This window comes from Cricetulus griseus (genome assembly GCF_003668045.3).
Source record: "Cricetulus griseus strain 17A/GY chromosome 1 unlocalized genomic scaffold, alternate assembly CriGri-PICRH-1.0 chr1_1, whole genome shotgun sequence".
NCBI lineage: Eukaryota > Metazoa > Chordata > Mammalia > Rodentia > Cricetidae > Cricetulus > Cricetulus griseus.
Window position 1 is genome coordinate 142,394,818 of NW_023276807.1, and position 72,089 is coordinate 142,466,906.

General features: G+C 43.0%; 1 protein-coding gene across 1 annotated transcript; it reads right to left on the minus strand.

Moving 5' to 3' along the window:
- Positions 1-14,822: 14,822 nt before the first annotated feature.
- On the minus strand, positions 14,823-57,941 carry Kdr (kinase insert domain receptor). The gene is made up of 30 exons (XM_027390913.2): positions 57,875-57,941; positions 54,103-54,196; positions 52,015-52,211; positions 48,686-48,816; positions 48,296-48,464; positions 47,587-47,726; positions 46,480-46,657; positions 45,024-45,138; positions 44,779-44,942; positions 42,477-42,633; positions 41,456-41,567; positions 40,435-40,543; positions 39,287-39,628; positions 36,812-36,958; positions 36,001-36,132; positions 33,399-33,505; positions 32,835-32,970; positions 32,377-32,481; positions 30,570-30,683; positions 29,981-30,069; positions 29,283-29,436; positions 27,370-27,467; positions 24,863-24,985; positions 24,606-24,717; positions 24,255-24,354; positions 23,747-23,852; positions 22,210-22,361; positions 17,423-17,522; positions 16,864-16,949; positions 14,823-15,018 (listed from the first exon to the last, which is right to left on the minus strand). Exons 1-30 carry the CDS (start codon positions 57,939-57,941, stop codon positions 14,823-14,825), a joined length of 4,032 nt encoding a protein of 1,343 aa, XP_027246714.1.
- Positions 57,942-72,089: the final 14,148 nt, after the last annotated feature.

Here is a 72,089-nt window from a genome sequence, read left to right on the forward strand (position 1 = left end):
TCAGTGGGCTCTCCAGACTGTTCCTCTTCCCAAGGAAGTTGTTTTTAAACATTGGACATTGGTGTCCCTGCCCCGATCATGACCATCCCTAAACAACAGCCCAAGAATAACACCCATGTGAGGATGTAGGGACCATAGTCCTGGGAGGAGGTTTTTTCTAAAGATCAGGGGTGACCTAAAATCTGTCTGCAGTACAGCCCACCATTCTCTCATTGGTGTCCCTCCTCATCATCATATCAAAAAATTCCCTCAAAGTGGATGCACGGGCCTGATTAAGAGAAACTGTTACAGGTAGATCGTGTGACGAGGGTTCTAACCCAGCTATCACAGGTTGCATCAGTGCAAAAACAATTGACAAAAGATTTCTTTTGTGTATGATCTTTTAAAACACGAGATCTCTCTTGACTTGAATAGCACAAAGATCTATATGTACAGCCAAAATAACAAATGCAAAGTTAATTCCCATCGTAATGCCCCAACCTCAAAAGACATTGCTGGGCACTTGCTCTAATGTTTGGCCTTGGGTTTCCTTAGGAGAATGTATGGACAAGGGCTCCTCCCTCCCCACTGCCTCACTAGTGTTAGTTGTGGTTTGTCATCTTGAGACTGCTATTCCCACTGGGATGAGATAGAACAGAGTCTCCAAGTGGTTTTAATTTACACTTCCCCGATGGCTGACGATGTGGAACATAAAAAAGAAAAAGAAAAAGAAAACCTGTTGGCTGGCATTGGCATCTCTTCTGAGACCTGTCTATTCGTTTCATTAGCTATTCATTGATCAGCAATTTTATGATCTTGGTGTCTAATTTTGCAGTTTTTAATTTATTTTAGCTATCACACCCCCTGTCTGGCGGACAGCTGGTAAAGATGGTCTCCCCTTTTGTAGGCCATTTGCTCACTGTACTGGTAGTTTCCCCTATTTCACAGGAACTTTTTTTTCTATTTTTTTTTCCAAGAAAGGGTTTCTCTGTGTAGTCCTAGCTGTCCTGGAGCTAACTCTGTAGGTCGGCCTTGAATTCACAGAGCTGCCTCTGCCTCTGCCTCTGCCTCTGCCTCTGCCTCTGCCTCTGCCTCTGCCTCTGCCTCTGCCTCTGCCTCTGCCTCTGCCTCTGCCTCTGCTCTGCTCTGCCTCTGCCTCTCTGCCTGCTCTGCCTCTGCCTGCCCTCTGCCTCTGCCTCTGCCTGCCTGTCCCTGTCCCTGCCCCTGCCCCTGCCTCTGCCCCTGCCCCTGCCGCTGTCCCTGTCCCTGGCCCTGGCCCTGGCCCTGCCCCTACCCCTACCCCTGCCTCTGCCTCTGCCTCTGGAGTGTGGGATTAAAGGCTTGGTCCACTTTGAATTGATTTGTATGCAATGACAGACTTGGTCTAAGTTTTCTCTTCTGCAGCTGGGTACATAGTTTTGCCAGCACCATTTGTTGAATAGGTTGTCTGAACAGTTGGAGAACACCCCCTCTTTGGATGGAAAAAGTGAATAAAATCCAAGAGCCCCAAATATGAATGATGAGTTTCACACTGACCTACCACTGTTTCTAACCAGCTCTGAGGAGCACAGCGGGCTGGGAAGATGACTGTGTGTGCGCTCTCCACACACAAACCCTTCCTAGCCACAGCTGTGGACAAATGACACTTGGCTGTGGGCTGCCAATAAAACACAACACACTGTACCTGAAAAATGCAGGATCACTGTGGGAATGTGGTCAGGCCAGCCACACTCCTGACACTTTTCCTGCCATTAAAGTTAATAACTGCATGGTTTATCTCAGCGTCCCCAGCTGCCATGGGTGCTTAACTCCACTGTAATGTTCATCTGCTTCTGCCAGTAGGCAAGTGGGAGCCTTTATCAGAAAATGTAATGATCACTTCAGGACTTTATTATACTGAGTGGCAAGCTACCCTTAAGGGCCCCACAGTTTCTACAGGGACATTGTCACTTGAGGGCTCTGAAAATGAGTGCCATGACATTTAGACTTCTGTCCATGCCTGTCTCATTCCCAGACATGTTTTTAAAATGTTAATGCTGGGCTGTCTTAAATCACACAAAATGACAATTGATAAGATATGGAGCTAGCTGCCTTCCTCCAACATAGCCCGGCTGAGTTGGGCGCCTCGGGCCTCACTCCTGCCTGGTCTCTGCTGGCCTCTTGTTTTCTTACCGTCCTCCATCGACTGTATCAATTTCATTGTCCTATGTGTTAGATCAAGATGAGCATGCTATACCTTTGTGCAGGCCCAAAGCCATATGGTTTAGAGCTTAATTCTCATGGGTTGACAACCTCACCAGGTTTCAGAGGCCAGCAGGAGCCTGGGAGGAATTTTTATTATCCAGTGGGAGAATCTCTCATCATTTGAGAGAAATCATTAAAGCTGCTCCTTAGAACGGCTCAAGTTCTCCGAGTTATCTGTCACATGCCAATGACTATACGTTCCAGCTGGCCTCTGTGAGTGGGCTATGCTGTCCCAGTTTTCATCTGCAGTACATGCGAGCTGGATGTGAAGAGTGGTCATTTTTAGGGTTCATATGTCTGATTAGAGGATGCCAGAAGGGGCCCAGAAGAGAAGGGAAATGTCAGCTGGAACAAAGCTAGTTTGCCGGCCGTCCACCTGGAAGCATGCTGTGCTGTGCAATTTTGAATTCTCAGCCTTTCACGCACTGGCTCACACCAAAGCAAGAGCTGTCAAAAGATGGGACTCAAACACCCCCAGGTTCCACTTGTAACCATTTCTCTATCATCCCATTATAACTGTTGGTAAGGGGTCAGAGGGAGGTTGGGAGTGAGAGGGGAATTCGAATATCAGTAGACTTGGTTATATACATGTATGAAAATGTCACAGCAATGCCATCAGTTTATTAATAAATACATGGATACATACTATCCTGACCTGATCAGAGAAAGGTGGGGGCGTACTTTATAAAATAAATCCAAAGATAGGATTATAAGCACTTCCCACCACCAGTTCTGTTCTGCTGCCATCTCAAAGAGTTCCCAAGCAGGGTTGGAGAGATGGCTCGGCAATGAAGGACACTTGTTGCTCCAGGTTTGATTCACAGTAGCCTCGTGGTGGCAAGCAAACATTACTGCAGTTCCATAGGATCAGACATCCTCTCTGGCCTCCTTGAGCACTGTCTGCACACATGCAGGCCAAGCACTAATACACATAAATACAATAAAAATAAATGAGTTTTCTTTTTGGTTTTTCAAGACAGGGTTTCTCTGTGTAGCTTTGGAGCCTATCCTGGCACTCGATCTGTAGACCAGGCTGGCCTTGAACTCATAGAGATCCGTTTGCCTCTGCCTCCAAAGTGCTGGGATTAAAGGCATGCGCCACCAACACCTGGCAAAAATAAGTCATTTTTTAAGGTTCCCAAGCTACTTACCATTGATATATATACAAAAAACAAAATAGGCCCCATTAGTTTCAAAAGGTCAAGCTAGAGAAAGTCAATACATAATTTTTTGAAATCTCTGCCTAATTGTCTTCCCAGTTGATTCTTGTTGATCTTGATACCAGTGTGAGCCCAAAGAATGGGAGATGTGACCAATAAGAGTTCAATTAGTTTTATGAGAATTAATTCTAGAATGGGCATCTGGAGTCTAAATCTGGATCCAACACCTAGAAACTCTAAATTGGATGGATAATTAACCTGTCTAAACCTGTTTCCCTATCTGTACATTCAAAATAACCAAGCTTATAGAGTTATTATGTCAAAGGTCAGATGTATGACCTTTTAGCACTCATTACTTACTGAGCCCTCCCTGGTCACTTACTTCTATTCCTAGAACAGAGTGAGCTCCTAATAATACTGATTGTTTTTGTAGTTGTTGTTGATATAAAAGTAATGGAAGTCATTTCAAAGCATCATTAGCATGTGAGATGAGGGAGGGCCATCGAGTATCCTCCCTTCTGGCAGATTGGCTTGGGAAACCACACCTTTACCTGGATTGCTTATCACCCACTTGGCAGTCTAGAGGGGAAGCACCCTTTACCAGGCTCACCTGGCCCTCCCAGGAAACCCACATCATAATAGCAAACCCCAAAGTCCACAAAAAAGACACTGAGCCCCTCGCCATATTTAGGCATGGTACAACCTGCCAAAGCCTCTCTCACTATGGAAACAAAAGGCCCAAACACACTGGGTTCTCCACAGCTGTGGCTCCCCCAGTCCCTGCTTCCTTGAGAGCTTGGTGTTTTCTGGAACACTGCAAGATCAGCTGCCTAATTCATCATCAGGTGCCATTCTAACAATCAAGCAGGAAAAGATACCTGCCCTGCACTCAGTGCCCCTGGGCAGACTCACGGTAATTTATGAGGCAGCAGAACACCCCTTCCTCACGACTTAATATGCTTAACAGCTAATTACATCTGTGTAGGGATTACACTTTACATTGTCCAGCTTTATAGAAACAAACCCCGGCTTCCTCAGAGTCCCTGAAATGGCTCCTTATCTTGAGGAGTGAGATTGTTATCGGCGCCATATGTTTCAAGGCCTGGCCAGGTTCCCAATGACCCCAGGAAAGCCTCCTGGGGCCTAATCAGTCTCCAGACAGAGGGCCTAAACAGGGTCCCAACCTGAAATGAGGGAAAGAGGTCACAGCCAAGAGGGGGAGATACTTTCCTGCCTTCTATCCTCCATAAACCTGTCAGAGGTAGAGGGCCTGGACCAAGGGGACCACACATCAGCTCTACCCCAAGTGGTCAGCTCTTCCTAAGCCACCTTCACATAACATGGAGCTTCCATACGAAACTCCAAGGGGTTGTATGGGGCACCTTTAGCCAAATTCAAGCGAAGTCTTTGCCTTTCTAGGGGCTCTGTGGAAGGACTCTGGTAGCCCTTGTGTTGGAAGAAGGTAACTTTGGCTTTTCTGCCCAGGAGGAAATGAGTCGATGTTGCCAGCCTCTTTTTGTCATGCTGGCTGGTGAACCAGCTCACCTCACACATATTTTCTCAAGGTTTGGGAGTTCCTCAGCCTTGGCAGTCACTGAACACACTCCTTCCCTTGGATTATAGCAATTCAGCCAAAAAGCTTGCTTTAAGAAACTCTAGGGATGGAAGCAGTGCATAAAGAGCAGGAAATGTACCCCTCTGTGAGGAGTCTGAATCTGAGGGACATCGCCACTGGGGCCTTCCAGGCTGTGACTCACAGGCCCATTTCCCTGCTCTCCCCAGCCTGGATTCCAGCTCTTGGCCAGGGTGTCTCAGCTGCTCTTCCTGTCTCCATTCTACCCTGACCCCTAAACAAAGCCAAAGTCTGGAGTCCACTGTGAGGACTTAAGGGTTGTGTACATACTTGGGCGTCATGCAGGGAAGTAGCTATTTTGAAAACAAACCCCGACTTCCCTGCCCTCAGAAGCACTCCGGGCACTCCTATGGCATGCACTTTGACCGCTCGAGATGGAAATCTTGGTTATTGGGCATTGGGAAATGACAGGTAGACTTGGCACATTCCTTTTCATTGATGTGTTCAATGAGTGCTTATTATGCATAAAGCCTGTAGTAAACAATTTAAATGTATCTGTTCCTCCTTTGATCCTCACAACAGCCTTAGGAGGTGTGTACTACTATCACCTCCACTTTATGAATGGGGAAACTGAAGCTAAGAGAATTTGCACGTGATTACACAGCTAATAAAGCACGGAGCCAGGATGCAAACACAGGTCTGTCTCCCTCAGGGTGGATTCTTGGTCTCCGAGATTCTGTGCTAAAAGGCAGCTGGGGGGGGGAGGGGCTCCTAATCCAATTCTAACTCTTAACTCCTTACCAACAGCTTTCCTGAACAGTCACCTTTTACTCCAAAAGGCACAAAGGAAAACGCATGTGATGACTAGTCAGATGGCCCAGGCTCTGCCTCTGTCATGGTTTCTGTTATCTGACTTTGCTGTTTGAGAAAACAAAAGAAAGCTAGAAGAGTTCCATAGAACCTCTTTAGATATTAAAAGAGGACCCCTCCCTTGCAGGGCCCTCCGATCTTCTCTGGTCATTTTCTAGTTTCTCAGTCATTATTTCTCAGTTATTATATTCCAAGACCCCTCTGACTTTGGGCCTACAGCAGCTCTAATTCTTCAGTGTGGTTACAGTTATTGAGTGTCCCAGTCGAAGTGGGTCTAATCAGCTTGGAGACAGTAGGGCAACTCCTGCCTTGCTCCACATGCCCATCTGATGACACAGTGTTGTGGTTTGAAGGTGACTCCCCAGGCCCTTGTGTTGAAACATGTGGTCCCAGTGGGAGGCTCTGTTTTGGAAGGTTGTAGATCCTTTAGAAGGTGGAGCTTAGCTGGAGAAAATGGGGATCTGCCTACTGACTTACAGCCTGGTTTTGCTTCTGTCCTTCTCTCTCCCACCTGGTCTGCCAAGATGGAAACAAACAATTCCATGCTCTTCTGCAATAGCCATGGATTGTTCCCACCGCCATGCCTTCCCTGCCATGACCGACCCTCCATCCATGAACAAAGTTAAATCATTCCTCCCTTAAGTTGTCAAATATTTTGTCACCAAAATGGGCAAACTAATACACGTAGCATAAAAGTTCACTCACTCCCTTGGAAAAGCTATAATAACAGCCATACCCTAAGCACAATGAACAAAAGCCTCTCTAAAGATTTCTTGTCCTTGGTAGTGTCAAGGAGAGCATATTAAAATGACAAAAATCAACATGATGAGGGCTAATTGGCTCCATTTCTATTCACCGAAGGACTGATTCTATCACCAATTGCTGTAGATACTTGTTGAGTGCCTATTATTGTCATACTGTGCTAGGTGGCAGGGAGAAAACCGAAATCAAAATAAGCAGAAGCTTTCTACCATGGTGGACACCCTGCAGCCACTTCTGAATATCTTGCAGTCCTTCTGGCTGCTGGTTTAAATGTGTCAATATTTGGACATTCTTGCAAGAAATTTCAGGTATATAAGCCTGAATTTGGCACTTCTAGTAAACAGTAAAGAAAAACAAATCAACCTTTAACATTGATGTGATTAGTTTGGGTTTTTCATAGAATTTTTAAATTAATGAAAAATATCTATAATAATAATAATAGGCTAAAATTATGTTTCAGTGATGCACTAAAATGGTTAAATCTATTTATAGGAGATTTAAGCCCCTTCCTTGATCTTTTGAGAAACTGCTTCTGTCATAAAATTGTGCTACGAAAAAGAAACAAAATTCGGTCTTCCAATAATACTTCACAAAACCTCCCCGAGGACTAGCTTTCATCACTGCAGAAGGTGCCATGCATGCTTCCCAGGGAGGGAACCAGCCAGAAGTCATAGCTAACTATGATGCCTGTAACAACCAGCATGCATAATGCCAGTAAGGGTGTGGCTGTGGCATGTATGTCTTGGCGGAAACCAACAACTCTCCAATTGAACTGAAGGCCCACAGAACAAGAGAGAAATTATGCCTGGTACTGGAAACTTAGCCAACTACTCAGGTCTATAGAAGTCATGGGACCTTGGAAAAGAATCTACAACTACTACTTTACTAAACCATTATGATTCCTAACTACTTCCCAAATATGTATTCTTATAACCACAGATAAGCATACATTGCATACCTTATGAAAAAACAAAACAAAACAAAACAAAACAAAAAAACCTTCTTATAATGGATAGGGACCATTACGGAAAACCCACAATTGATCAAAATGCAGAAAACAAGTGAGTGTGTGGTGCTTAGCCCCAACTGATATATTTACAACAAAACCCCTGCACCTAAGGCTTGGGGATCACATCAGAAGAGGGAGCAGAAAGACTGAAAGAGCCTGAAGTTTTCTGTGAGATTGCATCTCCAAGAAATGTCAAGGCAAGTCCACGCATGAATTTTTACCGACATATTGTCTGAACAAGGATGACACCAATAGACATGCTGATGTGGTACATAGACATGCATGCAGGCCAAAACACCCATACACATAAAATTAAAACATAGAATAAAGTATAGAAAAGGGAATATAAGAATATCTACCCTTTCCTAATTGGCATAAAAACAATGAATTTGTTATCAATGTTCATGTGTCTATGTTGTGTTCTTTGCTCGTGTTCCATGCCTTATTCCACTCTCATGTTCACTCCCCTTCCTCCAGAATATCTTTCCTCCACTCAGTGTCCCTTCCATGCTCATGTCTTAGGTTGTATTTTTTTATTATAATTTTTTCTTTTTTTCAGATTTTTTATTTGAATTAGAAACAAGATTGTTTTACATGACAATCCCAGTTCCCTTCTCCCTCCTGTCCTCCTCTATCACCCCCCCTCCAACTAAAAGCCTACCTATCACATATCCTTTCTGCTCCCCCTGGATGGTGAGGCCTTCCATAGGGTGTCATCAGAGTCTATTGTATCCTTTGGGATAGGGCCTAGGCCCATCCCCGTGTGTCTTGGCTCAGGGAGTATTCCTCTATGTGGAATGGGCTCCCAAAGTCCACACCTATGCTAGGGATAAGTACTGAACTACTACAGGAGGTCCCATAGATTTCTGAGGTTTCCTCACTGAAACCCATGTTTCTGGGGTCTGGATCAGTCCCATGCTGGTATCCCAGCTATCAGTCTGGGGAGCAAGAGCTCTCCAATGTTCAGGTCATCTGTTTCTGTGGGTTTCACCAGCCTGGTCTGGGCCCCTTTGCTCTTCATTTGTCCTTCTCTGCATCTGGATTCCAATTCAGTTCACTGGTTAGTTGTGGGTGTCTGCTTCTACTTCCACCAGCTGCTGGATGAGGGCTATCAGGTGGCATATAAGTCAGTCATCAATCTCATTATCAGGGGAGGGCATTTAAGGTAGCCTCTCCTCTGTTGCTTAGATTGTTAGCTGGTGTCATCTTTGTAGCTCTCCAGACATTTCCCTAGTGCCTGATTTCTCTGTGAACCTAAAATGTCTCCCTCTATTATGGTATTTCCATTCTTGTTTTCTTCTATTCTTCCCCTGACTCAACCTTTCTGCTTCCTCATGTCCTCCTCACGACTCCTCTTCTCCCCTCTTAGGTTGTATTTTTAAATCTAGATCTTGCTTATGAGAGTAAACCATGCTATTTATCTCTGAGTCTAGATTATGTTTCTTAACATGATGGTCTCCAGTTCCATCCATGTTCCTGAAAATAACAATGTCATTCTTAGCAGATAACTTTCACCCAGTAGTGGTGCACTGCAGGCTTCATGGGAATCCCATCTAACCTCACCCAGAAATTTAGGCTCAAAGAGGTGAAGTAGCTTATTCAAGACCACACATCTGGTGAGCAGCACGCAGTCTTCCTGGGACATTAAATGTTTGTTACAGTGCTGAGCTGAGCATCCATGTTTAGTCACACATGGTGGATTTATCTTATAGATGAGGCTAACTCAAAGATAGTGATGTTGAATCCAACACAAACTGTCAAGATTCTTCACGGTACCAGTAACACATGCCCTTCAGTAGTTATTTGAGTCATCATTTTAGAGTAAGTCAGCTCACCATTTTCCATCAAAAGCAAAGATCTCATCCTGTTTCTTCACTCGGTCCCTGAGTTCTTCAATAGACTAGATTCCTAACATGGCTTTGCCTACTGAGGTTTAAATCTTAACTGCCAATCTTCACTTGTAACTTGATGATACACATACCTAATGCAAGGGCTCATTGCCAGGATTTAATGAGCTCATACATGAGGCTCAATACCTGGCATATGGTCAGTGATCAACATTAATTCTCTGCCTTTAGAACTGCTCAAGTCTGAGTGACTATGGAACTGCCTACAAGCCTATGAAATAAAGATAATAGAAGTTAAATCCATAATCTACACTTATCCAAAAATTCTGTTACACAATGATTAAATTTTCTCTGACATATATGCCCACTCAAAGTTAATACTAATTAGTTAGTACATTTCTATTTATTTATTTTCTGTGGGCATGTATGTGGGCATGTGTGTGGAGGTCAGTTTGTGAGAGTCAGTTCTCTCCTTCCAACATGTGGCCCCAGGGATGCCATCCAAGGTTATCAGCTTCACCTGCTGGCCAGTGTTGGCTCCTTTGCTCTCACTTTTCATGTGAGTATTATTTAAAAATTCTGTAAGATCTTATTTAGGAATGGATTCTGGTACAACGTCTTTATCTTGCTCCTCTCAGCTCTTTGTTGGTACAAAAGGCACAGATGCTGGGCAGAGAGCTAACTTTTGCTAAAAAATTGGATGATAAGGAAAAAAAATTTGTTTTTCTCTCTCTTCATAACAGATCCCCAAGGCAATTTTCCCAACCACATCAGACAGAACAGATGTAGTATGATCTATAACATTTAGACTGAAGAAAAACTCAAGTCCACTTGGACTCCATGTGCCTACTGCCTAAAGGACTTCCAAAGTGATGTACATAAAAGTGTACACCATTTGAGGAAATAAATGTATGCAGAGGGCCACACTTTGTTATTAGACTTCCCAGCTCCCACACCATGAACAAAGTAAACGCCTCTTGTAAACCATGTCTGTGGTATTTAGTGCTAGCAACAGATGGGAGGTCCTCTAACATGTCATCTACTATAAAAAGGGAAAAGACAATAAAATTGGAGCAAAACTAGAGAAGAGGTCAGTTTTCTTCTTCTCTACCCATTTTCCTTGGTGAGGACTCTAGAATTTGAGAAATCACAGAAATGATGTGTGGACATTGCATCACCCAGTTCACCCACCCGATGTTATAAAGTACTTTTATAAAAAGGAAGTTGGAAGAAAACATTAAGATACATATTATCTTAATACATAATAATCTTAATAATAAAACATATTATTTAAACTTTAAAAAGCCAGTGAAACTGCTAAGGTTGATGCTTTTGACAGTTCCAACCAAGAAGTTGACAGTTCCATGCTATGGAAAAGAATCTCAGGTATAACTCCTTGTCCTCTAAGGACATTTACTTGATGTTGCTGATAGTTTACTGCAACCTTTGTGTTATCAGTAGTTCTGGCTCAAACACTTTCTCCTAACTCCATGCCCTTATCTCGGAGTCAGGCTTCTCCTGGGTTGGTAATTGTGTGTCTACCACATCAGCTCAGAATGTCAGGTCAACCTGAATGGTAAAGAGCTCTCACTGCTCCTCCCAGATTCACCACTTTCAAAAATAAACAATTTTATTTCACCTTGTTAATTTCTTTATCATGTAGGAAGATTCTCCAACTTTTCCCAGAAAAGGGCTTCAAGTTGCTCACAAAAAATCATACAAAAGTTTGCTTATGCCTACCTCCTTTATGGAAGAAATTCATTTAAAAGTGCAATTTTAGTGGTGTGTGTGTGTGTGTGTGTGTGTGTGTGTGTGTGTGTGTGTGTGTGTATCATGTGTGTTCAGGTGTCTTCAGGGGCTGGAAGCCATCATGTCTCTGTCTAGGATCTGAAGTTCCCAGCCATGGGTGGGTGCTGAGCTATCAGACATTGAGTCCTTTGAAGGATCAGCAAGCATTCTTAGCCATTCTCAAATCATGGTTTTATAAAGGTGGAATCTAAGCCCTCTTGAGCTGTGCTCACTGCCTATCCAAGAATGTGGACATGCCCATTACTCCTACACGCAGAGTAATGTGGAGGAAAAATGTCTTTTTTTCCCAAAGGTTTTCTAGGTTTGCAAACAATTTTGCCACCAGAAGATACATGTCCAACTCAGAGGTAGAGAGGGAGATGCTAAGAAAGATGGGAAAGTTGGGTTAAGTTAGCTACTTAGAGGTAGTAAGCTGTGGCTTTTCCTTTTCTCCTCTCTTTTCATTGCAAAGGACAAAAGAGTGTGCATTGATGGGAAGCCTGGCCAGGGATTAGAAACTTGAACCTCCCCCAGCTCTCTCTCCTGTGATGCTGTGGAGTAAAAATGTAGTACAGGTGGAAGATGGGCAAGAAGGGGGCTGGCGGGCAGAGGAATGGAAGGTGAGCACACAGGAGACATTGGGAGGACATGAAGGAAAGAGGGCAGAAGCCCCTGGAGGTAAAGCTTGGAACCTAAGACCAAGCAAGAAGCACTAAAATGCTACTGCTATTTCTTTAATGCAGGGGCAGGAGAGGAGAGAGAGAGCAGCTAAGCAACAACATATGGAAGACAGACAGACAGCAAGGAGGCAGAGGCCACACCTTGCCTCTACTCATCCTTCACAGGGCTAGAAAAGCAGAGTACAGAGTTTCCTTGAATCCAGACTCCTGACATCAGAAACATTCCAGGAGCCACCTGTGAGAAGGGACACCTTTTTACCCCCTAAAGTGAAGAAGGCTCTGTTTTTCCCTATGGTCTTTCTGTCCTGACTAACTGAGGCTCTCTTTCCAGATTAAGGGAAGGGAGAGGAATTCCCAGCAGGGTCCAAGTTCACCAACCCCAGCCCATGTCCCTGGCTGTTAGGAACACACACATGTACAGCTACTTTCTTCATCATAAAGTTGGGTAGAAGATCTTAGTAAGATGGTAGGGGCTGAAAAGTAATGCAATCAAGATAGCTCTCCAGCGTCAGGAAGGCAGAGTTATAGTTCACAAATGGAATTGCCGTGTCTGACCTTCTGTTTGCAAAACATCACCAAAACTTAGACCTTGTATGAACTTCGTTCATGTATGAAAAGAAAGTAAATGAAAATGTAATCAAACAGGGGGAAAAACATGAATTTTGGTGTTACTTTAGATTTGAGGAAGAGTGGTTAAGATAAACCAAACAGAAAACCCTAAAAGTCATTTAAAAAGATGGCCATATTTGATTAGATAAATATTTAAAAATCTTACATTTACAAAAACACATCAATTAAATCCAGGTATAGTGGTGCATGCCTGGAATCCCAGCACTGTGGAGGTAAAGGGAGTAGAAACATAAGTTCTAAACCATCCTTGGTTGCATAAGTTGGGTGCTAGCTTGGGCTAAAGACCCTGTCTTCTCAAAACACAAGCAAAGAATGGCATTCAACATTTCTGAAGATGGAGATATGTACTGTTGCCGGGGGTGTGTTTGTTCTCTGAATTCGGGTAAAAGCAGTCATTCAAAAATGTTAATAATGGATGTTACCTTCCATCCTTACGTTAGCTAGACAGTGGAGTACAGTGGAGCATCTGCTCCCTGCCTCCAGTTCTGCCTCACCATGTCCCACCCCTGAGTTCTGAGGTTCAAGGGGAGGCCATGGAACTTCTTGTCTCAGTCCATGTGTTACCACTGTCACCAGTGCTCAGGCTGTGACAAGGCTGTGTTTTTGTATGAATTGTGATTGTAATGAAGACAAAGTGGGAAGAGGCCATGGAATAGTTGTGATAACATGATACCACTGTATCTTTTTACTCGGAATACATTTATTGGTTTATAAAGCATTATAGACATTTGATGAAAATACTCTTTATAAGAATAGAGACCAAGGAAAAGTCGACCACACTCACATTATATCTGATTCCTCCTCCTCTGTTTGAGATGAGAAAATGATAGGTATAGCTGCGCATCTCCTGTGAAAGGATTCCTTCGAGTTCTTCAGTGTTTTTAACAAAACAACATTAGCTGCTGAGAGCATTATAACCTTTGTCATGCTACATAATACTGATACAAAATGTGAATAGTACAAAGTTCATTATATATAATATACAGTTTTAATATATTACATTTGTTCTACATAACAGACTATAAATATATGTGCCATAGCATGTTTTACAGTCATTGTTCCCAGCTTTTCACACTATGGTACCAAATGAAAAGTACAGTTTCTTGTTTGAAAACATAAGCAAAAGGGCAAAAACCAGTAGACATAGCTTTATATGTTAAGATTCTAAGTGATACAGTAGATGTTATTATAACCTTGGCTATAAGGCAATTTTGAAATCTGGCTAATGATTATTTATCTGGAGAGTGAACAAACCAATTCAGAGTTTCCACCATAAACAGGCCACAAAGCTAAAGTACTGAGGACTAGGGGTGAGAGGGAGCAGGGCTGCAGGGAGAACAAATGGATTCATCCTGTCTGAGCCTTTGCCACCACAACTTGACACAGAACCCACTGTGCTTGGCCTCAGACACTGCCACCAGGGCAGAAATGTGGGTATCCATCCAGCAGAAATCCTGAGCTGCACTATGCACTAACATGAAAAGAAGCCTTTACTGAATGTCCTCTCTTTTGGTGTTCCGAATTAAGGCACAGCCTGGGAGCTGAGGAGCAAGCTGCATCATTTCCTTCCTGGGGCTAGGCCAGGAGACACGTAAGAGTCCGGAAGGAACTCTCATTAGGAGTAGGAAACAGCACAGGGAACTTGCCTATAGCCCAACTGCAAAGAGCACGCAACCTTCTAAAACCAGAAACCTTGTCGGCCGCCTTTGCATTTCCTGACAGGCCACATGCCCACCTCCACCAGAGCCAGCACAGTGCATCTGCAGGCTCCAGCCGCTCTCCAAGAGAGCTTGCACCTTCCTTCCTATCTGTCCACATCCCACACTTAACACTTGGCTCATAGCCCACATCCTCAACAAAGCCTTTTAGGTAGACTCGGCCATTAGACATCTCACCCGTCTTCAACACACAAAGCACCAACATTGCCCATTTTCACCCAATTTCACTGAGGTGTCCTTTGCCTTGGTATGGCTACTTCTTGGAGGACAGAGCCACTGTTTGAATGTCTTTTGTTTTAACTGGCAGTGAGACCCACAGCAGGGCATAGTATACACAATTTTAAAATGAATGGAACAGAGAGTACAGTCAACACATTCTTGGGTCATGGGTCATCTTCTCTGGAGATGCCCTGAGGACTAGCTCCTTGCAGTCTGAGGTCCTTCTGAAATGAAAATCAAATGTGGCTACTTCCGGGTGGTGGAAAGAACAACACTTGAAAATCTAAGCAGCACCTCTCACATGATTTCTAGGACTTCGGGAGTGGGGTGGGACCACCTCCTTTTACACCGAAGGTGAACACAACGTGGTCCCAGAGTCAGGGTGCACTGCAGCCTCCATCAGCTTTAAAAGTTCTGCCTCCTTGCTGGAGTACACAGTGGTATCTGTGTCATCTGAGTGGTACCCAGATTGGTAGCCGCTGGTCTGATTGGAGCCCTCCGAGGCCACAGACTCCCTGCTTTTGCTGGGCATCATGCCACTGTGGAAGAAATAGCAACCAGATGAGTTGAAAGGGAGAAGATGGCCCCTTGGCTTTTCACACTCACACAGTTCCCAGCTCCAAGGAGGTGGAATCTCCTCCAGAAACATCAGCCCCTATCTCTCCCTTCCCTAATCAGCCTATCAGGGTTACTCAGACAATATCTACTTTCAGGTACTAGCATGAGTTAGTAGTTGCAGATAAGTCCTCTTATTCAGGTCCAAGTCTTTCAAGCCTGAGATGAGATAAAAGGCGGTTCTGCTGAGGTATGCAGAGCCCCCAACCAATGGAACAGTTTTACGGCCTTGATGATTGACAAGTTTGTATACAGTGATTGGAGCCAAGGGGTCTCTTTCATGATATTAAAGGAAACTGGGATGTTCTAAAAGTTCATTTGTGTTTTTCCTGTTCGCTCAGTTTGAAGACCATATGACTTATGAAAGATGTTAATAAACTTGAAAAAAAAAAAAAAAGAGTGTGTGCAGTCAAGCCGGACATGTCAAAAACTGCTTTTTACTCATCAAAACCACATTCTTTGGACAATTTGGGGATTCAATCACTCAGCAGCAACTAGAGAATGTTTCAATGACATAGTAATCATGTCAAAACTAACAAATGAAGGCTGTGTGGACTGAAAAGCTCAGGGTTTGCCCTTTCGGGGGCCTTAGCCTCATTATTCATAATAAAAACCACACAAAAAAAGAGTTTATTTACTCTGTGTTAAGATATGGTTTAAAGTAGGTTCAAAGAACTAGAAATACATTTTTCCCCTTTCAATCCACTCCTCCCTCCCCACACTGAAACCAATTCGTGTCTCAAACAATGCCATGAAGTTGGCCACTTAGTAGTTCTGGGTAAGTATGGTTGGAATCAATGAAAGAAGCATATGATTGACGCTCATGATTTCTCACTGAGCCTTAAAAGAAACAGCAAAATTTACTGTTACCATTGTTACTGTTGCAAAGGCATTGCTCAAAGAACCCACCGGGATTCCCATCTCATACAGCAGTCCCATTATATGTAGATCAAATCTTTTGTATTCCTACCTAAAATGAACAACCTATTGGCAAATAAATAACTGCTATTATCTCATTATTCTCTTAACTATAGATTCTCATAAATTCTTATGTTTAAATCAGGTACTCTTATTCAAAGAAACTACACATTCCTGTTGAACCATGAAAGATGAATGACTCAAAATCAAACTTAATACTTTTCCCACAACTGAAAAGGCAATGATTCAAACAATAATATTTAAGTATATTAAATAAGTGACTATGTATCTATTTTCATATCATCTTTTTTTTACAAGACAGGGTTTCTCTGTGGCTCTGGAGGATGTCCTGGAACTAGCTCTTGTAGACCAGGCTAGTCTTGAGCTCACAGAGATCCGCCTGTCTCTGCTGGAATTAAAGGTGTCTGCCCAGCTCATATCATCTTTCTTAATTATAGATAAAGTCAGCTAAGTTCAGGTTTGGCAATCATTCAGACTGCAAACTCTTATCTCTTCAGGATTATGGTGTCTGCTGATGTTTGGCCAGGACCACATAAACTACTGATCACAGTCAATATGCTTACCATGTCAATATGCCCAGAAGCTCCAGAGTCTTCATAAATTTGGAAATTAGAAATTAACCAAACCCTCTAACTGACTTCAGATTTTTTTCAGATCTATCAGTTTCAATGTTTGGTTTATTTCAGTACTTTCTCAAATTGCTAATTTGGGGTATTAATGTCATCCATCAAAGACACACAAAGGAGAAATGTCATCCACACTGAATGTCTTTATTAGGTCCTTTCAGAAATTCCTATTGCAAAGGTCTTTTGTATTTGGTGGAGCCTTACCCAAAAGATGGAGCCAGTTTGTTCCTGTCTTCCAGGGTTTTCAGCTCTTCTGATGCAAGGACCATCCCACTGTCTGTCTGGCTATCCTTTTTAGGAGACAATGAGATAACACAGTGAGTATACACAGGACCAGCTTCTTTAAACTCATTTTTCAATCCATCTAGCAGACAATATGATTCAATGTCCTGCCAAGGAGGGTGAGGGTATGGCAGCCAGAGACTGTGCAAGCCTCAAAGGAAGTAAATGCTTCTGGGAAGTAGATTTAGGCCAAGGAAAGAGGAAAGATATGCAGAAACCAGGGATTCTGGGGTCTCCTTCTCTCTGCACAGTGACACGGTGTGCAGTTGAGTGAAGTTGGGCATACAGTTGGACTATCTTGGTCCAGGTGCCTTTTCCCATGGCAAAACCAAAGATCCATCTCCATAATGACCCCATGGCACACACCCTCAAGGAAAGCCTTAATGAAGTTCCAAGACTCAAACGCTTAGGCTAATATTTATCTAGCTAGTATTTCACCCTGAGTATTATTTCTACGACTATTTATAAAAGATGTACTTACATCTGGGATTACTTTTACTTGTGGTTCTTCCAGTGGGATATCTTCAAATGTTTTCACACTCACTGGCCGGCTCTTTCGCTTACTGTTCTGAAGATACTGACTGCAAGAGAGCAAATATTTATTTGTGTTTGGGTGGTGGTATATTTGGCTGTGGATGCCTCAAGTGATACCTAAGTTCATTCTCGTTCAACCACAAGTTTAATAGCAACCTTCAAAAACATCCTTTGGAAAGAAGAAAAACAGAATCGTTCTTTGCTAGCACACACGGAAGGTTTAATTTCCTGTGAAGGTCCATTTAAAAGTATAATAGAACTGAGAAGTGTAAGGGAGACCCTGTGCCTGTGAATCATGCTTCTGAGGCCCAGTGCTGAACTAAGGTCAACAGCAGCTGACTCAACAGTAGCTGCCTTCTTGTGGCCCCAACTGGATGGGATTCCTCTAGTGAGCCCTGGATGCATGGTTGCATGCTTTCCATTTTTCTAGCCATCTCCAAAGAAAGGTGTTCGACACAGTGTTGACAGGGCAGTCTGGGCAGAAGAAAGACTTTTGGTCTCTCTAAAGGATACTGTGCTAGGCGGTGATATCAAGTCAGTTTCTTCCTTCTCCATGAAATACAGATCAAGGGCACAGAGTGAGGTGGGATGGGTCTTACTCGGCCATGTTTCAGAGTCTCAAGCCTAGTTTTGAGTCTAACATTGACTATAGAAATAAAAGTCATGGCTCTGTTGCTCCATTTTAAATACATGTAGGTAATAGCTATTCTTTAAAGCTCACAAGGTTGCTGGGAAGGTGAATGGCATGGCAAATGTCAAGTTTGGTGTTCCAAGGAAGCACAAAACTCTATCAGCCAGCATTTGTTTTCCTCTTTTAAATTCCAAAGACCTTCAAAGAAAGAGACTCAAACACATCACTTTTCCTGTTGGTTGCTCTTCCTTGCCACTTGACATTGGGGGAGTTCAGAAAATCACATCCAAACCTCTTACAGCCCAAATGAGGGTAAGAGAAGTCTTTTTTACAGGAAAGGTTCACGGAAATAAGAGTCTTTCTTCACTCTTGTCCCACCACATGAAGCCTGCTGGCACAGTGCATTGCTGGGTCAGAGTTGAAGACTGGGAGCTGAGTGCCTCTTCTCTCCCCTAAGAGGTCATTTCCTCCCCACACAGAAGAGAGAATGAGGTTCCCAGTGACACCCTTCTTCAGGAGACTCCACAGGAAAGAGGACAGGCAATACAGGGAACAAGCAAAGCCCATCTCCTACTGACTCTGATCCTTGAAAGCAGTGACTGTCAAAGCCCACTGGGACCATGACTATTCCCTCAGTCAGGAAGACCTTTGGGGATCTACCACAGGTCAGGCATTAAGCTGAATACTCTTCAGACATGCCTCATGGCGTCTTCACAGTAACCCCTCCAAAATCTACTGGTCCGAAACCACACAACTAGAATCTTAGACTACAGTTGCGAGGGTTACTGAAAAATTTAAGCATGGGATTGGCATGACCACATACGGTTTTTTGGGAAGTTGGCTGCGATTGAGAAGACCAGAGACAGGAAAACCAGTTAGGAGACTTCACGCTTATCTAGCAGGAAAGCAGGGAATCTGATTAAAGAAAGGGAATGCAAATGGGGTTTGAAGCAGTGCCTGGATTCCATAGATATCTGAAGGGAGAACCCAGCAGAGTGATGAGGCCTGGGTAGCATACAGCTTCTGGGAAGACCCAGACCCTTGAATTCTGAGTCCAATGATTTAAAAACAGTATATTTTTTAAATCCTCACAAATGACAAAGTATTTCCCAAGATCTCCTTGCATCTGCTCCCCACAGTCTCCCGCACAGTTCTCCCATTATTTCCTACTTGGAGATACAGAAGCAAGGCTCAATGAGAAAATGGCAGATGAAGGCTAAAACCAGGATTCATACTCAAGTTTGCAGGCTCTGAAACCCACATGGGGTTGTTTTTCCTCACCCTATTCCACAAGACTCCCTTGGAGTATCAGGATGGAAAAGAAAGAAGAGAGTCAAAGACATGTTGATCAAATCTTTGTTAAACACCTACTGTGTTCACAACATTGTTCTGGTTCCCACCATGTGCACTGACCTTGTGGTGAGTGGGTGAGCAGGTGGAGTCAGTATGTTAAGTAGTTAAGTAGATAAAAGGTAGAAAAGGAATAGTCCTATTTCAAGTCATCTAACATGATGGCCAAATCAAGAAAAGGCTAGACAGTTAGTAGGCTCTCCCAGGCATCAATCCACCATGGGTATTTAATTACCACTAGCAATTAATCAGAGTGAGGAAAATAGTGTGTACTGAAGCCTTGCTCTGGGAGAGAACTGCAAAGAAATCTCTGTTAAACTGCTTGGAATGGGAGGTGAAACTCCCAGAGAAAATGACAAAGCAACCACAGTTGGTCCACACACTGCCCTCCAAGAGAGACGAGCCCAGGGAATTTGGGTTTTCTTTCGGGAAGCATGCACACTCGGGGCCTGAGAGGATCTATGGAGAAAATTGAAGACAAAGCTAAGTCTAGACATAAGTGGCCCTCCCCCGCCCCCACTCCTCTGCCCCTTCTCCACATAACTGTGGAACAAATATTTTAAAAATAGTTTAAAGGGGCAACAAATCAAGAGGCTGTCTCCCACAGTGATGTCCCTGGCCAGGTCTATTTATAATGCAAGAGAGTTGAAAAGTATAAGGAAGAAACAAAGCCAGAAAGACTCAGCTTTTTCTGCTTGTCTGGAAGCATGGAAATAGACAGAGCATGCTCTGGGAGGTGCCACAGCCTCGAGGTATTTTCCCCTGAGAAGCCGAACAACAGGAGAATCCCGCACTGCCACTACCTCGCACAGTGGGTGCGCACACCCCTACCTTCATTGCCTTTGTTTAGATCACTGTAAGGTCATAGAGAGCTTTGTTGTTTAGAAGGAAAAAAAAATGGAGTTGAGAGGAGATGCAAACAAAAGCTTCCAATTTCTGTTTAATTTTTCAGTTTATGGGTACCTAAAAGAGAACCTAGTCTGGGAAGGCTCCTTCAAAACTCAGAGGCAGAAAATCTGAGCCAAGCCTGGCTGGTCTAAAAGCATGGTGTCACATCAGTCCACACTCCTGGGGATAAATGTTAGCAAGTCCTTTTTTAGCCCCAGCCTCACACTGGTCCTTCTATCACCCACACAGGACTTCATCTCCTGCTTATCACCACATTCCAAGAAACCAGCAAGCCAAATGGTCCAGCCCTGAACTTCTCCTCTGCCTGGTCACAGAACATGAGGAGGACAGTGAGCCATTAAATGGCTCTCTGACTAAGGAGAAGGCAATATAGCATGGCAGCAACAATGGTCAAGCCAAAATGGACTAGGGCTTTGCATCCATGGGAGTTTCACTTCAAGACTCTTCCTCTCTGAGAACCTCTCCTTGGAAGGAGAGAAAATGGCCCTAAGTCTGGAATCAGATCAGGTGGATTCATCTCTGGGGCAGGACAGGAAGCAGCTCTCTTAACAGCTATCCTTTTTGAAGTGCCTTCAAGTGCCAGGCACTTACAAATACATCATAGCATGCAATCCTCCAATTGGCCATTCACAAACAGCGGCCATGCCTTCCTTCACAAAGAAACTGGGTTGGGGGAGGGGGTAAATGATGTAGGACTTGCTACGAAGCTGCTAAAAGGTAGATCCAGGCATCATATCTGGTTTTACTAAGCTCTCATGTCTACATCTTTAATCACAACATTTGCCCTGCTTCAGGTGGTAGAGCTAAGACCTGTATTCAGCATCCAACTTAGATGATAGTTTCCTTCTTGCCTAAATCTAGACTTCTCTCATAGACAGAAATCTGATAATATGCAGAAAAATTCTTCAAGAAATCCTGACCGCTCTTGTTATAAAAGGAAATGGTAGCTTGATGGTTAAGGTCTCTCTCTCTCTCTCTCTCTCTCTCTCTCTCTCTCTCTCTCTCTCTCTCTCTGTCTCCTCTGTCCTTACGCCTCCTTAACCTCCTTGCAGCATGACAACTGGACCAATGCCTCCCACAGGAGACAGCTGCCCATTCCTCCTGCAGCTTGGACACACCCATGCTGTCAGGGAATCTGCTTGCAGAAGGACAATACCCAAAGCAAAGTGAAGTTGTCTTGGACTTAGGAAAGGCAACACTAACATCAGCATATTGTGGGAAACCCCATGAGCATTTTCCTCATGCGCAGGTATTAACTGAAAGCACAGAAAGCTGCCTGCGGAACCCTGCACAGAACAAGCCTGCACTGCATAGCATTTGTTCTAAATAAACCCAGGCGCCCCGTTAGGTAAATACAATGCTGAAACCCAGACTGGGGACAAACTTCTGTAGTGTACAGCCCCATGCAGGACACAGCCTGTGGCATGCTGTGTCTTCACCAGAGAGCCCTCAGTATGTTTCCTATTTGCACAGCACTCTTCCTTCCTGAGTCTTTTCTAAGCCATTTAATTCACCTTAATGAAAGTGTACACAGGCACGATTTTAATACAGATGTCTCCATACCATGGCTCTCTTTTTTCCCTGCAGATTAACAAACTGTGGCATTTTAGTTATTTGCTCCCACAAGGCTTAGAATCCTTAAAGGCAGAGCTGTGCCAGCAATATGGGCCACAGATGGGAGATGGTTAAACCCTCCAGACCTTCTTTGGGTAACACTGCCCTGGTGAAGGTTAGAACTCCAGTTAGCTAGAAGTAGCAAGTGACAGCCTAACCAAATGTCTTCCTCGCACCCCCACCCCCTGAGCTGGCCTTGAAGGCCCCCTGAGGGGATGCTGGCCATATACCTGATTCCTGCTGTGTTGTCATAATGGAATTTGGGGTCGCACACTTCCTCTTCCTCCATACAGGAAACAGGTGAGGTGGGCAGGGAGAGTCCAGAATCCTCTTCCATGCTCAGTGTCTCTGACATTGGAAGAACAATGTAGTCTTTGCCATCCTGAAACAATAAACACAGCATGCTATTGTTATGGCTGCTATCCTTCAAGGGCCTTTTCAAGAGAAACAAAGGGCAGGGGGGCGTCTTGGCTGTGCATGCTGCTTTCATATCTGAACACAAGACTTCAAGACTGCATTGGAAAAGGGTTGAAAGAAACAAAAGGGCACTTGAAAGGGATGTGTGCAAGAAGGTTAATAAAGGGACTAAGTAAAAACCGGATTAGTAGAGGACAAGAGGCCGTGGTTGCCATGAAAACAAAGCAGGCAATGGCTGTGGACAAGATGTGAGAGCCCAGAGCCCAGAAATCAATTCTCCACAAAGGCCTCCACAGGAGCCGGACCTTCAAAGCAGACTGCCTCCAGTCCAGCCTCCACATTCCAAGGCAATGGAAAATCAGAAGGCAGTGAGGAGAAAAGCAATAAACAGCAGGAGCATAGGAATTCTGGGTAATTCAGTCTCAAGAAAAAGAAATGACAAGATGATCCAATACACTTAAATGTTTGGAAGGTTTGTTGGTGATAATAGACATCACCCACAAGTGTTCAGAAGGAAGAAGAAAGCAACTGGCCCCCACTGAAATAAGGGACCTGAACAGCAAAGAAAAACTCTCTAACAACAACAAAAAGGGGGACATAATTCCATTGTGGAACTGTCCCAACAGCTTGACATTTTACCAAGAGGGACCAAAGTCATGGTTTTGCATAATTTACATATTTGTTTTGTTTTGGACTCGCCTGAAGAATTAACTAAAAATTACTTGAAATTCTTTCCATTTCTGATAATCAGTAAGTCAATCAGATTTGTTTTTGTTCTTGTTGTTTGTTTCATTTTGTTTGTTTCTTTTGATTTTTGAGGTAGTCTTGCTATGCTGCCCAAGCTGGCCTCAAATTTGTCATTTTCTTGCCTCAACCTTAAGATTGATTACAGGCATGTACCATCACACTCAGCAGATTTTTTTTTCAACTTTAGAAGAATATTTGAAGACAAAACACAAAAACAAGTATGTGAGGACCAGCAAGATGACTCAACGGGTAAAGGCATCATCAGGCAAGCCTTATAACTTGAGTTGATCCCCTGGACCTGCAAGGTAGAGAGAACAGGTTCCTGCAACTTACAAATAGACTAGAGTTGTCTATTCCCAAAGTACGAATTGGGATCCTATCAGTCGGTCTAAAATGGTGCTTTTAGGGAATGGTGGCTTTTAGGGAAGCCACCACACGTCACTCTGAATGGTGGCTTTTAGGGAAGCATTACTGCCCAGAGCGGGAAGACAGAGGCTCCCTTGTCAGTGACCAGGGATAGCATGGTGACTTGTGAATGTTCAGGCAGTAGAGTGTTAGATCACAGACCCTCGACCGGAGGGCTCTTTGTAGAGGGTTACCAACCTGCTGAGCATTTGCTTGCAGGAGATTTCCCAAATGTTCCACCAGCTCTGAAAACGAGGGTCTCTGATTGGGGTCCTCATGCCAGCAGTCCAGCATGGTTTGGTACCTGGACAAACAAGACAATGGCTTCATTAAGCATGCCATTCTTCCAAGAGCAAATGGTCAAAATAATACTCAGAGTGGGAAGCATTTGTAAAAAGCCTAGCAAGAGCTGAGATGCTAACTAGAGATAGAAAACTGTAGGAGACACAGACGTCTGTGCTCAGACATCCAACTATCTGCAAAAGGTTCTTCTTTATCCCACATCTGTATCAACCATTAATAAAAGCTCTCTGGTAGTAGATAATACAGTAATGTGATGACGGTACTTGAGGTAACCAAGGAAGGTGTCAAAGAAAGAGCTGAGCACAAACTAGGCCATGACGTAGATGCTCACAATGGAAGGCCTTCTGATTTTAGTGGGAAGAAAGTGTGAGAAAACAAAGAAGCATGTTTTACAGAATCTTACATTTCTGGGGTGGTGTAGTCAGGAGCCCTCATTCTAGTTCCTTCTTTCAGTCTCCTACAAAAGTCTTCATCAATCTTGACCCCAGGATATGGGGAAGCACCTAGAATAAGGCAGGAAAGAACATTGTGAGCTTTGAATTCATCATAAAAAGCCCTTAAGCTTGATTCATGTACATCCTTATAGCCTACAGAGCTTTTTTTCTTCTTGATTTTTACCATCTAAATATTCTAAGAAATTCTACTTGACAGAAGGCAAAATACAGGGGAGGAAAGGACTTACAGGGCTCATCAACTACTACCATCTTTGCTCCTGAACCTCCACCCAGGAGAGGGTCAAAGAGAAGTGACTTACCTAAGGAAAATATTTCCCAGAGCAAAACGCCAAAAGACCACACGTCACTCTGAATTGTGTATACTCTGTCAAAAATTGTTTCTGGGGCCATCCATTTCAAAGGGAGTCGGGCCTAAGTGGGTGATAGATAGCAAGGCATCAGAACCCAAATTGGCAGCTTTCTGAAGAAAAAATGCTTCCCTCCCTTCTAAACACAGAGCCACAAAGTCTGAATTCTGCACCTGAATGGTCCACGAAGTTCATCTTTGGGTACTTACATCCCCCTTTCTGACATAATCCGGGTCTTTATAAATATCCCGAGCCAAGCCAAAGTCACAGATCTTCACCACATTCTTCTCCGACAGGAGAATATTCCGTGCCGCCAGGTCCCTATGGATACACTGTGAAAAGAACAGTATGTGTGATAAGTCTCCACACAGCTAATCTCTTTTACATCTGTGGTGACCTCATTCTTAAAAAAAAAAAAAAAATCCAACATCAGAGAACCAACGGATTAACAAGGACTGGGATGTTTTATACCAACAGGTCAGGAAAAGGGCTTGTGTGTTTCATTGAGACACATCTGCTTATTCCATAAACAGCTCTGTTCTTTGGAGTTTAGATGATTAAGTTACAGTCTGATGATGGACCTAGTTTAAAAAATGTGCCTCTGATCACATCCACACATCCTTTGGCTTGGCACCCTCTGAGGCTTAAACTAGGTTATTCTAAGGAGATCCCAGAATAGATTTGTTTGGAATGGATGTGTAGAAAGCAGAAGCAAGGGTTCTTCTCATTGGTTGGGTGTGCTTGGTTGGCTATCTACTTTGTTTGGTACTGAAGCTGCACTGGATCTGGAGGCTATACACGGTGTACTCATTCTACTTCAAAGTATTTGCTGTTACAGTAAAGCTCAATCCAGGCAAGGCTAGCTATCACGAGTGGACTAGATTCTGCATGGCACTGGAAAGTGCCCCAGAGCTCAGCTGTAAGCCTCAAGATCTTCAGTTCTTCTAGTGGCCTCTCATTCCTGTCCTCTAGCTTGACGTGGCATTCAGTTATGAAGCAGCTATGCCACTCTATGATCACAGCCCTCAGCCAAGTGCCTAAGCACCACCGGAGAGGGACTAAGAGCCTCAAAGAACTTTAGCCATGAATGAAAGGCTTCCAGAGACCCAGATCAGCACAGGAGTGACCATGGGAGCTGGGAAATCACTGCTTCTACCCTACCCATCACCCAGGTTCGTACAGGATTCTCCCTTGCACCAGAATATTCAGGATCGAGTTGCCTAGCATGAGTCAATAAAACTGAAAAAGCCACAGAGCAGACAGCAAGCACCCCTACTTGCTCTCAAGCAAAGAGCTATCACAAAAAACCACCTGATGATTACAGGAGAAAAGAAAGGATTCTGGCTGCCCACTCTCCAGTCACTATAACTCCCTTGTAGTTTCCATAAGGAATTGCTTGGCCCGAGAGTGAGCTCTGGCCTTTACAAAAATAACAACCCTTGAAAAAGACTCGAAGCCCTTCTCTTTGGGATGATGCTGCAGGGCTGTGGTTCTCTCCTCTTTGGGACTGTCCTGTAGGAACCTGGTTCTCTCCCTTCTCATTGGGAAATATGAGTATGAGAAATATTCAGCAGAATTATCTAAGATCCCTAGGTTGTGGAAACTGTTGAGAGACTTTAAACTTCAGTGGAGAGAGGGGTAAGGGACCTTACAATGATAAAGAAAACAAAAGAAATTTTGTTCCCCTAGGGACCTGCAGTAAATACACTTCACCAACTGAGAGCGTTTCCTGAATATAAAGTGAACCCTTCTTACCGAATGTGAGAATACACATCTCCCTCTTCCCAAGGTCACCAAGTGACTTCCACTAACCTCCCTCCCACCTCAGTGGTGTTTACAACCTTTGGAATATTTGTCACTTGTCACGTCCCACCTCAGCCTTTGTTTGGCCTACTTTCTAATTTTAGCTGTTTTAATCGTCCTCATCTGAAGCCTGGCCTTCCTGGCTTCTAATTGTACAAATAACAAATATCTTTTTGATGGATGGTGATGAATGTAAAATAAATTAAAAATAGACCCCACTACACCAAGATATCTACAAGACTCCACTCATCACCTCTTTGAGGCTCAAATGTCATATCCTTAGTAAAAACTTCCTCATTTAGATTGTATAACATTGTAATATACACATGTTAGCATGTGCAATACAAACATAGCATTTCCGTTCATTCTGAAAGTCTTTCCTGCTTTACTTTATCCCACAACATCTATTCCTACTTAACCTTCCTTATATGTTATTTGTTTATTGGTTGCTTCATCAGCCACCAGCGTTGTAAACACCAGAAAGATGCAGTGCTGTCTTGGTTGGTTCACCATGGTGGCACTTAGAAGTCTACCTAGTCAGCTGGGCATTGGTGGTGCACACATTTAATACCAGCACTTGGGAGGCAGAGGCAGGCAGATCTCTGGTCTATAGAGTGAGTTTCAGCACAGCCAGGGCTATTTAGAGAAACCCTGTCTTGAAGAAAAAGAAAAGAAAAGAATTAAAAACAAAAACAAAACCTAGCACTTAGTAGTTGGTCAATGAGTATTAGTTATATGAATTAATTTCATGAAACCTCTAGCCACCTTTTATTAGCAGAATCAGAGCCTCCCCAGGGGAACACATTTAAGAATCCTAAAAGTGATGCATGAATTTCCAAATAGCACAAGCAGATGTCTCATTTCTAGGCCTGTGATCTGAAGAGAAAGCTTCCTCCCCCTTGACCTGTCATACCTTCCTTGATGCCAAGAACTCCATGCCCTTAGCCACTTGGAAGCTGTAGCAGATGAGATGCTCCAAGGTCAGAAAGTCCTTGTACAAGTCCTCAGCAGCTATGAAGAGGCAAGAGGACACAGTTGAGTATTCTCACCAGTCAGTAGCTCTGCTCTAAGTCAGCCCGAGTGGTATCTTCAATACTTGAGAGCCAATTTCAGGAGACAGAAGGAGAGCGCCTGCCCATTTGCTAAACCCCAAGTTATTAGCCTTCATCTTACTCCTTGGGGAAAAAATGTTTTCTCCATTTTAGTCAAATTGAGCCACTAAACCCAGAAAGGAGAATAGAGATGAGATCAGAATAGATCAGAAAGGAGAGAAAAAGGATCTTTTAAAGTCTGCTATCTCAAGTTGTTTTTTTCCCATGAACTCAGAGGGGAAAACAATAGCTCATATTAAGAACTCTAAAAATAAAACAACAATATTGAGGGTCATCAAATCTTTTCTCTCTGGGCTTTTGTCTCCTGGGACAAAGACCAAAGTTCAAACTACAGACTATAACAGATAACTAAAAATACCAGAAAGAGATTTATTTCTCTCACTTTCAAACTTAAGACACGCAGTAAGCACATTAAGTCTGGCCTGTAGAGGAGACTTTCCTCTAAGACTAGGAGTGAGTGACAACAACATGAAAGAAAGATTAATTTACGTAAGTTGATAGTATTTATTACAGCACAACTGATACATATAAACACTGAGCCACCCATGGGTATTTTGAAATGTTCTCCTAACTTAGATCAGGTAAGATATGGCTACTGTCTCTTTCCTGGACACAAGACCAGAGTAAACACAAACTCAGTTGCCATAATAGCCTTGTTACTACTAAGAAGGCTGAGACTTCTTCCTCAATGACTTGTGATGCAACATGGCTAGGAACAGTGAAGCCCTCTTCATTTTCCAGATAAATACATAGAGGCAAAGTTCAAGCCTGAAATTCCAAGCCATTTACACCTCAATCCCTACTCCTAACTCCTTGCATTTCTAGTTCACTGGCTACCATTTGTGAGCAAGAGGGTACACGACCCACTTAACTGCAGACCTTTTGACGGCAGGTCTAGACAACTTCCCTATGCCCCTCTAGCCCAAGCCCTAGCCACCAGCCAACTATATAGCTTCCAAGACAAAGAAGTTAGATTAAGATCTGTCAGTTGGCTTATGGCAGGGGAAACAGAAGTGGGGTTGTGTTTGTCTAAACTCACACTCCCAAGAGAACCAGGCCTTAGGCATCCCCATTACTTTGACCACGCAGCTGTGCCTGATCGTTCTGATTGAAGCAGATGTACAGTGTGTCCTGGAGCTGATTGAAGCATTGGAGGTGAGGCTGAGGTCCAGCTCCACCCATACATACCACTAAAATACCATCAGGACCATAAAGCATGGCTAGAAGGGGGGTGTGAGAAGCCAGTTGGAGTGGAGTGAAAACGGCAGATATGTGCTAACCCATCTTGGAGAAGGCCAGGTAGAGATAACTGAAGGGCCCTCTGTGTGCTAGTGATGCACACTATTGGGTCTGAACCACTTATGGCAATGAAGGCTAGTCAAGTGCCAAAGAGCTCCCATCCTCTTTACGAACATAGCATTCAACCTCGACTGACAATAAATTCTGATCCAGTACTGGACCAGAGTATTGATTTGATTGCTAGTGACAGCTTAGCACACGGAGTTGCCTGGACTTCTCAGGATAACCATGCTTTGCCTCCCAAGGGAGTTCACTGTCTATTTAGGGATTTCATAGTTTAGATAAGTTTGACTGGATGCTACCTAGGAATTTGGATTTCTTTCATCCATGAAGCTTTCCCCCATGGCTGAGTAACTTGTCATCGTCTCTTTCTACAAGAGGATGTGCATTAGGCATGGGCAGCAAGGGCAGGTACCTTCTTCTTCCTCTACATCACTGAGGGATTTCTCCTCAACAAATCCAGAGCTGGCAGAGCTCTGGCTGCTGGTGATGCTATCCAAGCGGCGTTTCAGATCCACAGAGAGCTCCCCAACGTAGTCTTTCCCCTGGCGGAACCGTGCCCCTTTACTCTGGAAAAGAAGGGACTGTGTGAATTCCTCAAATACAGAATGGGTCTCTAATGCATTGCAAGGTCACAAACAGTTGAAATTATTAAAAGCAAACAAAAAAGACAACTCTGGGATTACAGTCTCTGAGTTGAAATGTGGAATGAGTTTTACCAGCGTTCCTTCTATAACACCAAGCTCCTTCTCTTTAGTGTCAAGTGCCAAGTGTCTCCAGGAATACTTGGACAAACTTCCATTAGTGTCCTCTTTACAGAGAGATGAACCCTCATGGAGCCACATATGACTGAGGTGACAGACTATAATCTAGAACCAATGCTCTCTCGGCCCTACACTTTCCTTAATCAAATCTAGCACCGTTGTAATGGGTCAGGAGATTAAAGTCCTAAAAATAAAATATGAGAAGCCTACAACCCCCAGAAGACAAAAGTGGACGTTAAGACAACCAGGGAAATGTGCAAAGAATTCCAACTAAAAGACATATGTGAGCCACTTTGAGTTTTGCTCTGCTTTCTGTATGACCATGCTCAGGCAGACGACAACGACATACCTTATAGGGAACAAATTCATTTCTCTTGCCCCGTAAGTAAGTTGATAGGTTTCCAAACTTGCAGAATTCCACAATCACCATGAGAGGCCCTGCAAATAACACAGTGAGTTAAGAAAGAAAATGCACTTCACCAACACTTCTCACTATGTGCTCAGCATATTGATAAGCCCAAAACTGCCCTAGAAGAAGGCTACATTTAACCTTTCACAGGAACAGGGTGGGCGACATCGGCTGACACCAATCCTTCCTATTACAATTTTTCTTTTTCAAAAAGATGATTCTACATGAGTAATCCAAACATCAGCAATCAGCTGAGGTGACTACGGGATGGGAGGCAAAGGAGATGATGAGAGTTTCTTTCCTGCCAAGGTCTGGGGAATGTTCCTTTTTCCCATCTAACAAAACATCTCCCCATGATGAGACTATTCTTTAATTCAAAGGATGCTACAGAATCATTTGATTATGGTGTCCACTAAATTTCTATGCAGCATAGTACATTTAGGATTCTTCAAAGTATTGCTTCCTTCAAACGCCAACAGAGGGAGAGCTATGAGTCAAACTCCCGAGAGCAGTCACAGCAGTTACTTACCTCCCGGCTTGGTGCAGGCACCTAGAAGGTTGACCACATTGAGATGGTGGCCAATGTGGATGAGGATCTTGAGTTCAGACATGAGGGCTCGGTGCTCACTGTGTGTTGCTCCTTCTACAAATTCAGAATAAAGACAATAACTGTTAACTGTCGCCATTGCTGCAGGATGATGGGTGCACTTAACCACACAACTTGCTCTCCCAGAAGAGGGCAGCTATAGCTGACAGAGCAATGGTGTGTTCTGAAATGTCAAATGCAAACTCGGTTTTCTAACTAGAAAGCAAGGCTTTATTTTAAGCAAACCCTGAATCTAAGGTGAGTTTCTTGTAAAGTTGGGAACATATTTGCAGTGGAATCAAAGCCAGATTCTCTTTCTATACAAAACTGGAATTTTCAGGTATAATAGGCTACTTAGGTCATAATCACTTCAATGATTCCTCATAGGGAAGGGTCCCATACATTAAGTATTCTCAGATCTAGGGACCATGAGTTGGGTGAATAAAGGCACTTGCCCACTGAGCCTAACAACTCCTGAGTTCAAACCCTGGGCCCCTGGGACCTACATGGTGGAAAGAGAGAACTGACTCTTGCAAGTTGTCTTCTAACAATGCATATATTCTCTCTCTCTCTCTCTCTCTCTCTCTCTCTCTCTCTCTCTCTCTCTCTCTCTCTCTGTGTGTGTGTGTGTGTGTGTCTCTGTCTCTCTCTGTCTCTCTCTCCTCCTTCTCCTTCTCCTCCTCCTTCTTCTTCCTCTTCTTCTCTCTCTGTCCTCCATCACTTCCCCCTCTTCACACACACACACACACACACACACACACACACACACACACACACACACACAATGTGGTAAATTTGCTCAAGTCTATACTAATTTTCCAATTGATCTGCACCAAATAAATAAGTTAACAGGACTAGCACACAAGCAAAGCTGCTTGCACATGAGCGTACTGGGGCTAAGGCTGCATTTGAAGCTATATGGACAGCTACACTTCTTACTCACAACTATGGGTTTCACCTCAGGGCCTGATGACCCATCTCTACACACACACGCACACACACACACACACACACACACACACACACACACACACACACACACGCAGGCACGCACACACGCAGGCACGCACACACGCAGGCACGCACACACGCAGGCACGCACACACGCAGGCACGCACACACGCACACACCTACCTTAAGCCTGGAGATAGAAAACGCAAAGGGAGAAAGGCACAAGACCTACTGGCAAAGGACAAGCAGCAGCATCTCCCTCCATGGAAGCAGTCACAAATGGAGCAGAAGCTTTACCTACATCACTTTCCCTCATCAGAATGTCCAGGCTGTAGCTCCGTTACTATGAAAAGATGCTGATGTCTAAAAGAACACCCACATCCTCTTCTGTTTGCATAGCTACTCTTACTTCGTAAAATACCTTTGCAAATGAAGTTCTTTGGCATGTTCTAATTCTAAAGAACATGATGGTTTCGCATTCTCATATTTTTACTGATAACAAACTTCTTTCCTCATTTCCAAAGGGTTTATATCAGCTTACACCATAATACATTGAGGAAAACTTTTAATAGACCCAGATAGTTTTCCCCCAATTGTACTAGTTGATCCTTGCTCCCTGGTCATGTGCCCTTACATGACACTTTTTAAGGAGGGAACTGTTTCCAGTTTGTGCAAAACTACCAGAAGCCAGGGGCCTTCTGGCCAACCTATGCACAGAGCCACCAATGCAAGCCTTATACCATTCTTAATGATGGTCAAGATAGAGGGAGCCACATCACAATGTCATTTTGCTTTTTACCTTTCAACATTTTGACGGCCACTGTTTTGCAAGTTGCTGTCTTGTCAATTCCAAAGGCATCTGCCTCAATCACTTGGCCAAAGGCACCACGGCCAAGAGGCTTCCCTAGAACCAATGATAATGATAATTACAAAATTTGATTGTCATGTCACACTATCAGAGGACTCTGTGAAGATTCTAATTGGTTAAGGTGACGTTGTATTCCATTTAGATCCACAGCCTGGTTTACTTCCTCCTCCTGGCTTTTCCCTTCACCCTCTAAAATGCCCTGCTTTGAATGATTGTATGGGTTCCTTACTTATAGAAGGCTATATGGATGAATACCCAAAGTCAAGAGATAGAATTAACATTTATGAATCAGAATGCATCCTATGAATAGACTAGACATGTCATTGTCTTAAGGAGAGTTAGGTGGACTGCTAAAATCAAAATCAAGTTAATTCCAGTTGACAACTCACCTAGTTTCAGTCGGTCCCTGGGGAATTCCCATTTGCTAGCATCATAAGGCAAGCGTTCACAGCGCTCATTCAAGGGCAGTTCATCTGGATCCATGACAATGGACAAGTAGCCTGTCTTCAGTTCCCCTTCATTGGCCTAGAAAGTATAAACCCTTCCACTCACACACAGATCCTGTTGTTTGGTTGTTGTTTTGTATACTTGTTGCTGTTTAATAGGGAACCCATTCATGGTATCTCATTTTCCAATAAAACTCATGAAGTTTGAGAGAAGTCCTATTATAACCCTGCTTTTAGTGCCTCTTTAGTTTCCAAAATGAGTTCAGAATAGAGTTTCTAAATCTTAATTACAGTGGACAGTCCAAACCCTTTACCCCTCCACTGGCTTCCATCAATTAACGTCCATAGTTCAGCCAAAGAAAATGGACAAGAATGTTATTGTATTGAAGTAAAAATGTGCCCATTGAATCAATAACAATGGGAAGAAGCAGCTGAAAGAAGCCCAGTCAGGTTCCATTAATCACAAAAACCAACATGCAAGGGACAGGATGGACATTATGTTGTTACCCGCTTAACGGTCCGTAGAACGATGACAAGAAGTAGCCAGAAGAACATAGCAATCACAGCAGTGCCCACAAGAATAATGACTTCCAAGTTGGTCTTTTCCTGAGCACCTGGAAGACACACATTTGAGTGATCAGCAACTGAAAGCCTTTGACAGAAGGTGATAAAGCTATGACATGAAGGCAGGACCTCAGGCTCATCCACTTTCAAGACCTCCACAGACCAACAGCCACAGGCTCCTTAAGTTGGATAGAGTTTCCAGCATTCTTAAAGAACAAGAAAACATCCAGTAATAGGATTCTCAATGAACCATAGGTGCACAAGTATCTTAATAGATGCGTATAGGATGTGTCTGGTGAGAGACTTCTTTTGAGGGAAAAAGAAAAGGTACTTCCATTTGTGGGTAATACAGTCTGGTTTTGTGCTGACAGTCAATGTTTTCACTTGTGTGGCATGGGAAAAGTGATTGTTTAGAAAACTCTACAAGGAAATAAGGGAAGCCCTTTGCCCCGACAGCTGCCTGTGACCACACACCTACAACCTGCTTCACTTTTTCAGTATTCAGATTGAAGGAATAAGATTTGAAGGATTAAGCTACTTGTTTGAGAGACACAGGAAGTTGGTGGGTTGTTCAAGGGTTATACCAGGTCCATCCAAATTGGGCTCACCAATATTTCACCCTGTCCCTGCATAGCAGAAGTGTGAAAAGCAGAAGAGAGGAGAAAGGGAGAAAGGAAGATAAAGAGGGGGAGGAGAGGAGAGGAGAGAGAGAGAGAGAGAGAGAGAGAGAGAGAGAGAGAGAGAGAGAGAGAAGGAAGGGAAACTGGCATAAGCCACTGACATAAGGGCACTGATGTGTGAAAGGAAAGGAGAAAGGCAAAGCTAAGCAAGGCATAGAAAGTTGTAGACTCCTCTCCAGAGTGTGTTCCAAGAGGAGAATTACCAGCAGAAGGCTCTTAGCACCAAATGATTAGGAGGGAGGTGATTAGGACACAATTATCACTTGGGATCTCTGTCTCTCAACTCCCAGTGTGCAGTATGAGTTGAAATGAGCCCTGAGCTAGCTGGGGGGAGGGAGTGGGGAGCCAGAAGCCAGAAGACAAGCAATTAATTAGTTGGCAAAATAAGAGTTACCAGTTGGGAGACAAGCTCTGAATGCATCAGTAAGTGGATTTGGTTTCTCTGCGGTTCCCAGGGAAATAATTCTCTATCTGTGTGTAAAGATTTAGAAGTCTATTCATGTGGCACAGAAGAAAGGTCAAAGGTTGAACTGTCTCTACCAGTTTTTGTATGAATATTCTCATATTAACATCTGAGAGCTAAACATCTTGCTATTGTCCCCAGGTGAGTCTCCACAATACCCATGCCACTGTGCCCACTCAGGCAGGGTAACCTAATGCAGAAGGCTAATGGAGGGAAGTAGAGTACCAGAGAGAACTGATGGGCACATCCTCCCTGAGATCAGCACTAAGACATGGATGTCTTTGAAGATGATAGAACTACCATGCAATTGGCATCTTCACTTGCAGCTGCAGTTCATGGAATCCTAACATTCTTACAGATTTGAGAACATGATAGTCACTCTAGATGCAATATTCAACAGCGTGAGTTTGACAGATTAAAGGGACCAACATCTAGACTTTAGAAATCCGCCAACCCTGCCTCTCTAACCTCCCTCAATCATCCCCTTGCACACCACTCCTTCAGTCACACAATATAGTTGCATTGTTCTCTTAGTAGGTTATAAAAGAAAAAAAGGACTCAGCATGCTCTTCATAAGTTGAAATATTCTGTCATAGATTGCTGACTGAAAAAAAGGCATACACCACACACACACACAGGGTAGAAGGAAAGAGGTTTCCTTTCAGTTTTCAATAATAACCCTCAATTTTCCATGTCACAAAAGCAATCATCTATCGTTTATGAGTGAATCTTGCCTCAGCTCTAGTGAAAATTCTGAACCTATGTCACTAATTGAATAGCAATGTCAACACCAAATCTAATTATTTTCCAAGCATCAATTCTTTAAGTTAACTTGGCCATTCAAACAAAGTGAGAACGAGGGACAGGAGGCTATTCATCACTCCTGGCTAAAAGTTTTCTCACAGTGAGAGCCGCGTGAATAGGAAATATGGTACAGGCTGAAGCATACCCATAATTTTGTTTTCTGATTAAAAGAACAGAAACCCATTGAAGACAGAGTATGAAGAACAGGGGGAGAATCTCCAACTCAGAACTCCCAGAGGACCAAGATCAGAAACTTTTTGAGTGCTAGTCCCTTACCTCAAGTGACAAGACACAACCAACAGGCAGATGCCCTGAAAATGTTATGTAAAAGTGCCTTCTGGCTATGTGTGTAAAGTTTACATGACACCTGAACAAGTTTTATGCTTGGATGTAGGTCCCCTCCACAAAATATCTATTAAACATATGAAAAATTCTAAAAGCTGGACTATATCTCTTCCTAAATATTTTAGATATGAAACACTTAACCACCATGAAGAGCATAGTCACCTACATTCCATCCCACTCAAAGTATTTGAGGCTATGAACACAGACTAATCCAAAAAAAAAAAATCTGTTGGGTCTATGGCATCACACTGACCTTCTATTATAAAAAGTGTCTCCGCTCTTGCACATCCAAGGACATTGCAGGCCTGACAGGTGTAGAGGCCTTCATCCTCCTTCCTCACCCTTCGGATAGTTAGGTTCCGGTTCCCATCTTTCAGTACAATTCCTAAAAGAGGAAGGAATTGCTTGCTTTGTTTCTGATGATGCAATCTGTGCATTGAGAAAATTCTTAGAATAGTTGCTGCTGCCCTTCAGCTCTGGCTATTATCCAACTCTAAAGAGGCACATGGGATTGACTCCTATCTCCCATGGGATCTCCATGTGAAATCAATAGGACTCCAAATACGCTGCTTCTGGCTCTGAAATGAGCCAGATAGACCCTTTACCCAAATACATTTTTGAGTGTTCATGCGAGCATGTGTGAGTGTTGGGGGAGATGTGTGCATAGAGGCCAGAGGTCAATGTTGGGTATCTTCTTTATTATTTTCTACCTTATTCTTTTGAGACAGAGTCTCTCCCTGAATTTGGAACTCAATGATTAGCTAGACAGGCTGTCAAATGGGCTCCAAGGATGCACTTGTCTTCCACCCCGTCCTCCACACATACACCCTGCCCCTTAGACTGGTATTACAGATAGATGCTAAGTCTAGTTTTCTATGAGGGTTCTAGGGATGTGGATGCAGGCCCTCATGCTTGTGTGGCAAGCATCTCACTGACTAACTGTCTCTCCAACCCCATAAATACTGCTTTCTGTCAACTTTGTAATAAACCAAGAAATGAGAGCAGTTTTACACAGCATCCTTGAGAAAAAATCGACCACTAGAAAAATAGACAAGCTCACTCACCTGAATCTTCCACGAGTGTCTCATTGTCTTTGAACCATGTAATGTGTGGGGTAGGGTTTCCCGATGCTGGGCAAGAAACTTCGATGGTTTCGCCAATCATTGTCGTCTGATTCTCTAGATTTCCAATGATCATGGGTGCCATGCGCTCTATGAACATAAAAAGGAAACCATAGAGTCCATGCTTCTGACTATGAGAACAGCTTTAGTGTCCTGTGACTATTGGACAGTCTACACTTAAGAAGCAGTGGCCCATTGATGAAGTGAGCTGAAACTTCCCAGATAGTGACAAGAGCACTGCTGGTGGATGAGTGGAGTGAAATCTAATAAAGAAGGGCAGTTCTGACTGACCATGACAGCCTTTAAATGTTCAAAATAATCTCCCTACATGCAAACCACAGTTCAGGAATCTTTGGGGATTATTTTCACATTATAGGTTTTCCCCCCCTACAATCACGTAAGGATTTCCCCCAAGGGCAACTCCTTCTCAGCAAGGTTGTAACCACTAAGAGTGCATGTTTTCACTTGGGAAAGGCAAAACTTCAGCATAAGTACATAGGGAGTGACTTATATTTATTGGATGACTTTATATCATTTCTAATATTTACTATCAGTCATATATTATGAAGGCCCAGGCCATTAACCCTATTTTTTGGTGAAGAGATTGCAGTTTGGGGGTTTAGGTATCTCACCCAAGCCCCTATAACTAAGTAAATGGTTGAGTTAATAATAGAATGTTGTGAGGCTGAAAGTGCAGTGTAGTTTCACTAAAATCCAAACAAACCAAACAGTAATGCCATATGAAAAGTCATGGGCCCATGGGCATTTGTTTACATGCACAGCAAGACACAAGCTTTGCTCTCCTCCTGTAAGTCATCCAACTGTTGTGGAAAGATCTTATCCAAACCAAACGAGCATCAAAAAGAGTTACATTGAAAGAATCCACTTCAACACTTAGCAAATTTCGATTATCTCTAGAGCACATTACATCATAGTTTAAACGAATGTCCTGGGCTCTGATCCGTTTCTAAGAATAGATTTTGGGAAACAGCACGTGTCCTTATAACAGCACACCTACTGACTGTGGTCCTGCACTTTCTGGTCATGGTTAAGTCAGGAGCCTCCTTCACATCTCTTTCTAAACTCTTCCACAGATGGACCAGCCACTAATGTCCACATAATATAACTGGTCCTATGTGCCATCAGTGTGATTTCCAGGATCTTTGGAATGACTTGACTCAAAAACATCTTTCCTTATGTCCCCAAGTCATCATAACAGAAAATATTACACTGGTGTCTATTTGGAGGGACTTCCATAAATAAGCCAAAGCATTCAAGATGATGATATTGGTATTAAATTTTGGTATAGATACACTAAGCTGGGAAGTTTCTCTTCATTGAACTATAAAAGGGAGAAGATACACACCACAAGAACCTTGAAGGGCACAGCAAAGAAAGGAGGAAATGAAAGGAAAGGGAAGAAAGAGAAACCCCCTAAATTCACCACATCTCCTCAGGACTGAGCAGAGATTGATCAGGTTCTGTGCAAAGTACAAAGTTAGACAAAACATAGAGAAAATCCCCATAGGGAATGCAAAAGACTTTCTAATCACATTTATTTTATTTTATGTTATTAGTTCAAATTAGGAACAAGCTTGCTTCAGATGTCAATCCCTTCTCCCTCTCCTTCCCCTCCCCCCAACATCCCACCTGCCCCTAGCCATCCCCCCTCCACTCCCCAGGCAGGGTAAGGCCCTCAAAAGGGGCTCCCCAAAGTCTACCACATCATCCTAGGCCAGGCTCTAATCACAAATTTATGCCACTGAATGAACTTCAGCTACCCTAGACCACATGGGATACCACAGAAGTACAGGCAATGAGTGTAGCACGCTTTCCATTGAATCTTCTAGATCTTAAACTCATCATACTCTTTGTGAAGCAGCTATCACACTAAGCACCTGATAAGCACCTAATATATGTCACTGTGTTCTATGGTTAAAGTTACAACCTAGTATATGCCACTGTGTTCTATGATTAAAGTTACAGTAAGCAAGCAGAGACCAATTTTTGTCCTTATGAATTGGAGACCTCATAATGGTATGATCACCCAGTGTTTGCCTGTCATCTCATCCTGTCTGTCCTTCTAGGTCCGCACTATGAGTTTCTGGCACTTTTTTCTCACAGCATTACACAAACATTCTCATTTTAATCATTGAATACCTAAAGATGCCACAGGAACTTCCTGGCTCAAGCTAATCCCTAATTGCAGTGACTTCATCCCTAGTAGTGACTTCATCATAAAGGCTACAAAGAGCAGAGCTGTCTTCTAATTTTAATGCATCACCTCAGCACTCATAGCTTTGTTCTGCTTCTTAGGAATGAACTAGCCTACTACAAAAGCTACCAGAGGCCTGTACTATTGACACAGCATCTGAACACACTGCTTGGGCAACACATTGCCCAAGAATGCCTCCATACCTAAAATGATGAGCTGTTTGACTAGGCAATGTCTTTTCTTGGTCTTCCTATCTTGAGCAGAGCAGACATAGTCTCCTTGGTCCTGCAGGGATGCATTCTGGAATGCTACAATCAAGATGTCACTTGTGCTATTAGAAAACATGGTAGCATTCAGTTTCCAAAGAGCATCCAAATTCTTGCACACTGGCGTCAGTGGTTCACCGTTGTGGGCCGAAGTTGCCTGTGAGCCAAGCTTGTACCAAGTGAGGTTCTCAAATGTATTTCTATCAGCAGTGCACAAGAGAGACACACTCTCCTGCTCGGTTGGCTGGGCAGCAGGTTGCACAGTAATTTCTGGACCCTCTGAAATGCAAAGCTATAGTTAGAGGATGGTACCTTGAGTTGGTGCATAACACCATTGTCTTCTTGTTGCTATGAAGAGCTTAGAGACAGGTCTTGCAGTCCCCAGCCATTACTACAAGGACAGAGCCTATCAAGACAATTCATTTCTCAAAATTTATTATTTGGAAATGTGAATGAATTTTACCCAAGAATTCAAAGCTCTGGACATAATTTCCAAATTGAAAAAAATAAAAACTCAAAGCAAGGCATTTATAATCATCATGTAGGCACTTTAACAATGCCTTCTTATTAATACATGAAAGTAAAACTACATTTAATACAACTAATTATCTCAGGATGAAATACTTGAGCCAGTACAATCAGCTCAAGTTTACCCACAAAACCAGACTGCATAGACAAAATCAGGAGCATTGGAAGGCACAGTATAGTGTGCTCATGCCATTCTGCTCCCTCCCGAAGCCTCAGCCTCACTGCTGTTCTATAACAAACCCACAGATAACATCATGAACCCCAGTGAGTCATGAGTCACACTAAGTGGTGAGCAAGACAAGTCACACACAGCATGGATCTGGAGTCTTAAAGCTTGTGAGAGCATTCTCAGGCCAGTGAAGGTGCATGAACGCTCATGCAAGCCTAGAGGCTAACTGAGCAGTTTTAACTTATGTTACCTTCAAGTCCTAACTACACACCACACTACTCACACAAACCACAAGGACAACAGAGGACCTCACAGCTTAGCATGCACTTTCTAAGGGACAGCGTCCCCCACCCACCCACCCCCGACACCCTCCAAAGAGTTTACTCACTGATCACATGGAAGGAGATCACTCTCTCGCCTTGTCCAACTTTGTTGACAGCTTCACATTTGTACAACGCTGACACATTGGCAGCTTGGATGACCAGAGTACTTACAGTCTGTGAACATACAATTCCCAAGCCATGAACAATGCAGGCTGAGTATACACACACACCCTGAGACTGAATTCATCAGCCCCCACACCTGCTAAGACCTGCCTTTGCCATTCACACCACACATTGCCTACCTTCCAATGTAAGCAACTCTAACTTGGCAGTTGTACCCAGGATACAGACGTGCTTTGCAAATCCTCAAGGATTCACTTTAATGGGTATTCTGCACACTTTTCATTTTTCATGTGTTCAAAATCAGAATTTCCTTTCAACAGATGTATATACTGTTTGCATGGCATTGCATGATTTGTTTCTCTTCAATAACCTGTTAGTAAGCTATGGGCCCTGTGTTTTTTTCTCATTTTAAATTAGTAGGTATTAATTGTATAAAATAACAGGCTTTGTTATGGTATTTTTGTACATAATGCACTTAGATTATATTCTCTTCCAATTACCCTATCTGTTGACCCTCCTCAGCCCAAATTATCCCCCCTCCTCTTCCTAAACAGTCCTCTCTAACATTGTGTCTTTTTTTCAATCGATTTATATGAGAGAAAAACATATTTGTACTTCTAAGTCTGGCTTACTTTGTTTAACACAATGATCCCATTTTTCTGCAAATGGCATCAATTTGTTCCTCTTTAAAGATGAAAGGCACCTGTGTGTCTGTGTGGGTGCATGCCTGCATATGCATATGTGTGCATGCGTGTGTGTGTGTGTGTGTGTGTGTGTGTGTGTGTGTGTGTAAAGCTCACACTTTATCTACCTAGGCTGATTCTATAACTTGGCTATTATGGACAATATCACACAGACTCTTTGGTTAATAACCTCCAATATACCTTTGCATGTTATTGGACCATCTTCTATGCAGCAGTGAGAACTAGAGAGATAGTCAAAAATCAAGAACTTCAGACTCACTTTGTTTTTTCCTTCAATTAGGGCATATTGGTTTTTGGTGACTTCGATGTTATTTCCCCCCTGGAAATCCTCCACATTTCTCCATTCTTTGCAAGTATATGGGTTTGTTTGGCTGTATGAGGGAGAAAGCATAGCATGTCATGATTTGACTTTTCTTTCATTCGAATCAATAGTACAGGAAAGGGTCAGACCTTGGTTATCATGTTCTCAGTGATAACTTTCGATACAGGCTAACACTTCACAGGACTTGGCGCCAATTAAAAATAGATGTCAACAACAGTGGAAAGGTCCAAGGTGGTTGATTGAGGATACAGGAGGGAAGCAGCTATTCTGGGAACACATCTCCATTCATAAATTGGATCGACAAGACAATTCAAGTTAATTCAGTTCAAAGGAAGGTAAGGAAACTTGGAAGCCACTGGGCTTCTTAAAGTCATCTCTCTGGGACTGTGGCTTTTGTTTAGGAAATGACCAGCAGCTGAGGGAGAAACCAGAGTTTGCTATTTCAAAAACAACAACAGGAAGTAGGATGCTTGGGATGGTAGGTTGAAGGTGGTGGCTGTTGTTTTCCCTAAGGATGTCTGCACTTGTGGTCGAACTTGATAAGCTGGGCCTAAAGCTCTTTGGGCCTGGGCTAGGTTTATCACCACCTCCCATCCATCAGCACTTCCTCTGAGAGATGGACCTTCCCACAGATAAAGAGGAGCAATATGGTACTCTCCAGCTTGCAGATAGGAGGAGATCCAAAGACTGGCAATTAGCAAACTAAGCAAACAGTGATCATTTGGAGAGGTGGACATCGGGGCTAACTAAGAAGAATGCTGACTCACATGGTGGGATGCCCCAAGCCAGGGAGTCTGTTAAAACTCAAGCCACAGAGGAAAATAGGAGAGTTCAAGTACCATTCTAAGGGTAACATCTTTAGAGATAACATTGTAGGTTTAGATGGAATCATGGCGGCATCAATTGGCAAAAAGGAATACAAGATGGCAAGCAAATCAGAGCACATGGCTTTGCTCACCTGGGCTTGTAGGAGCATGCCTCTTCTAGCTGCCAGTACCAGCGGATGTGGTGCAGGGGAGGGTTAGCATAGACTGTGCATGTCAATGTCTGCATGGTACCGTACTGGTAGGAATCCATGGGAGAGATCAAGGCTTTCTCACCAATCTGGGGTGGGACTGGACACAGAAAAGACAGCCTGTGAGTTACTTGATTGCTATGAGGAACAAGGAGGGATTTCAGCCACCAGATCTGCCCTTTGTACTCAGATGGTTTCACCTCTGCTTGCTTTCCCAAAGGAACAGCTAGAACTGGAACCTGAATTCTTATGCTATCATAAAACTAAAACCCAGTAAGCCGAGTAACTTTAAGCAAACTCCACACACCCATGCCTCACTCAGTCACTCTACATTAAAGATGTTATTGTCCATGTCCTCCAGCCTAGCAAGAAGTAGAGTGGGAAGCTACAGAGAGAAAACCATTGATCCAACACAGCAAATACATTTCTTATGCACCCAGTCTTGTTGAGACGCTTCCCATTGACTTTCAGTCCTCATAACCATGGCTATGGCGCTCACTCTACACATGAGAAGAAATGAGGCAAACATTAAAAGACTTGCCCAAGGGCATCAGTGAATATGTGGCAAAATCCAGGACAAAGGTAGGCATTCTGGATTCTGAACAGAAGCCAGACTTCACGTCTGTATTTATTGCACACGGTGAGGGAAATGATAAGGTTCACTGCATGTGATGACTATAGGAAGCAGAGTTGGGGTTGTTCACTGTCTCTCTGTCTTTGTGGTCCAGTTATTTCCTTCTCATTGCATTTATCACCTTTGTCTTCCACCCCTCTCTTGAATCCCCTTTGCCCATGCAGCTTCTAAGCAATCATCCCAAAAATCTGTTATCTTTAAAACACTCCCTAAAGGAAAAAGAAATGAAGCCATGCTCAGCAGACACACAGAGGAGGATCAAGACACGTGGGAAGCACATTACTGTTGTGAGACAATATCTTGAAGTTTTAATGTGTGGTACCAGTAGGGAGCATGAAGAATTACACTAGAAGCATTTCTCCAACTGTGTTTGAAGCAAAATATTAATGCATTTACTGAGGAAGGAAAAGTGCTCTAGTCAAATAAGCTAGCTAAATCCTCTGTCTCTCCCGCTGGAGAAGGCAATATTCATTAGCATAGTGAAGATTAAGTCCAATAAGGATAAAATCAAGTTGGCAGTCAGCATGGTGGTACTTCTACACTCACCTTCCTGCCTCCACCCAAATAATTATAACATTCACCTTGGGAATGTAAAGTTTAAATCATCCTTAAGTCAAAAACAGACTCAAGATATGTCCCATGATGCCAGTCTCCACAGGACTCCTGTGTGGAGTTCTGCCATGTGTCTGGAGTAAAGAAGCTAAAGCTTCAGACTAAAACATCATAGGCAACACAAGGAGAGTCTACCAAATCTTCACTCAATATGTAGTTTTGTGGACAGGAGCAATGGGAGCTCACGAACCTTAGAGTGACCCCAAAGGCATTTGTCTGGAGGGTACCATCAACTGTCACCTTGCATGGGACCACCAACAGCACTGATGGGGAATGTACTGTGTATGTTCATCTTATTGATTATTGAATAAAATACTGTTTGGCCAATGAGACAGCAAGTTAGACAGGACTAGGAATCAAAGAGGATTCTGGGAAATGTAGTACAGAAGTGGTGATCCAGGCAGGAAGTGACACAGTAAGGAGACTCATATTTAAGCAAGGAGAAACAAGCAGTGTCCCCTTTTCCCCTCTGCTCTTCCTCCAGCGGCACAATGTGATCCACAAGCAAGGAGGGACACCAATAAGGCGTCTGATAAGATAAGTCTTATAAAATATATAGGCATCCGATAAGATAAGTCATAAAATATATAGATTTATGATAATTGAGACTGAGCTAACAGATGAGAATCCTAGTCATTGGCCAAGCAGCATTGTACCTAATGCAAGTCTCTCTGCATTAACTGGGGCCCTAACTCAGGCAGGCGGCTGGCATAGAGCGCACAGGTGGCGGTGGGGCTTGGCGGCTTTTGGCAGAAAGATTTATCGTAACACAGCACATTTGCATGACTTATCAAGGAAGCATGACCAGAGTATGCTACCATACCACATCTCATTTCAAATTCACCTCCCTGGGTCATTTTTCATTTTTTATGCATTGACCCAATTAATGATGTGGATGATGCAACAGGACACAAAGGAATGGTGCCTAGGAGATGTAGTAAGATTCATTCTCTCTCTTCCTAGTAAATTTTGGGCAGAGGAGGCATTGAGTGAACTCACCATTTACAACCAGGGAAACCACATGGCTCTGTTTCTCCATTGAAATGGGATTGGTGAGAACGATCGTGTAGTTTCCCGCATCTCGTTCACTCACTTCCATGATTGTGAGTTCATCACCCACTATCATTGTGTAATTGGACTCAATGGGTCTTCCATTTCTGTACCTGTGGAAGACAGTCCCAGGAATTAACACAACAGAGGGATTTTATCTCATGTAGACCAATGTTTTGCTTTTCAGTAGTTACCATTTGATATCAGGAGCTGGGTAACTCAGGTGCTTGACAGGGATTCGGACTTGGCTGCCCACTGTTGCTTCCACCAAAGATTCCATACTGCTATCAAAAGCAATAAAAGGTTTTGCTAGAAGAAAACAAAAGCAATGGTTCTCATGAATGCCAAGTTACTTCAAATGCCTTTTTGGTTTGGAGTTTTAGTCAAGTGAAAAGTTAGATGTTGGGGTACTGCCATTCTGAGAGTCTCCATGCTGTCTATAGCAGCCACATTCCAGCTCCTCTCTAACCTTTGTCAAACTTCTCTCCTCGCTAGTGCTCTCTCATGAGCCTTGAGCTTCCATCCTTCCCCACAGCCTTCTCTAAATCCCTCAGGGACCAGCGGGCACACCTGAACCTCTGCTCCCATAACACCCGCTACCCACATTCTAGGTGTTGGTTGTCCAACACTCCCTCCTCAGACCACTCTCTTTCCCTGCCCCCTCTTCTATCTAGTTTCAGATTTAAAGCATCTGTCACTACAGAAACTTTCAACCCCTGCCCTGACTTCTCTGGGTTCCAAGTTTACATATCAAACATCTCTACCTGTATGTTTAATGGGCATCTCCAAAGGAACTCACTCAACACTATTCTCCAAATGCCATCTTACCCACCCCCCTTCACTTAGTAACACCACTGTTCCTCTGCCTGTGTTAAAGTGAAGGCCATCTCTTTATGTTAAAGCTCAAGCCATAATCACAGCCAACAAATCAACCAGCAAGTCTAGCTGACTATGCCTTCAGAGTAGATCCAAGATCTCATGTCTTCTACTTCCTCCACAGATACCCTAGTCCAAGTCCTCTACCATCTCTCACCTGGATTTGAACAACCAACCCCCTAACTGTTCTTCCTTCTTCTGCCTTTACTTTCTTAAAGCAGTGCAATGGTAGATCACTTGCCTACCATATGCAAGACCCCGACATCACAAAACAAACTATTCCATGTAAGCTTCAAAGTAACCCTGTAAAAGCATAAGCTAGAGCTCTAGCATAAATAAATTATCTAAACTAGACAGCTATGTAAATGAGAGGGCATAACTGAGAATTTGGGTGATTTAGCTAAAGCAACAGAGAAAGCAACTGAATCTGGGTTTCCCCAATTTGAAGGGTTTATGCTTCTTCAAGTAAGCTCTTAGCCTCCCTTACCGAAATCTTTAATATACCATTTCACATACTAGCACTCTACTTCTAATAATAGTTATAACTGCAGAAACGGCTCTAGCAAGCAATACCTAGTGAGCACTTACCATGTGTCATTTCTAAGTTGAGGTTTTGAACACAAGTCCCTGACTCCAAAGTTAAGCTGTTGACCTCTAGGCCTTGTGTCCTCATTAACAAGAACTCAAAAGTATCTTGCAAATGAACAAGGTAAATTTGTGTAAATCATCTCACTCTTTCAGGTACAGTATATTAGCAAGAAAATGGTCACTTACTATGAATTTGGACATACGTGCTGTTTCTCTTGGTCATCCGCCCACTGAACGCTGTGCAGATATATAGCCCTTGGTCATTCCGTGTCACACTGTCGATTATCAAGGTGCTCAAAAATTTCTTCATCACAGTCCCAGGAAGGGGTTTCAGGTCCCTGTTTATAACCTTCTTATGCTGATGCTGAGAAACAAAAAGATTGTAGTGAATGTTCACAGCCCAGCAGAACACTAACCATCCAATAGCTCCTAGAGACCCACAGATTCAGGTCCTGTCCCTCGATGCACACTATTATTAATAACTGAGGCTTTAAATGCCACACTGGCAATATATACATTGGGATTCAGTAGAATTGAGTGAATGTTGAAATACGTGGGACTAAGGTAGAACTTTGAAGACTTCTTTAGCTAATGGGAATGAGATGTGTGTGGAGTATAGATACAAATACAACGGTTTAAAGAGAAATGTAACCCAGATCACCTCTTAAAGGGAAAAACAGATCAAGGGCTTTAGAGAACAGAGAAATAATGCAATGTTTAGGGAGAAAACATGATTAGAGGTAATGCTGACCACGCCAGCTTGGGGCTGGACAGAGGTGTTGCTGACCACGACTGCTTGGGTGTGGTCAGAGTGATGTGGGAAAGGTTTAAGTAGCTAGGGGTGCAGTGCAGGGTCCCTCTCGAACTCCCTGCTGCCTGGCTAGGTAGACTTGCGTGCGTACCTCTCCTAAATAAACTACCATTATAAATCTTGCATCTGACTCCACATTGTGTTCTCCAATAGCAATGTCAAAAGATTAATAACCTAGCAGAGATGAATATGCACAGGTCCTGGCAAGGTATCTTTCATGGTTGCTATATATTCTGCCATACTCCTATATTAAAGTGTGGGTACACTGGGGTATCTGTGTGTGTGTGTGTGTGTGTGTGTGTGTGTGTGTGAGAGAGAGAGAGAGAGAGAGAGAGAGAGAGAGAGAGAGAGAGAGAGAGAGAGCATGTTTTAAAGCCTTTATAATTTATCTGACCAGAGGGAACCCTTTATCTCTCACGCAAACTTCATTAGGGCTTATTATCAAAGTATTCAGAGACCTGGCTCTGAGCTGTTTTCATTACCTTCAAAGAAGGGATCTCCCACTTGATATCAAGCCCCACGTTGAGCTCAGTTCTTGCTGTACAATTTAAGACAAGCTTCTCTCCTGCAGATAGCTGGATTCTATGAGGGGGGCTCAGGGTCACATCATAAATCCTGTATCCTGGAGCAAGTAAATGATAAAAACAGAAAGTAAGACGGAAAAGACATCCAGGAGTTGGCACACATCTTTTAAAGTGGTACAAAGTGTGTGACATCACTTCTCTTGGGGGGACTCACTGCTTCTTGATGGCTTTTAGGAAAAAAGGTTTATAGTGATTTACAAATCACTATCTTCAGCGTTTTCGAAAATGTTGTAACCTGGTGAATAATAAAATCTAGGCTAACAGGGCCCACTTGAGTAAATAGCTGAACTTTCCATAAAATAGATACAATTAAGAGAACTGGTGCCAAGCAGTGATCTGAATATTGCATTTTTCATAACCTGAGCGCCTGTGGTTTTTCATTCTTGGTCTTGGCAAGAAAAGAGGAACACTCCCTGCCCCACCCATTGCAATGGTTTGTCTGGTAGAGAAGAACATCTATAAGGAATTGACCAGCCCCATATCCTGAGCTAGTATCTTTTCCCACACCCCTTGCTCTTCACTCTACACCTTCTCTCCAGGATCTTCATGTAGAAAGCCACTCTTCATTAGATGGTATTAATGGCACAGAAAGGAAACACCCACTTACCTACAACCACAACTATGTACATGATAGACTGGTAGGTTTCATCATTGATCTTTGCCTCGCAGAAGACCATGCCTGCATAGCTGATCATGTAACTGGGGATAGTAAAGCCTTTCTCACTGTCCCAGGAGATTCTGTTTCCATCCGGAACAAACCTCTTTTCTGGATATCTCTAGATAACAACAAAGAAACAGTATTTAACCCAGTGCTGTTGGAACTTGATGACTTCTGAAAGGCTTCAAGAATGTAAGTTGGTTTTGTTTATTGTGTTGCTGACTCTCCCTAAGGGCTTTGCAGTTCACTATTGACATGCTATTGGAAGCAGGAAGTGCATATGCAAAGAGGCTTACAGCCCTGGAAAGATGGGAAGTGACTAGAAAATAGGCAACTCACTGCACAGAGTGACACATTGAGGCTTGAAATTGACCCTAGGCACGGAATCACCACAGTTTTGTTCTTGTTCTCGGTGATGTACACAATGTCATGCTGATCACTCACAGAGGCGATGAATGGTGACCTGTAATCTGGAAGAAAAGTGAAGTTTCCAGTGAGTTATTAGAAGGACAGTTGGTATTCTTAGGTCCATGAACCATAACTGAACGAGTGAATGATTGGCATTGACAACTTGCATGAGCAAAGATGCCCATAGGTTAGTCTGGCTCCAAAGTTATGGCCAAGGAAGGGGAGAAAAGCATATATACACACATACAGACACACACACACACACACACACACACACACACACACACAGAGAGAGAGAGAGAGAGAGAGAGAGAGAGAGAGAGAGAGAGAGAGAAGTAATCTGAATGGAAACTCCAAAAATGAGCTTAACTTCTCTACATGGAACATTAAAAAGTAGAATCTATTTTAGAAATGCCATGCTTTAATAGGTTATTATAATTTTTTTATAAAATAAGCATTTTAAATTTAAATCCATACATTGAAACTATGAGTTTTACAATGCTAAATATTCATTTCTTTCAGTAGGCAAATAATATAAATGACCTGAAAAGAAAATGAAAATTTTAAACAAAGGTGCACAATAATTAGATGATTCAGTGATTCAAAAAGAATGATTTCAATAATACCTTAAGACTGTGAGCACTGAAAATAAGACTCTTTATGCAATAATGTTTAATAGCCACTACATCCAGTTCAAGATTTAAAACTTATTAATATATCTCTGACAATGAATATTTGGAAAGCCATAATGCCAAAAGATTGAGCCAAAAGCCAGAGTCATTTTGATATCCTTCAGAGAGTATTCACACAGCATTAATACATGGCTGGGAATTTACTCCATTCCCCAGAGACAGAGGACATGGTCTGGAGTCACCACTTGAAATCTCAGAGATAACATCAACATCCCAGCTCCGACCCCCCACCCACTCCCACATGCATCTGACCAAGCCTTTCCAGAGGTGAAGAAAGAGTTAATGAAGCCAAAGGGAAGAAGAGTAGCTAATTCCTTTCAACAGCAAAAATCTGATTTCCTCCCCAGCTGGAAAGCATAGAAATGCAGCTAGCTTCGCCCCCCACATGCCATAGCCATTATCTTATGAGGCCAACGCCAGCTTCCTGGCTCTATCCACTGCTAGTTGGGTCAGAGGACGGAGGAAGTGAGGTGGGGACCAGAGGGGGACATTAAGGACCTACCCATAGGGAATAATACATTCAAAGCTTTCTTTCCTGTTGTTAAACTTCATGATCAAATAGAATGCTAAGCTGAGGCGGAAACAGAATTTCATGGTGTATCCAAAGGCACCAAGTATACTGGCAAATAGTGCTAGAGACCACCGCTTGTTGCTATTGCACATGTTAATGGACTATTACACGATGTGCTTCATTCAGAGTCTGGAGAAGTCAAATTAACCTCTTGACTTAAGACTAAAGTTATTTGGTAAATGGGTTCTATTTCAGTAGCCCTAAAGGGGAAGTAAACAAAGGAGCATTAAACAACCACGTATCCTCTCAAAATAAAATATTTACTGTAACTCAAGAAATGAATTTTACATGTCTCCAGGTTTCCTGACTTGGGGAGAAGGAAGTAACGAGATATTGTGGGAGAGGCTCATCTTGTAGCATTTCCAGACAGGCTGAGAGCAGGAAATCCTTGCAATCTTCTGAGAGAGCCACATCTCCCAAGACTGCCAGATCAAAAGGAGCCAGACATTCCCCAAGGTCTGTCTCCCTCAGCTCTGCAGAGTGAGGAGGAAGGCACAGAACTCCATCTTAGACTTTGCTTACCCTGGGCAAAAAGAATGCCCCCAGGGCACCATAGGACATTAGGACAGTCTTCCATAGACTGTCCTTACTGAAGGACAGGTCACATCTTATGGACGGTCATATCTGCAAGAGTGCTGTCCTGATGAAGAGCCTTTCTATCTGGTAATAGTTAATTCTAGAAAAAAAATTTCAAAGTCATTTTCACGGGTCTCAAATCCTCTGAGATGTAAGGTTAGATACAGATGAATAAATAAAATAGGGAGTCTGCAACCCAGACTTGGAGAGATGGTCCAGCTGTTAGGAGCACTGGCTGCTCCTGCTGAGCATGTACATTCAATTCCCATCACCCAAGGTGGCTCAGAGCCTTCTGTAACTCCAGTTCCAGTGGGGGTCTAATGCCCTCTTCTGACCTCCACAGATAGCAGGCGTGCACACAGTACACATGCAAAACTTGCATTCACAAAAATGAAAACAAATAAATCTTTATATATAATGAAACCTTGACATTCCTGAGAAGTGCATAATATTACAGGTGTCTCATAAGTGAAGATGGGTTTATTGCAAGAAAAGGTGGTGTGCAGTTTTTAAAATACAAAAGAGATCATAATTCATGCTCTAGAAATCGAATACATGTTGCCTTGTAGTCTTTATTATAAAGATGTTAAGTTGCATGCCTTGCTTACAGTGCTAAAGTAACCCTTTCACATGAGACAAAAGCTAAGCTAATCCTTTAATGTAAAATGAAAGGTCTTCTGTAAATCAGTCCTAAATCATTAGCCCTCAAAGGTGAAGTATGCAAAGGAAGCTCACACAGCTACCATCCCCTCAAAATAAAATACTCGCTCTAACTATGAAGCGACCTTTCATGTCTCTAGGCTGCATCTTCCTGGAGTCGATGGCAAACTTGAAGCCCTCTCAGAGCACACAAGCAAAGACAGGACATGCAGTCCTCCACGGCTTCTTTGGAGATGGTGTTGTGCTTTGCACATGGGTATGTGGATTTTTTTTTAATAAAGTGTGAGTCTGGAAAGGAAAAATCTTATGGGGGAGGGGGAAAAACACAACCTCCAGAGTCCTTGGCTATTTCGCTATGCATTCCTGCAAAAACCTCCTCCCTGCTACAGATAACCTATCTCACCACAGAAACCTCTCTATAATCCACTTCCAATCTCCCTCCATTTCTAAGATCTCAGGGTCTCAAACAAGAGAAGGCATTTTATGAGTCCCTATAGCCCATGACAGGTCACAGAGAATCTCAGAGCACCACACAGAAGGGACTAGGACTGACCTATCTAAAGAAGACAAATGCAGCTCAGACCAAAGCCCAGACAGTCAGTGAGTCCTTTCTTAAAAGAAGTCTGGGAGGGAGATTTTTATATTCTTTTTGGCAAACAGCCTTTCCATCAAGACTCCTGTTGGACTTAACTTTTCTTGTGCCTGTTGCTTTTTAGACCTAGTAAGTGGATGTGGGAAGTACATTCTTGTCCACTGCTTACCTTGAACATGGACATAAATGACGGAGGACATGTCGACATCCCAATAGAAGCACTTGTAGGCTCCGGTATCATTTGCCACCACTTTTGGAATTGTGAGTGTCTTGCAGAAGACGCTGTCACTGCACTCAGTCACCGACACCCTTTCCTCAGAACCATGATGATTGTTGGGCCAAAGCCAACCCAGGTCCCTCTGTCCCCTGAAAAAAGTATTCCAGGAAGGTATTAATGTGACACCCCATGGCATGAGGCTCTGAATAAGAGAACGGAAGGTATGGTTCTCATGAGCATATAAAATGCTCAACAGACACTTCAAAGTTGATAGACACTGATGACAGTCTGCATGGACATGCCACCAAAGATCACACACTCTATTTCAGAAATCACCCATGGGGTCATGTGTTTTCTGTTAGTTCACAATTCATTCTTTCAGTATGAACTGAAAGAATGTTTTTTTAAGTATATATAATTGCTGACCATTATTAAGGACAAAAACTAATGCTTTAAGGGACCAAAGATATGATGCTCAGTGCTAGAGCACTTTCCCAGTGTACACCAAGAAGAAATAAATCAGTGCCTTTATGGAAGCTCACTCTAACTAGGGGAGAGACAACTAGGACATACAAGTCATTGTATAAAAGGTGTTAATTTAGTGCTATGAAGAGAAACATAAAAGAAGCAACAAACAGGCCCTATGCACATGATGAGGAACAGCATTTCAAGTAGGAACGGTAAATGTGAAGGACAGAGACCAGTGCACATCTGGAGTGTTGGGGAAACAGCAGGGAAGCCAGAATCATCATGTAGGTGTGAGGGAGGAAGAAGAGAGGGCACCGAGAGAAGAGGGCCCTGGTACCTCCTTGAAAGGGTAAAGTTAAATAGACAATACTTTTATTGCTTCATTTCTCCACAAAGCAAATGGAAGGTAGTCAATATGAATAAAACAATGTGGCCCACTGAGCCTTCATTCAAAGAGCTTGAAACTCCCATGACATCACAGTATTGACTGTGCCTGTTCTCTCCAGGGTTTGCTCAGAACACAAGAAATGTTTCTGAAGTCTCCTTTAAAGGGAGGGGGACCTTTGCAGATCTCAAGTGACCTTTGTGTCTGAGACTAGGTAGAAGGGAAAGTCTCTGGAAACGCCATGACTTACGAAGATAAACAGCTCCTGCTATGGCTTTCTGTTTTTGTTCCCCCCCCCCCTCCAAAGGCTGGGTATTGAAGACTTTGCAGACCTTAGATAAGAGGCCTAGTGTCTCTCCACATGCAACAATCTAAAACAGACCTGAGTTATGCTGTGGACCACTTGGTATTCTTCAAATAGGATGCAAAGGCCACAAGCTGCCAGGACTCTTTGTGGCACCAGCACTCAAAACCACACTGATTTACAGAGACCTCTGAGTCATTCATGAATGAGTGCCATATCCACCTATACCTCCTCTAGGTTTCCTTTCTTGACTCTTGGTTGAAAAGCAAAATTCAAAGGCCTCCTCTTGTCTAAGAGTTCTGTTTCCCTGCTTATCCAGCATCAGTAGCGTGGCTACTTGCGGGCAAGAGGGAAAGAGGGCCTGAATATCAAGCCAGAGTATGCAGTTCATGTTTTGAGCAGGACATATGGTCAGGAATATTGTTGGCTAGAGATTAAGTTGCTACTACAGACAGAATTTCATTTGTAGAACACAGTTCTTATAAAGGGCTAAAAAGATGTTCACAAGTCATTCGAACTGACATGAACATGGCTCAGACTTCCACTCTATTTCACAAGGATAAGCCCTTAACTTTACTGATTCATCAATAGTCATGAATGTCTATCACATGTCAGTTTTTGGCACGCATGTACATGTGTGCATGGTTGTGCAAATGCATATGTGAGTATGCATTTGTACGTGTTGAAAAGGCCCGTCAAAACAGTACAAAAGTTTGAAGAGACCTTTCTCATTGTTTCGTTATTGCATGAGTTCTTAGAAGCCTCATGACTTATAAACAATTACAACAATACTATTATAATTCTGCAGTAATGGAAATGTTGTGACCTCAGTAAACAATGAGTCCTTGCACACAGGAAATCTGAATCTAAAACGAACCCTTACCTGCAAGTAATCTGAAGGGTTGTATTGGCCAAAATTGTAAGTACATCTTTTTGTGTGCTGAGCTTGGGTGGATGGAGGGAATCATCTGGCAAACCTAGAAAGAAATTAGACAAGAGTCGGACCCCATAGGAAACACCTTCCATCAGCAATGCATACTCCAAGTTTTAAAAGACCTCTTCAGCAATTCATCGTACAAAAGTGGAATCTGCTTTGCCCCATTCCCAGTAAAAGTTCACAAGCTCTGTCATAACAGGAAGAATGGGCAGATGGTCACAAACCAACACAACAGTTCTGCAATTCACAGTGCTAGGGTGGAGTTCCTGTTTTCCTGCACTGCCAACTTCAAGGTCTTACAAAAGGATATGGGACATCGAAACCCGGTGAGCCACCATCTGATGATCTCAGGCCCTTGGGAAAGCATAGGATGTACACATCTGACTAAATTGCTGATTAATGAAAACTCCCTAGAGAGATCTCTATACAGCTCATCTCCATACCTCCCCCCAAAAAAGGGGCAGGAGCTACTGTGACCTTTGTCCCATTGTCTTTTATCAGGCAGTATAGCAGATTTCCTTTGGTAATCAAGCTGCGGTAGTGGCTCATAAAGACAGGGCGTTTAGATGAAGGAAAATGAATTGAGGAAGAGTAAAAATCTCTCAAGTTCATGCATACATGCATATTAATATACTTTTCCTCTGAGCAAAACTTAAAATAGTGTAACTCTAATGAGCTACAATGGGGGGTTCTCAACTGATTAATTAATCAAAGCTCTGAGCTCATCTAGACACAAAGCTCCAGACACAAGATACATGTTACCTAAAAAAACTAAAACACAGAAAGATATCATGAGATATACACGTCTCTAACAGGTCACACCACAGCAAGATAACTAGGTGTCAGTCATCTAAATGTAAAGTGTTACCAGGCATGTTAAAAGCATGAGAAAAAGAGGAGTTGCCCACCATGCTAAGGGACATCAAAATCTTCCAGCTCTCAGCTTGGAAAGTAACTGATCTGCCTAGCCTGGTGGTGCACACCAGGAAGCCCAGCACTCAAATGGACCAAACAAGAGGACTGTAAGTTTGAGTCTAGCCTGGGCCATATAGTGAGTGAGACTGTCTCAAAAGAAAAAGATAACTAATTAATACCAGGCAGCCACCCAGGCTTTCTAATTCACACCAACTCAGAACAGATGACTCGTAGGGTCTCAGCTGGCATTGACCTTGTTGGGCAAATAAGTGAACGTGAACAAATACGGGGCCGTGTGAAAGAAGAGAGTATGAGCAAACAGCCAGGGCAAATAGCCAGTGCTGTGACACCGTGGCCCCTATGTGAACAACTGGAAGCAGGTGGTTAACTGACAGCACAGGGTCTCACACACCTGCACAGATGTGCAGAACAATCTACAGCTACACCACCCCAAATACACCCAATCTAATCAGATGCACATATGTTGCTGATCTAACTATAGATATATTGATTGATGACATGTTTTCAATCATTGGAAATGAAATGACATTAATAACCCCCAGAAGCTAGTTGACATCATCAATGACTTGTATTTGGGCAGTGGTTCTGAACTTTATGTGGTGTTTGGATATTCCTAGATCTGCAAATATACACTTTAAGTGGCATTTAAAGTGACTGTGTCACGGGTGCTCTGTGGGGTAGTCATGGGTAGTCATGTTTAATCAATCAGTGTAATCACTTTTCAATATGAAAGAAGGCAAGCACATAAACACGTCTTCCAATGATGGAATGCTACTTGGTTTGAGAAGTGAAAAATACAATTTGTTTGATAAGTAGATTTTAAACATGACTCAGAAATATTAACCCCAAAACAATAACTGGATACGACTCATATGAGGAGCCAAATGAAAAAGAAGCCATCAGTTGGGCAAATGTGTAAGGGAAAATGTGGTAGTAAATAACCACCATTCAATAAGCTGTGTCCACTCTACCTCTGCAGCAAATGACTTTTATTCTTCAGTGCTGGGAAGCGAACCCAGACTCTCAGTGCTCTATCTCTGATCTACATGCCACAGCCACTGAAAGCCTCTTGACTGTCTCTGTAATAAAGTACAGCCAGAGATTATCTTAGACTGCTGGCACATTAGCTATATTCATCTTTAAGAGACATCCCATTCACAAGAAGCCATATACAACACCACGCTATTCTAGGGATCGCTCCACAATCAAATCTAGCCAATAAGGTTATCAATAATAACTGGAGAGTTACATCAATGACTAACACTCCCTCCACCCATTAAACCCCATTCATTTTCATTGGCAAGTTTGGGTCCTCTCCTTTAGAAAGCTAGTTCTGACTGTAAGAGGTACATATGCTACTACACAATAAAAGCCCTTTTATGTTCGAATCCCATAACCAACACTAATTAATTTGTGCACTGTTATCCTTCCTGCTCGAAGACAAGAAGGAAAAACAACAGCAGCTCTGTCTCTAGACTTCGATGGCACCAATTATAGTCCAATCCAATTAAGCAAGTCACACACTCCGAAAGGGCAACCTCCATTTTATTCAGGGAACCAGGCTACTGTTAAACTGCTGCTCTAGGAACACCCCAGGCTTCAAAGCAACTCACTTCTTTGTGGGACACAGGGCAAGCACATATTCCAGACTATCTTTCTCTTCCCAGAAGGGGGGAGAGTGGGCGTTTGTCAGGGACAAATGAGCACCCATGATGGAGCTGGCCTGATGAACCGAGTCATTATGAAGAAAACTCAATAACTGTAGACAGATGATCTTGGTACTGTATTTCAGTGCCAGTGTTTTTAAGGCACGCAGTTGTCTTCTGATGCAAGGAATATTTTTTACGGAATTGAATTTTTTCTGACTCTCCCTCCATTCTCCAACGGGTAGAGATTGGGAAACGAGCAAACTGGCTACAAAAAGGAAATGGAAGAGAACTGGGGGGGGGGGGGGAGAAGGAAGGGAAGGGAAGGGAAGGGAAGGGAAGGGAAGGGAAGGAAGGGAAGGGAAGGGAAGGGAAGGGAAGGGAAGGGAAGGGAAGGGAAGGGAAGGGAAGGGAAGGGAAGGGAAGGGAAGGACTAACCTTGAAGCAGAGGGCAATTTTAAGTGTCATGAAAAGTGGCTCTATAAAGTGCCAAACCCAAGAGATTTCTGAAACTCTGTTTCTGACTGAGTTTACCCCAGGACCAAACGTTTTGGGGTATTAGGTGGATAGTTACTTTAAGACACTCGGAGTAACTGTCACAGAAGGGGGGACTGCCTCTTCTTCCTGCGAGGAAAGTAGCATTCTGCACCAAAGAAAGTTGGAGGAGCAAAGTGTCGCCCTATGAAGAGATCTCACCTCACATAGACGGTGTGCGCAAGTGCTGGAGCTAAAGGGGAGCGGAGCAGAGGGCGGGTTCCCTGCTCCACTCGGTGGAGGCAGCGCGGAGTGCAGGATGCCACGCAGGGCGCCCGGCTTGCGCTTGCTTCCAGGCGTTTTATTGCCTGTTCTTGCCTGTGGGGCATCTCCTTCCCACTCCCGCCTCCCCAGAGCCCGAGGCTGTGTTGGGTCCGCACAACAGGCTCCAACTGAAGCCCGGGGGAGATTAGAGTTCTGGGGACCATCGACAGGCTGGGTCGTTTTGGACTAGTCTTTGAAGCTGTTTCCCCGAAGATAATGAAAGAACACCAAAGGGTAGGTTCCCTAGTTCTCTCCGAGTTAGGTCCTCTTCTCCTGTATCCCCTCTCTCCGCCCGCACCCTACTTCGTCGTTTTACTTTCAGAGAGTGGGCTCCTTACCCACAGAGGCGGCCTGGGTCTCCACGCAGAGCCACAGAGCGACAGCTAGCAGCGTCTTGCTCTCCATCCTGCACCTCGCTCTGGGCACAGAGCCCAGTTCTTAGGCACAGACTCTTTCTCGGTCCCTGGCCCGCAAAAAAGTCACAGAGGCGATACGCACCCTGCAGCGCAGGACCGGGAGAGCGCGGGGCAAGGGCACCCGGGCTCCGGCCGCAACTGCAGCGGAATCTGCGGACACCGGCAAGCCAGGTTATCCCGGCTGCGGGTCGCAATCTGAGCTTTCTATCGTGCCAGGTAACGCACCGTGCAATCTAAGGAAACACAGCCAACTGCTACTCTTTTGGGGTCCTGAGGATTCAGTGCAGACCGCGAGCGCAGGCTAAACTCTAGAGTATGGGGGCGGGGCCATTTCTGGGAGGGGCGGGGACTCCCGGCGTCCGGCCACGCCCCTCACTGGATTCCGGGTTTGGATTTCCCGGTTTCCCACGCCCACTCCCCCACTAGCCCGGCAAGTCGTAGCCGGGAGAAAAACTGAACGCAGTTCGGTTTCTGGTGGAAGTAAAATGTAGCCAGCAACGGGTTCTGAGAAACTTTTGTCCCCACAACCTGGGAAGCATCACCATAATCAAAAGGCCCATTAAGCCCTCATTAGGCGCCTCCAAGTACAGAACTCAAAACGCTGTTGCAGCTGAGCGTCCCAAGCGACCAAGAAACCCGCGGCAGGTTGGAGCATATGAACACTAGACCTGGATGTATTTGGGGCACCAACTTGCAGTGAGTTGGCCAGTACTTGGGAGTTTTGCTTTTAGTGCTTTGGCCAGCTGAGCTATAAATTTAAAATTCCCGACTAAATGCCTTAATTAGACGCTTATCCAGGTTGCCAATGCCCTTACAGTTTTCACCTCCATCTCCAGCAACTTCAATTCTGAAGTTACCTGCCTAGCTCTAGAAGACATTTCGGTTAGGGACTCCTGCCTGGTTCTGTCCAAAAAGCCTACAGCGAGAGATCCAGGGAGCTGGAGGTGACCAGGGCTCCCCGCACAGTGATGGGCACTGACCCTTCTATGACTGCTAGAGTAGTTTGGTCCACCCGGTTCCGTGACCACGGTCCCCTAGAGTGACTTTGGCCAGACCTTTTTCAGAGCTGATCTTTCAACCAAGAGACTTTTCAGCGAAAGGGAAAGGGGCATTTCTCTACCGGAGTGTCACTGCAGGAGCAAAGGGACAAATGGTCCCTGTGTGAACAGACTTCCTACATTCTCCGTCTATGTAGATTTCAAGTGGTGACCAAGGAGGAACTGTGGTTCCTTCATGACCACTTTCGTCCCTAGTTTTCTTTCCATTTCTTCCACACCTGGGAAATGACAACAAATATCCCTTACATCTTTTACCCCTGACAATAACCAAATGCTTTCGTAATGACAGGTTAAAGGACAGTCCTTTAGCAGGGTAAAAAGAAAAGATTATTGCTTCTATATCTAATCCAAACTACATTAGTGTAACATTGAGGTACATTAGTGCACAACTAAAGTAGCAAGATGCTTTCCTTTTTTAAAGAGGGGAGAAACAGCGTTGTCCCTTCTTCATGAATGTACTTTAGCTGGAAGAATGGTGCTAGAAGCACATGCCACGCTCCAGCGGTTTTTTGTTGTGGTTTGGTTTGGTTTGGTTTTTTGATTTTTCCCCAAGTTCACAGAAAAAAAGGTTTCAGCACATAGTGAATCTATGTGGTGAAATTATGCTAGAAAAACATGGAGATGCTCAGTGTGGCCCTCTTGCTTTGATGGAGGCATGCAAATTCTATGCACATTCAGGTCGGTTTGTATTGCATTTTCTTCTCATAAATGGAAACTCCATCTGAAGGCTGTTTGAAGCCTTCACTGTTTTCACTTTCCAGTGTACCTATGGAGAGCATTCTGAGGTTCTGGCTCATTCTTAATGGTCTTCTACTGCGTAAGCAGACTTTTACTGGAGAGGTATTTATTTGTGAACAATGTAGAAACATCTCTTTCTGGAGAGTAAAGCAAACGAACTAAAACAAACCTCAGAAAATGATCCAGGAGTGTCTGTGTCAGATTTGGGTAAAGGGAGCAAAGATGGATCCTGACTTGGACAAGATGGCTTTTCTCCATCATGGTCCCAAAACAAGGCTTCTCTGGAAGCCTTATTTACAATTCTGGACACTTCCTCTTCCATGTTTTACTTAGAAGATAGTGTCTCCTCTAATACAAACCAGAACAGCAGGCCCATGGTAATAACCCCCTTAGAAGTCTTAGAGGAAATGGTGCATCTTTGATGGCTGTGGGACCCAAATTTGACAAAATACAAGTGAAATCAGTTGACCATATTCCCTCCTACACACACTGAGAAATGTTTTGCATTTGTTAGAAGAAGGGAAAAGGGGGGCAGATCCTTTTTATAAAAAGGAAGAAGGAAAGAAAGAAAAGAAGAAAACAGAAGGAAAGATAGGGAAATGGTTGTTGGTGAAGTTGCTGAGGGAGCATGAAAACCTGAGTTTGAGCTCCCAGACTCATGTTTAAAAAGTCAGGTGTGGTGGTAGGCTTGTTATCCCAGTGCTGAGAAAGCAAAGATATGAAGAACCCTGAACCCCGCACCCCCACCCCAGTCCCCCAAGCCTAGATGAATCAACTAGTGACCCTCAGGCCAGTGAGAGACACTGTGAAAAATGATACTCCAAGTTCACTCCACTAACACAATACACATTATGAGTGGGCATGCAGGTACATGCTCGAGTGCACGCACATGTGCACACACATACACACGCACACTCACACACACATACACACTCTCACAAAGAGACACACACTCACACACTCACACACTCACACACATACACACACTCACATACACACACACACAGATACACACTCACATGCACACTCACACACATACACACACTTACACACTCACACACACATACACACACTCACACTCAGATACACACACACTCTCACACACAGACACACAGACACTCACACACACACAGAGACACTCACACACTCACACACACATACACACACACACTCAGATACACACACACACACACACACACACACACACACTCACAAACACATATACACACACACTCACAATTGTTCAGTGACACTCCCAATTTGGGTACAGACATAGATACACAGTAGGAAATGTCAGAAGCAGTACCCGAAAGATCACATTATATAAATTCCAACATTTAGGAAGTACTTGCTGCAAAGTAGGTGGGAGAGAAGAAATATTTGCTTCTTACATATTTTTTTCAAAAAAAAATCACTTTCACAAATAAAATGTGACAAGCTATTCTTTTCTTGTGGCTGCTGTGGTTTTAAACAATGCCATTAGTCAATTGCATATTTGCATGATACTTCCTTATGTTTACTTCGTTTAATTGGTTTCCCATGTTTTTGTGTGCTGGGACTTAGCAGAGCAGATGACTACCTTGCCAGATGTTGGTTCAGTTTATTACCCATCCATGCTTGTAACTATTGTACTTTGCAAGCTCTCGAGCATTGTTTTCTTCTCATTATCATACTTCTTTCTGTTCCCAAGTTTATTTTAATCCACCTGTGGCTTACATTTTTAATGTAAAGCATATATTTTATGTTCGAGGAAGAGAAGGCTCAGCTACCTGGAATTCAGACTTGCTTTACAAATTTCATCAAAGTTCGATATTCTACTCATAATATCTTATAGTGTAATAAGTATTTTAAGGACAATTAATTCAAGGGTATTTCCCACTTTGTCTTCTAATAGGTTCAGTGTAGCTGGATTTATGTTGAGGTCTTTGATCCATTTTGACTTAAGTCTTGTGCAAGGCGATAGGCTTGGGTCTAACTGCAGTCTTCTACATTTCCGCAACCAGTTATGCCAGCACCATTGGTTGAAGATGTTCTCTTTGTTCCATCATATAAATTTGGATTGTTTATCAAAAATCATGTGTTCATAGGTATGTGGGTTAATATCAGGGTTTTCAACTCTATCCATTGGTCTACCTGTCTATTTTTGTACCAATACCTAGCTGTTTTCAGGACTATAGCTCTGTAATAGAGCTTGAAGTCAGGGATGGTGATGACTCCAGAAGTTCCTTTATTGTACAGGGTTGTTTTGGCTATCCTGGGTCTTTTGTTTCTCCATATAAAGTTGAGAATTATTCTTTCAAGTTCTGTGAAGAATTGTGTTGGAATTTTGATGGGGATTGCATTGAAGATCTCCTGAGCAAATTGGGAGCATGGGAAGAGTGGGGAGGGAGCTAGGAGAATGAGAAGGGGAGAAGAGGATCGATGCAGAGGACATGAGGGAGCAGAAAGGTTGAGTCAGGGGAAGAATAGAAGAAGACAAGAAAGAAGATACCATAATAGAAGGAGACATTTTAGGTTTACAGAGAAATCAGGCACTAGGGAAAGGTCTGGAGATCTACAAAGATGACACCAACTAACAATCTAAGCAACAGAGGAGAGGCTACCTTCAATGCCCTCCCCTGATAATGAGATTGATGACTGTCTTATATGCCATCCTATAGCCTTCATCCAACAGCTGGTGAAAGTAGAAGCAGACACCCACAACTAATCACTGAACTGAATTGGAATCCAGTCTCAGACGGACAAGTGAAGAGCAAATGGGTTCAGACCAGGCTGGTGAAACCCACAGAAACAGCTGACCTGAACATCGGGGAACTCTTGCTCCCCAGACTGATAGCTGGGATACCAGCATGGGACTGATCCAGACCCCAGGAACATGGGTTTCAGTGAGGAAACCTTGGAAATCTATGGGACCTCCTGTAGTAGTTCATTCCTTATCCCTAGCATAGGTGTGGACTTTGGGAGCCCATTCCATATAGAGGAATACTCCCTGAGCCAAGACTCACGGGAGTGGGCCTAGGCCCTATCCCAAAGGATACAATAGACTCTGATGACACCCTATGGAAGGCCTCACCATCCAGGGGGAGCAGAAAGGATATAGATAGGGTTTTAGTTGGGGGGGGGGCCGCTGGTAGGGGAGGATGGGAGGGAGAAGGGAACTGGGATTGTCATGTAAAACAATCCTGTTTCTAATTCAAATTAAAAACAGTTGGGAAAGAAAGTATTTTAAGGACAATCCCATCCTTTTTGTGAAACAGATAAAATGCCTCTTCATCATTTGCTACCTGTAAAGGAAAAATATTGGTACTAGGGATATATACATCCATGTGCCTACCACCAGACTCTTTCCTATAGTTACTTTGAACCTTTTCAAAAAGAAAAAAGATAAATTAGCAATTTTAAAGTAGCGATGGAGAGGTGGCTCAGCGTTAAGGATGCTTGGTGCTCTTCTGCGAGACCCAAATTTGGTTCCCAGCACCCACACCAGGCAGCTCACAGCCCATGTGTAACTACAACTCCAGGGATTCTGTTGCCCTGGTTTCCATGGGAAAACACATACATCCTCTCTCTCTCACACACACACACACACACAGGAAAATCATAAAATAAATGTTTCTTTAATAAAGCATATAAAAGATAGAGGGAACTTAAACAACTGAAAATCCACATAGCACCAGAGAAGAACGCCAGAAAATATAAAAGTATCCAGCATTTGTGCAGATGTGAAAAAAGCAGTTCAGAAAGCTGAACTTCATTCTCGCCTCATCCGTAAGACAGCCCGTGGAGGTAGCAAGCCCTACTAACAGTCTTGGGGGCAAAGAAAAGAAATTATTCCTGATGTAAGAGCGTGTCCCCTTCCCTTCTTAAAGTGGTGCAGAAGAAAAAAGTGTAACATCAGTTTTCTAACATTTAGCGTGTTTTTTCCTTTTTATTTCAAATAGTTGTTGTAGATTTATTTATTTTTATGTGTGTGAGTATTTTGCCTTCATGTATGTATGCATACCACATGTATGCCTGCTGTTTTCAGAGGTCAGAAGAGGTTGTTGGATCCCTTAGAACTAGAGTTACCGATGTCAGCCACCATGTGGGTGCTGGAAACTGAACCCAGGGTCTCTGTAAGAACAACTGTTCTTAACAACCATCTCTCCAGCTCCATCAAATATTTTCTCACTATTAGTGATGACGACGAAAGTCAAGATACTGTGCATTTAAAATTAGTAACAAAGCAAATACTTTTAGGAATGCTCTTTATGTGGCAGGCATTTTCCTTCATTTATCTTGTTTACTGCTCAAAATAACTGAATAGAAAATATATAATCTCATAGAATGGGGGAAGGCATTTAGAAGGTTTAAGTAGCTTTCCAGTATTTCACCTTTCTAAGTTAGGAAAAGGATTTTTCAAATAGCTGTTAAGCATCCAAGACCTCTAAGCTCATAGTTTCTTACAGATCACTTATCCATCCAAGAATAAGACTATGTGAATTGAATCAATGCCTCCGGCTTCCTCTTACCTCCTTGTAAGTGTTTCTGTTGCTGTAATAAAGCACCATGACCAAGGAAATCTATAGAGAAGACTTTATTTGAACTTACTGTTCCAGAGGGTTAAGAGTCTATCATGGTGGACAGGCATAGCAGCAGGAGCAGGAACTGAGAGTGCACCATGTCAAACTCAAGCAGGAAGCAGAGAGAGAATGAGGTAGGAGCTGAGGCTTTATAATCTCAAAGTCCCGCCCCTTCCTCCAGCAAGGCTGCACCTCCTAACCTCCCCGCACCCACTGTGGATCAAACATTAAATATCTGAGCCTATTGGAGACATTCATGTCCAAACCACTACATTTCCCCTAAATGATCTATTTTCCTAGAATGATGGTGAGCTCAAAGTGACTTAGGGAAGGGACTGAGATGCTGAACCAAGAAAAAAAGGCAAATCATCAGGCTGCCTCTACCCAGGGAAACAGACTCATGGTTGCTCTTCCTCTTCTACTTAACCTTCAAATCACCAGTCTTCTCTGCTAACGGAGGAGTGATCCCTAGCAAACTTGGTGCATTTCTTTTCTGCCTTAAAGAAAATGTCTTTTGTCCTCCTGAACATCTTTTAATATCCGGCTGAAATGTGAGATCCAGTAATGTGTTTTCTTTCCTTCCTTCCTTCCTTCCTTCCATCCTTCCTTCCTTCCTTCCTTCTTCTTTCCTTTCTCTCTTTCCTTTCTTCTTTCTTTCATTCTCTTTCCTTCCTTCCTTCCCTCCCTCTTCCTTCTTCTTTTACACATTATCATTTTACTTCATATGTATGGATCAATCACTTGCTTATATGTATGTCTGTAGACAAAGTGTGTTCTTAGTGCTCACAGAGATCAGAAAAGGTCATCAGGTTTCCTGGAACTGATGGTTGCAAGTAACCATGTGAGTACCAGGAACTGAACCTAGGCTCTCTGGAAGAGCAGCCATTGCTCTTAACGGTTGAGTCATCTCTCCAGCTATCTCCCTGGAACTCTCCCATAAAATCAGCCAAGGAAGTAATTAAATTTAAAAAGATGACTATTAATATAGAGTAAAAATGGTAATGGGAATAACGATGAATGTCAGTTAATTAAATCTGCATGTTATAAAACCTATCATGAATGTCTGATTAAACAGAGATATTATAAAGATACTATGGAATTTGGGCTAGCAAGATGACTCAACAAATAAAAGCAACAAATTAAGCCTGAAAACCTGAGTTAGATCCCAGGGACCCATATAGTAGAAGGAGAGAACTGACTCCTACAAGTTGTCCCTGACATCCACCTATGTACAGGGCCATGCATGTATGGATGCATAAATAAAAGAAGAAACTGGGAGGGGTGGCTGGTGACATGTCAGCAGTTAAGAACACTCGCCCTTGAGAGGACCCAGGTTCAGTTCCGGCATCCACAATTTGGCTCATGACTCCAGTCCCATTTCATACATTCCCATGTAGAAGATAGTCATATATAATAGGTATAATCAGTCACGTATTAAATTTATACTTTATCTTAGACAATTTGATATAGGCTATTTTTATTAGTCACAGACATAGTGAGTGACTTTTCCTTTCCTATACACCCTGCACTTGTGACAATGCAGCTGTAGGTTTAGGCAAACTTTCTCAATAGCAGAGACTAGGTCTATTACTAGTACCCAAAACTAGTACCCAAAACTTCTTGCTGCATTAGCATCATCGAGGCTGCATTTTTTTCTCACATCCATTTCTGCTGCCCTTTGTTTCTCCTTTGTCTCCTACTACTCAAAGCCATGTCTCTTGTGCCCTTCGCAATTGTCTTCAGTGACAACAACCTGTTGATGGATATGAAACTATTCAATATTCAACGAAGATGCCGAGTCTTTGTAATTAGTAATGGGGGGGGAGATTGAAAGGCTTTTTTTTATTTTAAGTGAGGAACAACAACATTATACTATTTGTATGCATTATACAAGAAATAGGATTTGAATCTCACGTCCCTGCCATTTGCAGACTGCAACCATTTTCCAATGTATTATTCATCTTCCTTCTTAAAGCTTATCAGGTCTTCAAAGGACTAAATGAACCCAGAGAGATTTTCTGTATTCTAGAGCAGTAGCCAGTTGTTACTCTTTACCCAGAATGTCCTCAGCATCCTCCATCCTACTGTCAGCTGTAAGGACAGGATTTGCCAGATACACACTGTTCATATCCCTCCCTTGTGAGAAGGCTATACACACAGATTAATTGCATGCTGTGATTTGAATGTGAAATGTCCCCCATTAGGCCCATGTGTTTGAACTCTTGCTCCTCAGCTGATGAGACTATTTGAGAACACTGTAGAGCTTTTAGGAGGTGGAGCCTCACTAAAGAAAGTGAGCCTTGGAGCTCTACCGCCCTGCCCCAATTCCTGTTCTTTGCTTCCTGATGCAATGTGAGCAGCCAGTGTCATGCTCCTGCTGCCAGTGACTTCCTTACTATGAAAGACTACATCTCCTTGGAACTGTAAGCCACAAAAAAACCCTTTCTCTCATAAGCTCATGTAGGGATGTGTAAAAAATGTCTTGAGAGGTTATAAGTGATGTGTAAAATGTCATGAAAAGGTCACGAAGGAAAGTATAAAGTAACTAAGACATTCTATTAGTTTGCAACGGTGTTCACGTTTTTTACAGAATAAAGACGATGTTTTGCAATAATGTTGTTTCCCCAGCATTAACTGCTACTCAATGGCAGCAGCAAGTTTTATGTTCCTTATATATAAATTTAGTCTCCAGGGTTTCCAAAATGTTGGCACATAGTCCCTTGAGGCACAAATAAAAATTCTCTCTGAGCAGTGTTTCTGAACATACATTTTTAACGAATCACTCACTGCCTTCATGCACATGATAAGCCAAATGATTCGTCGAGGAATGCCTCACAGACAGATATGCTCAAAGAAAGTGAAAAGCACAACTTTGGATGTACTTGATAATCAGCCAAAAATAGGTCAGGCTGATGAACGGCCCCAGGGAGTCATTTCATGCATCTGACTACGTAATATAAATAGAAGCTCCAGATGTAGAGTGCACAAACCTAGTACGAAAGTGCCGCATCGAAAGTACTGGACTGGAGATACGGTCTTTGGCGAGCATGCTACCTTCACCGCTACATTTCCTCCACCTAACAAAACTTGCTTCTTCTTCTTCTTCTTCTTCTTCTTCTTCTTCTTCTTCTTCTTCTTCTTCTTCTTCTTCTTCTTCTTCTTCTTCTTCTTCTTCTTCTTCTTCTTCTTCTTCTTCTTCTTCTTCTTCTTCTTCTTCTGCCTTAGGAAGGTTCTGAAGGAGAAGAGGTCATCCTTCAGCCTCAGATATAGCCGCTTCTTCTCGGTCTCCACACAGCCCAGCGTGTCTTTGGCATTCATCCCATTGTCTATCTGCTTTGAAGCTGCATCTTAGGTTGAGGCCCTACACATGCGTCCATCCAGCCAGTTCCGCTTGCTGACTTTGGCTCTATAGCTCAACCGTAAGGACAGGATTCACCCGATCCATGCTGCTCACCCGATCCATCCTGATCGCCTGCCTTAGGCTCTTCCAGGACTTTCTCAGGGATAATATTCCAGTGTCTTGATCCTCATTGTGCAGATCACGTGCAAGCTAAGCTGGCCAACTCTGAGTCCTCCCGTAGATAGAGGTTCTAGTCTCCCATCCTTTCTGGACATCCTCCTGGGTATATCTCTGATTTTTTTTTCCACCTTTGCTTTCTCCTTCAGACTTCTCCAGCTCAGTGTTCTATACGGCCTTCAGGGTTTGAACTCAGATCACCAGGCTTGCTGAGAAAGCGGTTTTATCTACAGAGGTGTCCCAACATCCCTAACTTTCTCTTTGTTGTTGTTTTGAGACAGGGTCTCACTAGGTAGTTCTGGCTATACTGGAACTCATTCTGTAGACCAGGCTGGCCTCGAACTCACAAAGATCCGCCTGCCTCTGCCTCTGCCTCTGCCTCTGCCTCTGCCTCTGCCTCTGCCTCTGCCTCTGCCTCTGCCTCTGCCTCTGCCTCTGCCTCCTGTGTGCAGGGATTAAAGGTGTATCTCACCACACCCAGCCCTAGCTTACTTTTTAACAGCAAGATAATGGTGATTTATCTATAGAGACACCAGAAATTTAGACTTTAAAAGTTAATACTCAGGAGGCACTAGAGACACTATTTCTGGTTTTATATTAATGCATTGTGTAGCTGTTGTTTTGTTTCATTTTAAATGTGTTCTGTTTTTATTAGATGATCTGTTTATTAACATTAATCCACAACTTTCCTATTCTGGCTATAAGTCAAGATTTCCTAGGCTGGAGAACTCTGTAAAAACACCTGTTCCTGATGCCTTTTTTACATTTAAATAAAAATCTCAGGAAGAAAGCCAGCTGAAAAGATTTGTTTCTTTGCTTTCTAATACAATTCTATGACATCTCATAAAATTCTTGTTCCCAAGAACAAAAATGATCCTTCTAAAACTTGGGTGTGGGAACACAATCCTTGAGACACTGTTTTATTCATTGGTGATAGAAGCTGAGAGAGTATCCTAAAAAGTAGCAAAAATATGTGAGACATTTTTAAAATGTAACGCTTAAGAACAAAATCATTTATTCTTTGAGTTAGACAAAATTATTGATTCTTTTAAATAGTGTTCGCCCACTGAAAATCTATCTGATGTGAGTTCCAAGTGAACTTGAATGTGTCTGTTGTGACTCAGGGTAGATCTCCCAAGAAAATCCCTTGCAATTGGGCCTGAAAGCATCTTCAAATACTTCACATTCCTACACAGTATTTGACAGCACAAAATGTTCCCAGATACCACTAAAAAAATGTTAAGGAAGTACAAGCTGGAAATCAACAGCCTGGAAACACCAATGCATTCTTGATAGAAAATTACAGCTTCCCTCAACACAGGAGACAAGGTTTCGGTGGTTATGAGAGTAACTCTTCAGCTTTTTTTTTTCTGCTATGTTTCTTATTAAATTCTGTTATGACAGAAAGAACTGCTTGAGAGACTGCGTGGGAGGAAGACACTAAAACTGAGTCTCGAGAAAGATAAATCATGGAAATTGGTTTCTCTGATCCACAGACATCGCTGAACACAGTGTAATATGTGCATGTTTCACCCTTTTGGGCTCTTAACCTCCAGAGTCAAATGCCAATAAAGTGGGGGCAATATGTGGAGGTAGAACTCATAGGTAGTTAAGATTCTTCGGGGTCTAAAACAAGGAGTTCAAACTATAACCATCAGAAAATTCACCATGAGCTTGCCTTTGAAAAGATTAAATGCCTATATGTTTGCTTGTGGGTAGATATCTAACGGTTATTTAGATTACCCATCCCAATCTAAATAACTGTTGTTAGATTAGGATGGGTATTCTTCAATGAAAAAGTACAGACGGCTTAAAGTTTCTTCAAGAATCTTTTAGTACATTCAGTAAATATAAGAATAGAAAGAAAATCTTAACAATCAAGCATTAAACATAATTACCCCTAAAAACCAGGATAGGAGATGAGAAAGTAGAAAGGATTTTGCTCATCTATACTATTTTATATTTAAATATTTTATGATAATTTAAAGTATAACGTATTAAGTGCGTGCTAACAAATTTTGGATTTTTAAAAAAGACATGAGAGGCCATCTGGTTCTCCCTGAAGGTGCCTTTCTGAGCTTCTCGTTTGCACAAGGGGGTGAGGGAGTATGAAGTAACAAGCTGGCCTTCCTCTGCAGGTGTGTTTGACCAACCCCCACTCACAGATCACATGTGTCCACATGTAACCAATAAAAAATTATAAACTTACAGCAGTATGAGGGTTTTTCTTTTGCAATTTTCACTGTAGCTAGAAAATTGTTTTGTTCTCAAGAATAATAAGTGGATAATAAATGTCATGTTGCTGTGTTAAAAGGTTAGGCTAGAAGTAACACCCAAGGATCAAGATGTGGTTCTGTGATGACAAAGCATAATCATGACCACAAAGAAGTCCCAAGTTGTCTAAACCAACTCCTCACCTCCCTTCTCTTTCTTTTTTTCCTTCCTTCTTTCCTTTCTTTCTCATCCTTCCTTCCTTTCTTTTTTTTTAAGATGGTATCTTCCAGTATTACCTTGGCTCACCTAAAATGCTCTATGAAGACCAGCTTGCCTAGAACTGACAAAGATCCTCCTTTTGCTGCTTCCCAAGTGCTGGGATTAAAGGTATGTGCCAGCCCACCTGGCCCAAATTAATGCATTTCTAAAGCTAGAACATGATGCTCTTGTTACTAAAAATCATTTCTTATATAGTTCTCATCTTCTCCTCACAAGAGCACCTTGGGGCTCAGCAACTTCAAGCATCTTTGACAGAAGCAATGCTAGTCCGTGGAAGAACCAGAATTTCAGTCCACATTTTCCTGCATTCACAAGCCAGAGCCATAAGTGAAAATAAAATGCATGGAACGATTGGGAAATCTGAACACTAGCTGGTTACCTGTCAGAGTTGGTGATGTTCCTGCCTACATAATTCTTGATAAAACTCTGTCATTCTCTAATTCCTCTTGAGATTTCACATAGTCAAAATCCACGTCTGCCAATCTCCTTGAGATAAATATTTCTGTCTTGGATTTCTAGTGAAACTGATGCAGAACAATGGCCTCGGGTTTTAGGAGTTCTGTCACTGATTAAATGAATGATCCTCTAAGGAAATTTGAATTGTTTCTGCTACACTCTCTGCTTCCATTGTCCAGTATTTGCCCGAACTTAAACCCCCACTGGCAGCCTACCCAATGTTGTAGTTCTTTTGCTAACAATCTCTTCAATATTCTTCATGATTTCTTTAAGTCACTCCTCAAAGTCTTAGCCTCTCCTGAACACCCCATTAGAAGGCCATGCCAACAAGCAAAAATACTTGCTATGCAAGTATAGGTTCCAAAGCCCATGCTAGCTCTCTATTACTGATTAACAAATTTATCCCAGACTCAGTGGCTTCAACAACAAGCATGTGTTATCTTGGCATTCCTGTGGAACAGTTGTGTAGAGCCATTTCTTTGGGTGGCCTTGGTTTGGGGGTCACTTATGGATTAGGTTGTTGTCAGCAAGTGATGTAGCCATATGACAGCAAAATTGCATCTGAATGTATTTCTAGTGTGACTCACTCACATAGATACCAGCAGAGCTCCATGATCACTGACTGCTGGGAGTTACTCATGACCTCATGACCTGAGAGTTGGCTTCCCTAGAGCAAATGACCCCCAACATACCAAGGTAGAAGCTACAATGTCACTTGTGGCCTAGAGTGTCTTTCCCACAATATTCACAGGCCTGTATTCTTCAGAGTAGGAGAATACTGACAGCAGGGTGGGGGCTGAAGTCATAGGTGACCACCTTGCAGCCACCTGCACATTTTCTCATTAGTGTCTTAATTGTTTTCCACATCCAAATGTTGACCCTGCTCTGAAAGATTCATTCTGAGGTATTTTGTCCTTTGGTGCCATTATAAAGAGTTCTATTTTTATAAGCTTCACTTTCCAATTGCTCTGTATTATGATTTAGACATATAATGAAGTTTTATGTCCTTGCATCTGTGCTTTTGACAAACTCATATATCGATTCTAGTTGGGTGGCTTTTGTGGATTTGTTGAGATTTTTATATATAGATAGTCATGTTGTCAGAAATAAAAGCTTTTATTCTTTGCAATCTATATGTCTTTTAATTGTTGATTTGTTGCATGTTTAGCACTCTGGAGGTGGTGGGAACTAGGAGAATGAAGCCAAAAAATAAGGCAGGAACTAAAGATTCATGCAATAGCCAACTTTATTCAGAGCATCAGGCACTTTATACTTTGAGAGTTAAGAGTCACATGAGTAAAGTGACCAACCAC

Coding starts and splice junctions, on each gene's coding strand:
- Kdr (XM_027390913.2), bottom strand. CDS start 57,941: ATGGAGAGCAAGACGCTGCTAGCTGTCGCTCTGTGGCTCTGCGTGGAG. Junction 29,437..29,980: donor ATGAATTTGTTCCCTATAAG/GTATGTCGTTGT, acceptor CTTCTTTTCCAG/AGTAAAGGGGCACGGTTCCG. Junction 27,468..29,282: donor TGATGTAGAGGAAGAAGAAG/GTACCTGCCCTT, acceptor GCCTCTTCATAG/CTGCTGAGGACTTGTACAAG.